The sequence below is a fragment of the Thunnus maccoyii genome, chromosome 2 (genome assembly GCF_910596095.1).
Source record: "Thunnus maccoyii chromosome 2, fThuMac1.1, whole genome shotgun sequence".
NCBI classification, from domain to species: Eukaryota; Metazoa; Chordata; class Actinopteri; order Scombriformes; family Scombridae; genus Thunnus; species Thunnus maccoyii.
In genome coordinates, this window is record NC_056534.1 from 22,377,465 (window position 1) to 22,449,553 (window position 72,089).

At 39.2% G+C, this 72,089-nt stretch overlaps 1 long non-coding RNA gene across 3 annotated transcripts; it reads left to right on the forward strand.

Annotated features, from left to right (window-relative positions):
• The first annotated feature begins 46,782 nt into the window (after positions 1-46,782).
• LOC121906340 lies at positions 46,783-51,531 on the forward strand. 3 transcript variants are annotated; one of them, XR_006098603.1, is made up of 5 exons: positions 46,783-48,955; positions 49,532-50,500; positions 50,798-51,013; positions 51,136-51,243; positions 51,350-51,531. It is a non-coding gene; the product is annotated as an uncharacterized LOC121906340 (long non-coding RNA). The 3 variants fall into 3 exon arrangements; XR_006098601.1 differs by having other exon boundaries at positions 49,532-50,256; positions 50,402-51,013; XR_006098600.1 differs by having other exon boundaries at positions 49,532-51,013.
• The last annotated feature ends 20,558 nt before the right edge of the window (positions 51,532-72,089 follow it).

The window sequence follows — 72,089 nt, forward strand, 5'->3', positions numbered from 1 at the left end:
CTGCACTATGATTCAGATTCTAGCTTCAAAGCAGTTTGAGCCGTGCCTGCCTTTGGAAAGAGTACTCACATACGTGACACAGAGATTCTCAGATCAGCACATTAAAATGCTCCTTGAATTAATGCTTTTCCACAAGTTAGCACATTTTCCTCTACAGTCACTCAGCAAAACATGAAAACCTGAAGTAGGTCAGTAGAATAACTGCCTGTCATTAATACTGTTATTATGGGTGAAGTCTCTAAATAGGATCTGCTTAACAACCCTGACAAGAAGTAAAACTGTGTGAGATGTAGAGGTCATATCAGAATTAACCTCATTAACCAGTGTGAAAAATGTACTCCAGCCAAATGTCTGCATCAGTAGCATCTCACCGCTGTCTCACTCGGAGTGTATCGCTGCAGCATTGAGTCTGCTGGTCGTGTGCTCTCTGACACACATGCCACTACCATGCTAATCCTGTTAGCACTGTGGCCGGCTGCCTGACACAAACACACACACACAAACACACACACACACACACACACACACACACACGCACTCTAAGGCTGTTTGTGGAACATGAAGTCGCTAAGCTTCTGTACTGGTTGAGCACAGAGCACAGGACAAGATGTTTTGTGCAGGTCTTACACACAGACTGAATGAGACTTACTTCTTATCAGTCCACTTCAATTTTTCTCTTTCTAATTTTCACAATGGTAACTTTGATGATTTATTTATGATTTAATATGCTTTGAACTGAGAGATGATTTCAACACTGAAGACCAAACATAAACATAAAAAACAGCTGCTATAAGTAGATGTTGTATTTTGCAGATTATTAACATTTTGTAAATGCATTGTAAAAAAAAATGTAATCCAGGCTGCAAATACATTTCCTGCAAAATGTATTTATTTAATGCAAAATTTTGTTTATACACAAACATTTTGGAGGAGAAATTGCAATGAAGGACAATCAAGGCCTACAATAAATCATTCAAAAATGGCTACATGTAACAGATTCGGGGGAAACCCAATGGTCATTTAATCTCATTTAATCCTATAGTACTACTGCAGACTACACTAAGAAAGTTAAATAAATAAAGGTAAATAAATAAAATATATTCTTTCCCAATCCATGCCCCCTAAAACAGCTAAAACTGACACCATTTGGCATAATGGTGAAATGATTAACTCAGTTATATGACGGTCCTTCAGAAAACATGCAACACAACCCTTCAGAGCTCTCTTCCCTGAAAAGGTCAAGACAGCATTTAAAAGTCTTTTGCCATGTCTGCTCTTCACGATTTTTCTTTTGGGTCTTTTTTTTTTCACCTCCACCAAAGACTCAATGATGTCAATAACTTCAATCAAATCTGGTGAACAGTTCAGTCATTTGCGAAATATAAGATGAGTAGTTTAAGTTTGCCTGTTAAGCATTTATAAGTAGTATACAATAATTAAAAAAGTAATAATGTTAATATCAATAATGAATTTTTTATGACCACTATAATGTAGCTGTTGTTTCAGATATAAGTGTTTATGAATGTATCTGTCAAAAACTGTCAAAAATACTGTACATTAATAAACAATGGGAAATACCCTTATATCTGTTTAAAACTACATAATAGTGTGTTATAAACCACTGATTAAATGATTATATACTTCTTATAAATGCTATGCCTTGGTGCAGATAGCACCACTGTAAATGACCATCATTTATTAACACATTGCACAATTGCAACCAAATTTGGATGATGTGCACATATCAACTTTGTGTGTGATCTTTCAAAATGTGATATGCACAGGTGGCATGAGAGCAATATGATGAATAAATGTTTGAATCTGTGATTTTATGTGTCTGTGTTGATACAGATCTGGATTCAGATGCAAAAATAGATTTTTTCTTAATATCATATTACTTTGGAAGATTGTATAGTCTTGGCGGCGCTATACACTCTTAGACATATTTGTTCTCTCTTTTGTGGGTGAATTGTTTAAGACTTTTATGTCTGCATAACAATGGTCCTCCATAAATGCATTCCGTAACCATTACAGCATCACAGTAAATTTTGCGCTGTAGAGAACCTTGTTGAAACACTTCTTCACAGCACAAAAGAGATCTGCTGACACTTGAGTCTAAACAACTATTTACTGGCTGCTACAGAGTGTATTGTTGTATAGTCCTTGCTTAGGGGGGGAAAGTAAAAAGATAGCAGAGATGAAAGGAAAGAAAAGCAGGGGTGGCAAGCTAAGTGGAAAAAGAGGGAAAATGTGTGGAGACAGAAGAAAAGGAGAGGAGGTAAGGTCAGAGGAAAGGAAGGAAGGGAAGAAGAGAAGAGAGCAGAGGAGATAAAAGGGGAGGGGATGTATGGGTGACGGAGGACATTCCCTTCTTTTGGTAAATACCCCCTGACTGTGCTGTGTCCTGATTCACCAGTAAAACCTAATTTGGACTGAGAACACACAGCCAGTTAAAAAAAAGAAGAAAACAAAAAAAGCTACATGAAAGCTTTTATTGTAAACATGTCAATATAACCCAGGGACAGAACAAACCAGCTTTATTTAACCTCAGATAAATAAGAATAATTATTTTTGTGCTTTTCAAATGCTTTCCATCTCCATGCCTGCCAGAGAAACCACAGGAAATGCTTTCTTTAAATACAAAGTAATGAAGTCCTTTATACGTCCAAACATCTTTTGTTTGTGCATCTCATGACAAAATGACTCTTTTGTGTCAGGGGATTTCACCACAACTATAGATCTGTATGTTTGTTTATCCTTTCTAACATCCTAACTATCCTCCCTGACTCGCCTGAACAAAAGACATTTTTCCTTTCAAGTGTAACTGCTGTTTTGTCAATTATCCAGAATGACGCACAATAATGGCGACTCTGGAAAAAATTAAATACTTGTAAAGGTCAAAAAAATTAAATACTTGTAAAAGGTCAAATACTTACACATGGCAAGAAGAGAAAGCACACAGTGGAATAAAATAACTGCATGGCTAACACTGGATAATCTCATTTTGATACTTTTTAGTTATCTACTTTTTATTATTTTTTAGCCTTATTTTGATTATTACTGTATTATTATTATTAGTGGTAGTAGTAATATTATTAGTGTTAGTATTATTGGTATGGTTATATCAAAAAGTGTAATAATGAAACCATGATTTTACACACATTCCCAATCCAATATACAGTATGTATCTATACTTCTATACTGTTTTGTGAACACAAGTCCAGTGTACCCAATTTACAGAAAAGTTACATAACATGACTATAATATAACCCAGTGTGTTTTTGCGTTGAATTAAAATATCTCTAAACAGAATCCTCTTACTGTCCAGCAACCATAATCCAAACCACAAAAGCTGTGATGTAATAACAATGCTGCGCTAATTTACATCACCTTTACATATAACCATGCATTCATGACAATAAGTTTATGAGCAACAGAAAGTGCTTGGTGGACCTTTTGCCCTATGTTTCGTCTCTTAGGCTGCCTTATGGGCAAAGGTTGATGATGCATGCAGCTTGAAAGGAGAATCTGGAGACACTACTCACACTGCTGTTAGGCTAAAAAAATGTATCTATATGTTGATATACAGTCAATATTCTTCTTAAAAGACATTAGACAAAGATAAGGCAGTAAAGGACATACTCCATGAGGCCACGACCTTTATCCAACCTTAAACAAGTGCTGTGAGTGCATAAACAGAATCATAGAAAGTTTCATCATGAATTAGTTGCTACAAGTGGATATTGCATAGCAAGAGTGGATACTGTAGGAAAACAATTGAAATATGTTGTCAGTGAACATTCTACTGATACGTCCAGTATCAACATTTTACAACTTTCCAGATATTCCTCTTTTCCCACCGTTGCAAAGCAATAGTATACATTCAAAAAATCTCAATCCAGTGAATTGAATAATAAAACATTTTTGGGTGTTTCAATGTGAGGCACAGTACTGCCGTCTCAAAATGCCATCTCTTTATTTTTAGGCTTCACTGAAAACAAGGCTAGAAAACTTTACGACATCTGCCGTGTTGAAAACAAGTGTCTATCTGTCAGGAATAATTTATAACAAGCAGATTTAGGGAACATGATTAATTAAAAACTGGCCTTAATTAACAGCCTCAATCAATGGAGCTCATTACCAACTCTGCTGGAGGTATCACAGGTAGGCCTGCACTCTACACACACACACACACACACACACACACACACACACACACACACACACACACACACACACAGTACATATCATACATGTAAGCAAAAGCAAACACACACACACCCAGCAGGACATCCCAGAAGTAATGACTTATTTTTGGTGAATTTCAAAAGAACTCCTTTGGGTTCAGTATCTAGCCTGGGGGATATACACATTCACACACACACACACACACACACACACACACACACATAAGTACACTGGAGTGGGTAAAAAAAAAAAAAGGAAAAAAAAAGAAAGGAGTCTTGGCAAAATTCAGAACATGAAAATTAAAATGAAATCATCTCATAATCAGAGTGAACTGAAGTGAATTTAATTAAATAAAATGAAACTGAATGTTTTCTTTTGATTAATTTAGACACTTCCCCCAGAGCGAGACCAGGAGAGAGGCTTTAAAAAACAGATGAAATGTGACTCCATGCTTCCTAAAAAAAAGACATTTAAAGCTCAGTCAGAGCAGCAGAGCTTTGCCCTATACTACATATAACTACAAATCGTCAGCTGGAATTCCTCCTGTAAAACCTAAACTGATAGAACGACACAGACGGATGTAACAGATCACAGCTACGGCACATTCACACTCACAGCTCAGGAGAGGACACCTTAGAACTATCTGGAGCACACCCAGGAGTTAGCTCCAGCCCATGGCACTACTGCTCCGCCTGGTGAAATTAGCAGCACTGCCATTTTGGCATCTATCCAACAGACTAATTCATAATTGATCACAACAGATGAACATCTGCAGTGGCTCGTTTTTACATCTGAAAATAAATATACCATATTGTCTGTTTTGAAATGCTCTCCAGTGCCATCTTGTTAAGGTTTATGGGAGACGGGGAAGAAGTTTCCTTCACTTAGGACATGCATTTATCATTGAAATGAATGGTATTTTGATTCATTTCAATGATAAATAAAAAAAATAATAATAAATAAAAATCTATATATAAATTGGACACGCATTAATTAGGTCCACATGAAAGAGGTTAATACTGCATTTGATCAAAACTGGAATTACATCTTTTAATTGGATCTAAATTGCAATGCTTTGATCTTCAAAGAGTAAAATGAACATGCTGCTCATGTTGGTGGGTTTACAATTTATGTCAGTGAAACAGATAAGAAAGATGTCATTTTAAATGATTTTGAATGAGAAACTATTTTGTATTTCCTGCATTTTTGCATACATTTATGACAAATTAGTGACAAACACTAGACATCATATCTTCCATTGCAGTGATCAAGAACAATAATGTTGTGATCATTCCATGTATTATATTATTAACACAAAGACCATTGATTTGATAGTAATGGATACAATGCCTGAATTAATAGATATGAACTGTTGAAATTTGACCTGCATCAAAAACACTGTGCTTTACTCTTTTGCAATTTATGGTTATAGATAATACAGAAAATCTAGTCAACCCAGTAACAAACTGCTGTTAGTATTAGCTTTGGGTTACCTTTTTCTGGTTGAGTTTGAAAAAAAAAAAAAAAATCATGGATTTTGAAAGATGTATTCATTGAGTGTATTTTGTGCCAAAGCAAGGGCGTTATCTCCAGTTTAGTCTGCAGAATGCTGTTGAAGCGACTGTGCGTGGAGATTTGAGAATTTGTAACCAATTGTAGAGAGCAGAGCCTCCTGTCATCCTGCATTTTGAACTTGATTTCCACCAATCAAATGTTGGATTTTATGTTAGAGGTGGGTCCTGGTTGGACTTCAGGCCCATCACACCCAGAGAAAGAGGTGGGGTCTGAGTTCAGTGCTGAGAGTTCTGACTCAGGGCAGATGAGAACCCATGAGGCGTTTATTCCTGAGCATACAGTGGACAATGGGTGATTGTATGAAATCAGATCATTTTCTCTAACAGCAAATTATGGAAAATGGCATGTTTGGTTGCCATTATGTTTTATTTTCCATATTAAACACAACAGGCAATGAAGAAAATATACTATCCACATTTAAATATATTAATTTCAGGTCCCCCCCTCTCCCCCCTCCCAAATTCCCTTTGTTATGCACATTTTTGGAGCAATTATGTGTTTTGTTGTTGGCTCCATGTTGGGCGTTACAACAGCAGGTGGGGAAAACGATGGGGGGACAACCATATCTCTTTCTCTCTTTCTCTCTCTCTCACACACACACACACAAGCAGAAATGGAGGCAGTGTTTTACTCAGTTACAACTCAATTTGGTGACGTCACAATAGATGCTAGCCAATCATATTATGCCTCTGGTTGTGTAAGCATGATGGAGTTCATACATGTTGAGCTACCGAGAGTGAACGAGCAAGTGTGTGTGTGTCTGTGTGTGTGTGTGTGTGTGTGTGTGTGTGTGTGTGTGTGTGTGTGTGTGTGTGTGTTCTCGGGGGGATTTTAGCCAGATGTCAAACTGAAGTTACGGCCACAACTCAGCTCAGCTGCTGGGCGCCACTTCAAACATTCTCTTTCTGTATGAGTGTGTGTGTGCATGTGTGTGTGTGTGTGTGTGTGTGTACATGTTTGTGTGTGTATATGTGTATATTCACACTCACCAGCAGCGCTTTCATCTGCACACCTACGGTGAAACACTGTGGGGGGGCTTGAGCTACTGACTGCTCACACACACACACACAGTGCTTGGGCTGCATGTTGAGCAGCCCTGCCTTTACCCTGGTGCGCTGTGAGGTTTTATCAGAGCAGAATGCTCAGGAATGACTTCGAAAACACACTCTCTAATACAACTAGTTTAAGTTTTAAGGTGTAGGCTGTCTAAAAAAACCCTACAGCTTCAGCAGTGAGGGGTACTGATACACTTCAAGACTCTGTTTTCCTGGTACAGTCAATATACATTTTTAAATAAATGTTTCTTTCTACATGTTGGCTGTTTATTTAATTTTTCCACAGTAAAATGACTAAAAACAACTAAACCAATGTTATATATTTTGTTGAGTTAAATTATCCCAATTGTTTCCATCAATTTTCAAACCCAGAGAAATTTGTAATTTTAATCAAGGTAACGTTTGTTTTATTTGGTCGCCTGTCAATGGCGTCATACCCCTCTACCAAAGAGTATACGTGCACAAGATGATGATCATCTTGTGCGCATGCGTTGGTGTGGTTGTATGCCAGAATCTAGATCTTGGTTGTTTTTTACTGTATCTTACAGATCTTAAGTTATCAGAAAAACAAGCTGAGCAGCTTGGCTAGCAGCCCCTGCGTACATCCTTTGTCTGCTGAACAGTGTCAAAGAAACACAGATTTTTAACATGAAACTGCTTTATTTAGTGTTTTTACCGGTTTTAATCACCGGGTCTATTTGTTTTGGAGAGGAGGAGACCTCTGCAGATAATTTGGTCCCGATAACAACCTCCTGAACAAAGAACACTGAAGGAATCCCAACTGGGAGAAGCTGACTGCAATGACAGTGACATCAAAGTCCGTCTTTTGTTATTGTTGTGATTGAGAGACCCCTTGTGGCAGAAATGACATATTGTGTGTTTCAAGGATGCAGGTTTTCGTGTTTAGCCCATATACTACAACTCATGTGTTCACATCACTTTCCAGGCATCCATTGGTTTCCATTTATTTTCATACAACATCAGAATCAAAGTTTCATTTTAAATGACATGTGTATCACCAACACCAGTGGCGGACGCAAACACACCTTGCTGCTACAGTGTCAACCTTTTCATTTTTTTGGAAAGTACCATATTCATATCAGCAAATTTTCAAGCCTATGGCCAAACTTTAATGTATTTAAAGCCTTTTTCAGTATCTGGATCCACTGAAACCTGGACTTGAAAGACCATGACAACCCTCGAGCATCATTTCAGTTTTTTTTTATTTCTTTACCTCTTTAATATTTTCTTATTTCAGTGTCTGCATGGTATAGTTTATATAGTATACCATAATATACTATAATATTGTTTTCTCCAATATTGTATTTTTTTTTTTATCATATATTCTGCTCTGCTTACTCTGCTATTTTAAAAATGCCTTGTGCAGCTACTCACAGTGCAGTCAAACAATATGGACTGAGTGGATTCATATCATCACATTGTTTTAATAAATAAGTAAAAAATTCCAAATCAAAAATGTTGTATTCCACCTTACGTGAAATGCGCCCATGCATCGGCTGGGTTTACCTGCTTGGCAATGTTGCAAATCTTAGAAATGTTGTCAGGATCTGCCAAAAGCAGACAGATGCACATTCTTATTACTATACTTTCCTCCTCATTGCCATCATAGCATTAAAAAAATGGTGTGCGACAATTTAATGAGAATAGGAATACAGTACATACATACAGTACACAAGACAAGACAACGTCCTGTTTTCTTTTGTAGTGCATGTACAGTTGGCATTTGGGTTGCTTCGCGGACATGGGCAGGTGACGAAATTTATGTCACACAGACCCACTCAGCCATGCAGAGGTCGCAGAGGCTTGCAGAGGAGCAGACACCCACATCTCCCAAATCTAAACGACATGCTGATTGGTTGTTGTGTCAAAGTTAAAAACCCAAAGTCTGAAGTTCAAAGACTTTACCAAATGTCAGCTGTGGTCTAACAGCATATTTAACATTTTTAATATGGTGACTTTGATGTTCCATCTCTAGAAATGTAAGCATAATGTAGTTAATGCAATTTTTGCATGTGTTCATTTTTAATATGGTGAAACTTTATTCAAAATGTACAGTTAAAAAATGAAAATTAATATCTGAGTATATGAAAATGAGAAAGAGCAAGAGGTGATCCCAACCCCCAACCAAAGTTCAGGGTTAACTGTGTTACATTTTAGAAAAATAGATCTTCAGGGAATTTAGTGAAGTAAACATGTTATTTTAAAATATGCATTTATGAATCTAATTGCACATTACAGAGTAAAAAATACTATGCCACCACTGGATGTTGAATGTATTTCTTCTGTGCAATGAACCTTATTTGGTATTTAATACAGACATATTGTCCAAAGACAGATGGTGGCAGGTGAAATCAATGTTAATGTATGGTGGTACTGAACATAATGCACTTCTTTTGTTCATCGTGAAATAACTTTTAGTCTAAAATAGTGATGTTTCCTCCTCTGGCTCTTGCTCTGTTACTCTTCAATCAGATGGTGAAACTCAGAATGTTTTTTTCTTCTAAAAATACACAACAACCTGCCAACAAAATGGCCAAACTATTTTTAATACTAGGCATTTATATGTAAAACAAATCAGTCCAGTGTTTCCCGTATAATAGTACAGGCCTAGTGGGCCGCCAGGCCAACAAGAACCTCCACCAGGCCAAAAAATATTTTTTTAAATGCCAACAACAACAAATATCCAAGAAAGACACCAAGAAGTAGTGTTGCAGGACCTGTCCCTCACATACCCCATGCCAATATACACATACACACAATTGTTCACAGCCCATCACTCCAGCTGTCAGCCCCAGACTTCGTCAACATAGCCACAATATCAGTACAACAGCAGCAGGGAGCAGTAGTAGAGCAACAGCACATGATGCAACAATACACCCAGCAGAGCAGCAGCGTACACTGGAAATGTGAGAATATCTAAACAGACACTCAGCAACCCAACTTCCCCTGGAACCCAAGTTTAACCGAGTTAAAGAGAGCTTTATTTTTGCTGTCTCTGACAACCAAATTGCAGCTGTATAAGTATGCGATAGCTCAGTAATACCTCATTCAGACCAATGCAGTCACATGGGTCTGAATGGGTCAACATGCATCAGCTCACTCTCATTCACATTGTTCACATCTCATCCGGATCTGGGTTGAAAGTGGGTCTGATGTGGGTTGACTTCAGCATGAATGGGTTACCCGAAGCAGGTTGCCATCCAGGAACCTGACTGGTTTTAATGTGTGGCACATGAGTATGATGCAATGGTCACTTTTAACAAATATTAGGAATGGAAACAGAAGACAGAAAGTGTGCACTTTGACCCCAAATACAGTTGGTCACTTTATGCATCTTGCTGATCAGATGGCTATCCAGTCTTACAAAAGATCAGTGTAAATATATCCAAGAAGAATTCAAGACAGACTTAAATCTGCAACTCATTGTAGCCACATGTTGAAAAGGTGCAAATGCATATACTTAAGCTTTACTCCTCCCTAACCACTCACATGATCCATACCTTTTATAGTGGCAGCTAAAGTTACACTCAAATTAGCCCCCTTTCGCTCTGTCTCATTACAACGACATGAAAAAAAGCAGCTCCAGTGCTTCAAGACATACGACTATACAGAATTAGTTGCAGTATTTATCTGACCCCTGATCAGTTCAACCACTGAATGACACTGTATATGTGGGTAGCATTGATCTGTATAGGTGAGGGAGCAGCATGAATAAAAACCTGTGAAGACAATAAAACATTTTTCTTGCTGGTACAGTAGTTTATAAATTTGATTCATCCATGTGTTTGTGTTAGTTTTTGTATAGCTGTTAGCTAGCTATCTCTGACTAAACTCTAATTATAGTCACTAAAATGCTTAAGCACAGAAGTTATTCTTCTTCTGGTGTTTTTGACAGTAACCAAACAGCTTCAGGTGTATTCACCCTCTGGACAAGAGTAGGGTCATCCCTGTTTTGCATGTAGCCTATGAACACCAAGACAGATTGCAATTAGCTTTGTGATCTAGCCAATAGGGAGGCATGCATATGTATGTGGCGTATGAGTGTTAATGAAAAAGTCTTAAATATTACCTAGGTTTTATCAGGATATGAGATGCCTGTAATGACAAGTGTAAATGGGGCTTTAATTGTGAACAAACCCTGTGAACCAAAACCAACAATTAATTTATCCACGTATCCAAGTATTGTGTGTGTGTCAAAAGCCTGATATATTTTACTCCTCTTATTTCTCCAAACTATAAAAAACACATCAATGAGCCACACTGTTGCACTGGGTGACATGTCCCTTCATTACCATGAACACACAAACATTGTAGTGTACTGTGACTCAATCCCACACACACTTTCCTGCTGCCAGGATTACTGACTAGAGCACAAAATCTGTGTCTGAAAATAGTTCTGACCAAATACACAATTTACTCCCGTTTGACTAACATTCACTAAGAACTACATGACTGATGTTTTAGGAAATGAATAAGCCTTTTTTTAATGAAAAATTAAGTCCACCACCAGTCAAAATGGTTTCACTTCACTTGGATGTTTGAGCTTCAGTGTGCAGAATGATGTATTTGCAGTTTGTTTTCAAATTCATCTGCTGAAGGAGAAAGGTTTCTGTGTTCACCTTAAATCTGAGTTTGAAGGCATTTACACATTTTTCGAACTGTTGTTTTTGTCATGAGTACTTTCACACAGAATGTGGATATTACAAGGCGAAAAAGCAACGTGATTTTTTTTTTTTTTTTGCGGAGCAAGGTCAATTTTTCTGAGTTTTCACACAGCGAATAAAAGCATCAACCAATCACAAAGCGTAACCTGTACAGACAGCTGTTAATTGCGAAGGCCCACATGGGGTGTTGAATATCCCGCTGTATGTGTTTTGAAGTTATTTACCGTATCTACATTGATTGATCAGCTCCCACTCTGTCTGTGAGCTTGTCTGTTTCACTGCAGTCAGGCAGGTATACTCACTACAGTGGGTGGGGAAATAAAGCCAATGAATCAATATATTGATTCATGTTATCATCATATGCATCATCACCATGTATTTATAAATACAAACACTGTGGATTTCTTCAGTCAGTCAGCCTGGTGAAGGCAGTTTGTCTGGCAGCTGTCCTCTCAGCTCTCCAGGAGCTGCAGCTGACAGACGGCTGCTTCTGTGGACAGAGACACTGAACGCAGGTCAGAGATCATCATCATCACTGGAGGATGATGTCAATGTCATCCTGTGATGATGATCTAGTCCTCCTCCTCACTTGACAAAAGAAGAGGAGAGCGTTCTATCTGTTCAATCCATACTGACTCCGACCTGCTTTCAGTGTCTCTGTCCACAGAAGCAGCCGTCAAACTGCCTTCACCAGGTTGACTGACAGCAGAATGAGCTGTCGCAAATTCTTTCGCAAAGTCGTGCTCTGTCGCAAATTTGTATTGCTGCTGGTGTGAATAGTTTTGATGCAAATTATTCATAGGCGATTATTTCACATTTTCGTGTTGTTTATTCATTATTCCCCCAGTGCGTAAAGGCCTTAAGGCTTCACCTATGAGCATAGTTTATGACATCACAACTAGTTTGAAGACAATTCCAGTCCAGTAAACAATTTAAACAAGTGCAATGTGGAAACTTGAAGCCTCCAGTGCACAACCGCTGAAAATGAACTTTACAGTGAAGTAGAAGACATCTTGTTTGCATATTCATAGATTCTGGATTTTTTCAATGAGGGAGATGGAGGAGATAATATGGGCTATGGAGGTCATCTGCTCTTAGCAGCATATTTGAGTTGCTGTATTCATATTTGAAACTTTTTACATCACAGCCAATAATAGGTTTCCTCTGAGGAAAACTCTCCAAAGGATTTCCAACCTGTCACTGCGTCATGATGGGGAAAGCCCTGTATTTAAAGGGGATGTAAATAGCGAATATGATAGGCCATGACTGTTACAGCCTTCAACACGCCCACCTATAATGTGTGATAATGTATTCTTTCTGATCCCACCCAATACCCAAGGCTACGAAAATAACAAAAGTGTGCTGGGCACACCCCCAGCTCTGAGCAGGGCACACTTGACTGTGATATGCGCCGCTGGGTTTACAAAAATAGGGCCCTCTGAAGATGATGATCCTGACTATGCTCCACAGGATCCAAATGTGGTGAGTGTGCCTGAGGGATCAGCTTCACATGATGACTTTCAGCATAGTTCACTACAGTGTTTGAAAAGTCAGCAGTCGGTGCTCTCAGTGCAACAGCCCCATGTGTGAGCATCACTGCGACAAACACACCGTGGTTATTTGATACGTTCACTAAAATCTTAATGGTAATGAAAATTGCTATCCAGATCAATAACACTATAATCAGTTATGAGGTGATATAGCACTGTGTATATTATAAAAGTCCCAAATTAATACATTTGAAGTATAAATAAATACATTTTTGTCTCTTTTTAGAAAAAAGTCACACTGTTGGCTTTTATCCTGGTGGGTCTTTTTTGACCCATGTCTGCAAATTTCAGTTAGATGTGTAAACAATGTTTTTTCTCTACATAGCAAGACAGAATATAATTCTGAATGAATATAATTACTTACAATAATAAAAAAAACAAATGCATTAATTATTTCTCAAAATCCTTAGTTATGACATAATTTTGCTTAAAAGATATTAAAATGAAACATTAAGCTATGAATCAAATAGTATTGAAAATTAACGCAGGTCATTTTTGACCCTTGTTGTGCCTTAAAAGGTTTTGAATGTGCTGTGCATCAGAGGGTTATATAACATTTAATAGCCGTTAGTTTGCCCGCTACTCCAGTTCACTAACTAGCCCTGCCAGTAGTCACTACATCACCAAGCTTCCAGCCCCACCTATTTCAAGTGGATGTACAAATGTCTCTTTGTTATGTGACCATGGCTTTATTCTTTAAGACAGTAAACTGTGCATGATGCATTTAGAGGACGGATCCAAACAAAGGTAACATATCAAAACTGAGTCTTTGTAAAGAGGATACACCTTGAAATTCACATCACATGGCTGTGTAAACTGTAGCTGCGAAGACATAGGAGCTGTCTCAATCAATTTAGTACATGTGGCAGCAACATATCTACTGTTATGACACTACATTGTTAATATCAGCACAAAATATACCCAAACATCGCCAAGACAAGCTGTTCTAACAACACATTATACATCTACAAATCAAACTGTTCCTGTATAACACCCCATTGTTCCACTGCCATCAGGCTTTCTGTCATGGTTCTGTTCAACAACATATCAAACAACAGATGCACCCAATGAGAACAAATTAAAACATGCAATGTATCTATCTACAGATGTGAGCAGAAAATGATTGAATAACAGTTGGAGAAATTCAATATTCACTTATTTTCTTCCCCCAATCAATTGGCATAGAAAGTAGGATTGTAAAAGAAAGAAAGAAAAAAAAAATGAAAAAAAAGAGAACAGAAGAAAGAAAAAAAAGATTAAAAAACATACATATATAGTTGGGGAAAGATTAAGAGTATGCATGGTGAAATGAGAAAGAGTTTGGAGACAACAAATGAAGGACATAGGAGGAGAGAGCTGGAAGAAATAAGAGAATTATATTGGAAAATAATGATATAAAAATGGAAAATAATAGTGAGATTTGGTTGGAAGAAAGAGACAGATGGAAAGCCAATAGAGAAAAGGAGAGAAACAACAGAGAGGAGAGAGATTCAGTTTATAATCGTCACAGAAGCAGATCCCTCACTGATCTTGCCATCTTGAAATTCAGACTCCTCTGTTCCTCTCCTTCCCTGACTCTCCTTATGGGCGACAGTCGGGTGTCTCTATTTGGTGCCAATTACAGATTGTTCGGCGTTGGCATGGCGCTGAGACTCAAGGCTGTGGAGTCTCCGGCCCCCACAGCTCCCAATTTACCCATCAAACACTCCCATCCACAATCCGACCACTTAGGAAAGTTACACTGCTTCTTAATAACTCTCTCGCTGGTCGTTATTGCTGGAGGGAGTAAAAGTGAAAGAGCAACCTTTTGTTTGGTGAGAGAAGCGTGAATGAGAATGAACAATGGTACTATTCAAATCCAGGCCTCTATGAAGAGAAAGATAACTTTTTCTTATTGTTCCCTAAGAGCGCTGGACAAAGTTTTAAAGGATTTTTCTGAAACTTTACAAGGGGTGGACAAAATGAATGCCTCATGGAAAGAGGACTTTGAATAACTCAATCACAAGCTCTACTACAATGGTGGATTATATTAGGTTGAATGACAATTAACGGCCTTTGTCAGCAGTAGAAGAGGTCTGGCAATCAGCAGTTTTATGTGTGAGGTTTCAAAGCCACTGGGTGACTAAGTGCTCCGGAGGGGCCAACTTATCTGTGCTCCAATTGGTACATTGGTCACTCTGATTTAAAAATGTGAAGGAGAACATTTGGAAAATAAAGACAGCATTTCGAAGGTTTGACAAACTGCATCTACAAAGTGGAAGTGAGGTCTCATCTATAACTTAGAAATTCAAAATGTATTAAACTAAGAGAACTCCTAAATTGTCTAAAGGGGTCAATACATGTTTTCCATAAAATGTTATGGTCTCAGTTGCTTAATTCACTTCTTTTTAGTAACAATATGAAGATTTCAGGCCCCTGAAAGTAGAATTTATGTAGAATGTGTTTCAATGATCATTGAAATCAAACAATTCTGATGTCATAAAGTTTTTGTTTGTAGAAAAAGGAGACCATTGGCACAGTCAATGTGTTTCAGCTCATTCATTGAAACTGTCAGATCTACAGTATGTGGGCTATGGAGGTACTGGCATGCATTACTGTCTGCCACAACATCTTTTTGTCCAAAATTCAAATGCTACACATACAGGCTATGAAGATAAGTATTCATGTGGCAGCATGCTTGCTTGATCAAGGGGTGTCTTAGGCTTTCACTGTCCAACCCATTGCCAAAGAACAAGGATTCTGCAAAACCCTGGTTTATGTTCACTGACATGCTTTTACATCTGATGCAAAGATTTTGAAAAATAATTTCTCTCTAAAATAAATGCACTTGGCAACTAAGCTATAGTTAAAGTCCCTAAAGTAATAATTAATATGTGCTCTGAGTTTGTCACACCACAGAAAAATGTGTTATTAACCACCCAGCCAAATTTGAATGGTTGAAAATTATAAAATTAGGTTTCAAAATCGGGGGCATGTCACTCACTTCTCTGCTGAAAAGCGCTGGTGAGGGGCTGAATGTAGCAGTCACAGGAGTATGTCTGTTGTGACTGTAGAGTCCACAACACAGCCCAAGATTGCAAGGGTGAGAATGCACAGAGTGCAGGCAGCCACACAGGCGCGGCTCTCGCAGTAGTGCCACACCAGCAGCAGGACATGAATATATCCTGTGGATGGACTAGAGCTTTAACAGCGACTCTACCCATCAACGGATACTTCAGCTGGGTTTGAAATAACTCACTGAGTGCTACCATTTACCGAAAATGGCCCCATTCATCAGTAACAGCTAATACCATGGCGGCACTGGCGGCTGAACTGGAGTTCGTAAACAAACAGGGGAAGAGAGGAGGGCTAATGGCTAAGTTAAGGCTAACTACTCGGCTGTGGCTCAGGAGGTAGAGCGGGTCGTCCACTAATCGGAAGATCGGGGGGTCGATTCCCGGCTCCTCCAGTCCGCATGTCGATGTGTCTTTGGGCAAGATACTGAACCTCAAATTGCTCCTGATGGCTGTGCCATCAGTGTGTGAATGCGAGTGAATGATTAGATTTCCTCTGATGGGCAGGTTGGGACCTTGAATGGTAGCCCCTGTACCCATTCAGCGTATGAATGTGTGTGAATGGGTGAATGTGATTCATCATGTAAAAAGTGCTTTGAGTAATTGGAAGACTAGGAAGGCGCTATACAAATACAGTCCATTCACCATTTACTCATTGGCTATCACTACCCAGCATTGTACGGTCCCTGGTGAACAACATGGATGAACTGCGACTGTGGATCACTGCTCATAAAAGGATTATGGACTGCAATTTCATGATTTTTACAGAAACATAACTTTGCAATGGCGTTCCCAATAACACCATTGTGCTACCAGTGTGCTACATCCTCAGGGTGGATACAGCAGCTTATAACTCCAGTAAGACTAGAGGTGGGTCGTAGGGGACTGTGCATTTATGTAATCAAAGCTTGGTGCATTGACAATGCATTATTGAGAGGCACTGCTCTGCTAACTTAGAGTATCTCATAGTTAAGTGTAGACTTTTCCATCTTCCCAGAGAGTTTACACCTACTGTTATGACTGCAGTATACATCTCTCCCCTTCAAAAACTGAAAAAAGCAGTGTGTGGTAAAATCAAATCAATCCATTCAACCAATGAGTCTTTTCTGTTAAAAGAGTAAAACTATGGAACTATCTACCTACTGAGTTGAAAATGCAGCACAGTTTTATTGTTTTTAATAGAGGTGTTAAATCATGGCTAAAAGAGAAACAACACGAGTATTTTTGTCTATCTTATCTTTCTTTCTTTTCTAAGAAACACTAAATACAGTGCATCTGGTGCCTGTGCAGGGAGTGAAAGGCAGGGTACTCCCTGGACCAAGTCCCCATGACAAATGCTGGGCCTCAGTGTCAAATGTAGGTCATGTGGGCCCAAAAGGACTTCTCCCCTTACACAGATACCACAAACACAACTATTACTATTACTATTTATACTATCACAGTTTGAGCCATTCGGTGAAATAAACATTTAAAAGGCTCAAAGAGCCCTATCAGTATATATTTTTCATGCCATTCATTTGTGTGGGGCATCAGCAGATCAGTCAGAGAAGGACTCTATGGACTCAAAAATGCAGAAGCACTTTCTCTGTGTATATGCATGTGAGTAACTTCCATTGAAATGAATAGGGAGCCATCTTGGTACATCCTATCTGGCTCTCTTTGTCCTTGACAGGTTTCAAAATCCAAAAGCAAATCCAAGCTTCAGAATACCCCTTCAGAAATCTGTTGATGTCCATGTTTTTCTGCAGTCTGTGGATCAACCTAAACCTAACCAGACCTTAATCACAGCATTGTCACACCATAAAACATCATTACTTTTTATCAGACATTGGTAATGGTTTTGAAAAGCAGTGTATTACGCTCCTGTTTTGGAAAGCAGCATATTACGCTCCTATGGATTGTTCTGAAACGATCCTATGGGTCCTTCTGGAGTGCAGGTACAATCAACCTATGTGGTCATTTAATTATGAGGATGTTTTGGGATGAAACTAACCACCAGGTACATGCTAATAAATATGTCTTTGACATGCAACTTGATATAACTCACCTTTTTAGCAATGTCCAATGTCTTTTTTGTATTTATTCACTGTCCACCCCTGTGCTCACTACAGACTGGCAAAACTGGTCCAATAAGTAAGATCCAGTTTTCTACATATTTTTAAGACCACTTGATCTTGTTGAAATTCAAGCATATGCTGGTCTTCAAGTAATATTCTTATGGAGGAAGATAACAGACAGGAAATGGGCATTGTTCAGACCTCAGTGTGCACTGGCTGGAGGTATGACTCAATTTCAGAGTTACTTTAAAGATCGTTAGTGTTTTTGCTACAATGTAGCAAAAAATATAAAACTTGTGAAAACCACAACCTACCCTTTCTACAGTCACTCACACAGAAAAGAACCAATGTCTCTCGTCTTTGGTTCAAGCAAAGTGAGGAGCTCAGACTGCTTTTAGGTTATGCTTTATTGTTTTGACATCCTTTTTAGTTCTTGTTGTGATTTTATATTTCTTACCTTGCCTTCAGTTCTCCTGCTGTTGGTTTAGCTGTCTGTCTGTTCAGCAATTTGACCACCAAAGCTGCAGCCTGGGTTACTCTTCACACTCTGATCTTTCCACCCTGCAGGTTAAAGACTTTCAGCTACAGTAATAGTTTCCACCTCTAAGTGCTGTGTAAGATGCATGGAGAATTTCTATAAACTAATCTTAAGAAAATGTGAATCAGTGAATATCATCCAGTAACAAGATTAAATAATTAAGAGCTCCTGAAACTCATTGACAATAACGTTATTGCCTGATCATACTTGAAATATCAGAAATGTATGTCATTTTCATTAAACTATTTTGTTGCCAGTGTCCACACACATAGTATTTGTGTAGGCCTCCAAGCTATAAAGATAACGTACCACACCCACCCTAACTTCCATTTTGGCCTATTTTTCATAAGTGGTCATGTATGACCAGATACCGCTTTTAAGGTGTGCCAGCCAAAGGTACAGTCATATCTGTGTTTCTAAACTACAGGGGTGTAAACAAAGGTTCATTACATGATGGAGAGAAGCAAAGCAACAGCTGGATTTCTGAACAGACTGAGATGGCGTCTGCTTTACTTCACCTATAAGTCAACTTCTAACATCTCTGCTAACATTCTTTTGTCTGTTGGTTGTGCTGACGTGGCAGTGCCATTTGGATTACATTTTTCTGTTATCACTGTTTGTTTCGCTGTGATACTGTAATGTTCACAAGAATGTAATGTGTTAACAGTAAAACTACGCCACCTGGTGGAGATACAGGTATACAGGCAGTCAGCTAGATTGCACATGTATAGACAAGCATCTTGTTTCATTTCAGTTAATTATGGTTGCTAATTCACTTGCTAATTCGCCAACTACGTAGATTATGTGGGTAATTGGGGAACAGGTTTGTTTGCACTGTAGGAACCTGGTTACTGTAAATGTGTGCATACATGCATCAGATCAGTAACCAGATTTCTCCCCTACTTCTGATCTTATTTTGGAAGAGTGGCTTACTCATTTTAACTGGGGCTGTAGTCTCCTGGTCGACTGGTCGTTTGGTTGGTTCATATGCTCTTGTCCAACTAAATTCTCATTGGTCGAATAATCTCTGTGTTACTTTCATAAGGAGAAAAGTGCTACATCAATAGCTTTCCAGGATTAATTCATTATTTCCTGTGGCAGGAGGGATAGACTAACAAATTACCTGTGAAAATGGGGCTACGCTGTGCTTTCTCTGTCTGCAGTCTTTTGTGCTGCAGGTGCATACTTGAAAAACATGATTAGTTACACATAGAATTCAGCATTGTCCAGGAGAAATCTACCCAAGGAAATCAAGTTTCTCTAATCGTCTACCCCAAGTATGGAAACCAGGTTGCACATTTAGATGACAGTTAAGTAACCAACTTACAACATGAACTATAGCTGAAGTTGATTGGGATATTATTAATTTTGCAGGTATTTAGTCATAAACCAAAGTATTGGACAAATTAAATTTTTGACCTGATGATGGCACTAGATTAAATGTGAAGGGGTCACCAAAGTGATGACAACTAATTTTGAGGGATATTAGAATGTCTGTACCAAATTGTATGATCATACATCCAAGTGTTGACAATTCACGCTTGAACCAAAAATGGGAACCTGCTGATGACACTAGAGGAAAAGTCATTAAGAGTCATCCTCTGATGAAATTCAATGGCATTTCTTCTAACAGTACCAACTTTCAAACCTTTAGAAAACTTTCAGAGACTGAAGTGTCTATCACTATTAAATTATAAAAGTGCCTCTTTGACTTTATTCCAACATGAGCACACTTTAACACAGTTTAACAGTTTGTGTCCCCTCATGACAATACTGGTTCTATGAGTAAATGATAAACAACCTTAAACTAAACTAAAAGCAAAGAGGAGACCAACAGAGAGAAGTGTAAAGAAGAGAGAAGTATTGAACTACCATCGCCAAGGACATGGGAGGGTGTATTGGTGCGATACCCAGCATGACTTCTGCGTCTGTGAAGAAACTGGTTCAAGGATGCAACAACATTAATAAATTATGCCGCACACACAGACACATGCTCACATAAAAACCATGGCATTGCTTGGCATAGAGGTTGAAAACAGCAGGAACCCTTCCTTGGCAACCCTCACACAGCGACTACAGTATGGAAATTTTATGTGGGTCAAGTAACCTTTGGTTTGCTTGGCCAAATCCTAGCATGTTCCACACCTAGACTAATATTAAGACTAATAATCACACAATTAGCCTTTGGTTGTGGGGGAAAGCAATGACACAAGAGGAAAAAAGAAGGAAACATTAGATGTGAGGATTATGGATGCTAATACCATCTCTCTGTGTTCCTTCCTTGCAGCTCATGGTGCATGACTCTCACATAAACACACACATGCAAATGCACACACCAGTATGGCTCCCCCTTGAGGGTCACACTATGGGGGGTTTGTCCCAATTAGCACAGAGTCAAGGTGCTGAAGGAGACATACTGAGCTAGCAGGTTATGGTAACTGGGAACACACTGAGCCAGTATGCTGGCTAACTGCTAACTAGCCTACTTCACAGGCACAGCATGCCTTTTTATCAAAAAATACTTTCATCCAAAGGCACTTTATGGCTGCAGCATTAACACGACTTCTGAAACGTCTTTATGCCAAGGACTCAAAATAGACAGGCATTTCACAAAGAAGGCCAAAATACAAACTGCCACTGTGATGTGTTAGTGGTTTCAGATCAGCACTTGCTGCAGTTAACAATATATATACTACAATACAACAGTCTATTGCATCTGCCCTATATTGCTTATAAGTACAGTGGTAGCCATGGCAACAGTTTTTTGTCTTAATATAACAAAGATATATGATGATGACAGTCTAGCATTATTTAGTGGTAACTTTACCCATCCTTTATCCGTCTAAATTAGTACTACAGTTGTAGCCATAGCAACAGTTAAGCTTGAGTGCAATTTTCAGTTTTCATTTTCAACTTTGCAGTTTTCATTTGTTGTTCAAGCTCTCAAAATGTGCGAACGTCTATAAGTGGGCCTTGGGCAGTTCTAGAAATCACACTGAAAGTTTGACTAGAACAAAGTGAAATACTCCTGCCTCAGAGCAAGACATGAGACTGTACACTGAGAAAAGGTCCACTTTTGAACCATGAAATGATGATATGTTGTATTTTTCCTTGGTAGTATATACTTGGTCCAGAGGAGGTGCATTACTTGTAGGAGTATGACAATTTCATGTTTAAGCACAAGTAAATGCTACAAGTATATTTCGGTCTTATAAAAGTACTCTAGGATGAGGCTTGTATTAGTCTTTTCTTCTTTTTCAACATATCCCATTAAATGTGTTCGTCCGTCTGTCAATATTTTCCTACATCCCTACCCTGCCCGTTCCTCTTATTCTCAGTGGAAAACGCAATATTTTAAGATAGTTTCAGCATTAAAATGCATTTTGATAACATATCTAGCGAGAAATGTGCATCTTATTTTCATAATCCTAGATTTTTGCAGGTTTTCTATTGTTTTACACATTTTGATGTGAAACTGGGGATGCATATGCTCTCCACATAAGTTTGGAGATCATATGAAGAAAGTGGACATTGGCAAATGCACTGCATGCAATTTGAAAGTGTAAAGCTGTGTTATTTGTACGCAGATTGGGGGTTGTTTAAAATACAGGCCATGTACAGCCAATTTGTACACAGTTTTTATTTGTCTTTATCCTTAAAATTACTCTACCTGGCCTGTGTTACTGAGGAATTACCTTTGTGTTTAGACCTCCAGCAACACACCAAAAACCCTGTTCAATCATGTTTTCATGTTGCCAATAGTGGCGACACACTGTTTAGTCTGTTTATAGCCTCCTAATGTACCTTAACGGTATTGGCCAGGGAGCCATTATGAGTACAGTCTCAGACCATAATGATGGTTTTCAGTCTGGGACTCACAATATGTGTGTGTGAATGTGTGTGTATATGTGTGTGATTGTTCAGGGGTGGGTGGTATTGTGCAGCCTGAAGAGGTCCCATTACCTGAGTCTGAAAAGCAGACTATTATCAGCAAGAGCTTGTTCCCCAGGGAAGACTTTAACGGGTGCACCATATTGCTACACAAAGAGAACGTATGGAGGGCATCAAGACCCTTGGAGTGTTCATGTGTTTAAAGTAGCATTGCAGTGGTTTTACACAATCAGTCCAGTAAATCCTATGTGCCTACAACTTAAATTACAGGCAGCCATTTCCCAATTAATGCAAATGTCACTGTCATTTTTAAATGAGTTTAAGTTCATTTTACTATGCTATCACAATCATCTCACGGAGACTTGAAACTTACTCAACATAGCTAATTCACTGTAATGAAACACATTTCTGTTAAAATGACTTAATTTTAGAGATTTAATACAGTTAAAATGGCAGAGATATCTGTGAATCTTCCCTGTTGGTGCATTCACATCCTGAGGTGAAGGTCTGACAACAAAGCTTCTCCACCCAGCTGCCTGATAGCACTGAATTCATATGTTATGATGTTTGAAAACTCAACAATAAATACAAATAATAATTAAACAGGAATGTTGTAAAAACTGGTCATAATTTTGACAAGATCAATAGAATTTTGCACAGGCCTAAAACCGAGACCCAAACCCGGCCCGACAGAACCCACCTGGTCCTGCAGTATTTGAGACCCAAACCCAACACAACACTATATTTTTGTTAATATGAATATTATTTCATCTTCAAAGACAAAGTTATATGATTGCTTTGGCAAGGCTTACTCACACATAAGAAATAACTAATGTGACAATGGCAAATACAGAATATGGTGTGATGACCCACCAGCACTATATATACTATATATATAATGTTACATCTTCTACCAGCTGATTAGCCATGTTTTTAGTGGCAATACACACACAGCGGTCACCTACCAGCATGTAGCACTGCAGCATCTCAAAATAATGACTTATTTGCCTTACCGTTAGAAGATTAACCTTGCCTTTTCTGAATATTGGCCAGATCAATGTGGCTGGTAAACACTCCATGTCTCACCAGTCCAGTTATAATCCAGGACCGAACTTTTCACAAGCACCATTGCGATGCTCTTCAAGAGTTGTGGAGGAGGGATGGAGGTTTTTATCTGTTGTCACAATGGGGTCATGTTTTCACAATGCAACAACCGTCCCTGAGTGATGAGGGAAGAAACTCCCTTTTTGCAAGTTTTTGCTTTATTTCATCCATTACTGACCGCTAGCTCGCCAGGCTAATTCTATGCATTGGCTGCACTCTGTTTATCTTCCCGCTTCCCAGTGGGGATTACGCATCAACTTCCAACACTTGACATGCATCAACACAGACGAAGAGGGGAAACTGTTGCTACATTGCCAACCTCTGGGAGCAAAGATGGCAGCTGGTGGTGGAATGTAACACATGCCAAACTATGCAGTTCACAGCAGAATATTTTTGCTGCCATGAATGAGACATTTTGGAGGAGTTTGAGTGAAGCAGCAATGCAATGGATGAACAACATGAAAGTTGTGCATCCCTCCTAGCTAGAATGTTTTGAGAATCGTGGTGTGCTTCACAGAGCAGTCTGTCCAATCAGAATTACCCATAGACGTCTTGCTAACTGATCTAACATGGGCTTACACAGAATTAATGTATACAGTATATCTGACATGGAGATTAGCCCCAGGACAAAAGATTGTTTTACAAGCAAAATCATAATTACTGTGAGGTATGAATGTGGACGTGTGTTTAGGTGGGCGAAGCACCAAATTCTAAGGTGGCTGAATTTTGAAAATTTTAAGAGTACTGCAATATCACAAAAGATGAAATATGGTGACATGTCTTGGGAAATGACTGACTAAAGGAAGGTTTAAGCAGATAGTGGTTATTTGGCTTAAACATTCTAAACCTCTGGTATGGTGCTTTAAGGTTTGCTACATCAACACCACACCAAAGCAAGCTGAGGGAAAAGAACTGAAAATTGAAATGGGCACATGTTCAAATGTCTAGGCAGCATGTAGAGTATTTTGGATCATGTGACATTAAATATCTTAGGTGAATGCATTTAGAACCAAATGATACAAAGACTCTACTGAAAGCATGAACTTGAGCGTTCATGCCTAAGAAGCCAGAAAATATCTGTTAAATTAAGTAATTAAAGCCTTACTATCATAGTAATTACAGTTTAGCATAAGAGAATAGCATAACATTGTACTTGTAAGGCGAGAATGGCAAGAGCCTGTGTGTGCACTCTGCCCAGGAGAGGCCAAAAAGGCGATATTGAAGAGAGTGTCCCTAACCCTAACCCTAACCCTAACCCAGAGAACAAGGAAGTGTTATTCCTGCGGAAATCCCACCCCAGACTGTGAAATCAGGATAGTAACACACTGTCTGTAAGGAGCTGCTTCTGTCTCTGTTAACTGCAGCCAATGTTTGGATCTATAACTGATCTCTGACATTCTTAATGAGGGACAGCTCCACGATATAATATGTTAATGATCCGTCTCTGTCATACAATCCTTATGTGACCAGCCACTATTGCAAAGATGGCCTTTTGACTTTTTTTCACATTAGCTTCTTATGATATCATCCTTATGTATATCTTTGAAATGTGCGTTTGTGCCATGTAACCAATGAAATGCTTTTAAACAATACATGCATGATGTGTACATAGAGCTGATAGAACAATCTTAGGAAGACCTCCCCTTTAACCCCATTATTGAAGGACATGTATCCTTTGGGGAGAGGAGTTGAAAGACAGGTTTTAAGTTTCTGCCAAAAAACTAGGCATTTACAGTACTGTTTATAAGGTTAACAGCTTAGCAGCCAACTAAATGGTAAATGGACTGTACTTGTATAGCGCCTTCTAGTCTTACGACCACTCAAAGCGCTTTGTTACACTATGAGTCACATCCACCCATTCACACATATTCATACACTGATGGCAGGGGCTACTATGCAAGGTCCCAACCTGCCCATCAGAGGGAATCTAATCATTCACCCAATGCCTATGAATGATCCAATTCTGGGGCCAAGTGTCTGAATTTCTGGAATGAGAAGTGAGACAATGAGTCAGCAATGCTGTTGTGATGACCAGGAATGTGGGATGCCCAGAGGATGAACTGGTGCTGAGCTGAGAATAAGGTGAGTCTGTACAGAATGCATGATGGCTAAAGAACAAGATAGACCTTTGTTCAGGATCTCTAGGACTGCGATGTTATTAGAGTGGATAAGTATGGATTTCCTAGACCATTCGTGCCCCCAAAGAATGGCAGCTATTATGATGGGATATGGCTCGTGAAGCGCAGAGGAAGGAGAGTGGGATTCTGAGTCGAGGGATTCGAACTCTGGGGGCCAAGCAGAGGCAAACCATCTCCCTCTATAGTAGCAGCCAAAACCTGTGGAGGGAGCCGTGTCTGTGAAAACTTGAATGTCCTCAGGCTGGGTGATGAAGTCATCATAGAAGACGGAAATGCCATTCCAAGAAGAGAGGAAATGTGGCCACATACGCATTTTCATTTTGCAGGCATCGTCCAGAATGACCCTATCGTGAAGAGAGGGAACGGCAGCGGCCTTAGACAAAAGGATGGACAAGAAAGATTTTGCTTGAGGGATTATGCGGATGGCATAATTGAGATGGCCAAGGAGGGCTAACAGCTGGTGTTTGGTGCATCTGTCTGCCAGGAGGTAGAGAAAGAGTTAGTGAGCGTATTGAGCCCATGGCAAGGAGGTGAGGAAGGTGGAGTGACGATGAGAAAATCGTCAAGAAGATGGAGAATGTAAGGGAACCTGTGGTTGTTAGTAAAGATCCAGCATAGGGCTTCCGACAGAGAATCAAAGATCTTAGGACTGCTTTATTCTTGTTAAGGCGGTTAAAGACTGTGGTGTTGTGTGAGGAAGAGGGATGTGAGCGAGGTGGTAGAGCAGTGACAGTGCATGCTGTGGCAGGGTGGGAAAGAGCACCGCATAACTCACAGGAGAGGGACATGCGGGCTGCAAATATGCGACAGTAGAGTTCAGAGTCGAGGACGCCCCAGTATGTTCCCTGGTTAAACTGCTGTGGCGGGCAGCTGCCTGGTTAGCGAAGTGCACATGGTAACTGTAAAACCCGTCCCTCCAAAACGTAAGGCCATGTCGAATACGAAGATAATCATCCAGCTCCGCTCTCCATGTGGGAAATGCAGAACAGATAATGTCACGGTAAAGAGAAAAAGCGAAGGCAAATTCTGTGGGAGTTAGGTCTTTAGGCTGTGAGGGTAGTGAGTGACGGAGTTGCATGGAAAGACCAGTTGGAAGTGAAGTAGGAGGCTGAAGATCACCAAGTTGGTTAGCTTGTGGTGGGACCCCTTGAGTTGCTGACTGAGGCTCTCCTGCTGCTGCATTGGCTATTGAAGAAAAAGGAGGAGCAGAAGCCATGTTGCTGGGAACGGCTGAAGGAAGGGTAAAGGATGGGATGATGAGATGAAAGGATGTATGTGTACAGGGATTTTGTGAAGCCTGCAAAGACAGGGATGAAAAGAAAGCTGAAATCATCTGAGAGAATTCAGAAACAGAGGGAGCAAGCACGGGGCGGGGGGACATACAACCTGGCCCCCACTAGAGGGGGCTGATGATGATCATTGTAAACATTGTTAACTCAAATTTAAATTTCATTACACAACAAAAATGACACAAATTACTGTATAGCTGAACTTGCACTTGATAAAGTGTAAATTTGGGCATATTAACATGGGGGTCTATGGGGATTGACTTGCTTTTGGAGCCAGCCTCAAGTAGCCATTCAAGGAACTGCAGTTTTTGGCACTTTGCATTGGCTTCATTTTTCAGCCCCGGAGGTTGCTGCTTGGTGTTAGCTTGTTGTCAGCTTGTTGTCCTTTGCTATTGGTAGTAGCTAAATTATTGTTTTTGTCAAAATAAATCTGCAGCACTGAAATGCATCCTAAAAAACAGGGAATGGACATAAGGAGATTTCTTACAATGAGTCAAGGGTGTCAGTAAGAACAGTAGCTACATGCTTGTGAGCTTTCTTTAATTAACGTTAGATTAACAACAGTGCTGCTAGCTAACTCGCTAATGTTAGCCCTGAGTTTAAAGCCTTTTGATTACATTGTCTTGTTCAGTATTGCTAGTAAATGAAATATATATTAATAAGTGTCATTCAATTATAGCTGTAGATAGTTACTGATAAGGGAGTGGTTTGATCATAAACATAGGGCCAAAGCAAATAATAAGGTAATGTTAATGATAATAGATAACAGAAAACAACTGAGTTTGGTGTGAACATTAACATAATTCATTGTGAAACTGTGTCCCCTCAAAGAAATTACTCAATGACACCCCTGGCCAGGAGCATATCTGTTGTTGATCTTCTGCACTCAGTGCTCCACCTGTTGAATTCCACTCTGCACTCTGATTGAGGGCTGCAGTATGATTAAGCCACTTGTTGAACTGCCTGCAGTTTTCATCCACAGATTTTGGACTCTGTTTCTTCCAGTCTCAATTCCAGGTATTCAAGCCTTGTATGCACTGTGTCCCAATGTTTGCTGGAGAACAACTTTGAATTCCCCTCACAGGCCAATACTTAATGTTAGATCTTTTTTCTAAGCTGGGTTTTGTAAAATCATCCATTGCTGATGATTGAGTTGGATGTACATATACAGCAATTTAGATGAACTGACTTTGCTGAGGAGGAGGTGCTAAGTATTATTGATATCATAGTTCTTTAAAAATTATCAAAATAAACTAAACCACCAATAGTGGTAATAATAAAAACACTATAATACAATTATACTAGAATTGTCTTTTTCTGACATGCAAAACTCCTTCAAACCAAAATAGACACTTGAGAGACTGACTTAAGATAGAAACAGAAGGATGTTCTCAAGGTCAAAATAAATAAATAAGTTCAACAAGATGTTTCTGAAAAACACAAAACACTTCAGATCTCAGCTCTGCATGTCCCCCCAAAACTTGTGGAGAAGCTCAAAACTGTGAATTTCAATAAATGTAAAATCTCTCTCTCTCTCTCTCTCTCTCTCTCTCTTTCGCTCTCTCTCTCTCTATGTGTGTGTGTGTGTGCACTGAAAGAGTGTCACCTCTTTTAATGGGAACAAAAATTATCATGACAGAAGTCTGCGCAAACAAGCAAACTAGGAGGGCTTCAAGATGCTTGGTTTTAACAAGCACACTTCACTATGTGTATCTGACATCTTTAGAAACAGCCTGTGTGTGTGTGTGTGTGTGTGTAATACATGTATGTGTGTGTGTGTGTGTGTGTATGACAGTATTGTGCCACCTACTGCTGTGATGCTGCATTTTAAACAGAAGCAGCATCAATAAGTAATGACAATCCCAGCAAATGGTATAATGAACACACAACCAGTACTACACACACACACACAGAAGTTTGTGCAGATTGTTAGAATGTTGCATTGACTTCCATTCATTGCGGACAGCCTAACCCAAACCCTAACCTTAACCAGGACCTCAGAAATGACGTTTTGCCTCATTAGGGCTTTGGTCCCCATGAGGACTACTGGTCCTGACAAGGTCGGTGTTTATACCAGAAAAGGTCCCAATGACGTAACACAAACACATACACACACACACACACACACACACACACATAACACATTTGTTCTATCCAGAGTTGGGTTAAAGGAAATCAGCAAGATACCCTGCTTTTAGCCTTACTGTTGCTCTCTCTCCTTGTTCTCTCTCATCTCTCTCTGTCACCCTCTCTGTCATTCTCTCTTCCCGCATCTATATCCCATCTTCCCTCTGCTGGTTTCCCATGATGTCCTTCTCCTCTTTCTCTTTAATTCAAAGATCAACCTAAGATTATTTACAATATGACAAAGGTGTATGAACACAGTTTAAAGTTTAGTTTTGACAATTGTTCTTCTGTTGGCTTTTCTTCAGAACCAAATTTGAAAATGACAGTTTCCAGGAAAAGCATTTACATGACAACTAAATAAAGGCAATGCATAAAAAAGACCAGTTCTGCATGTGCATTACAACACATCAATCCACCAGCAAACTACTCAGGAAGTTAAAGTTCTTTCAGTACATTTGTTTTTGTGTTACCACTGCTTCTCAGTTTACTCTTTTACTCATTTTTTGCATGTTTGTTTTGGCCATAGCAAGTTGCATTTGGTTATACAGGGATTTAAACAAAAAAGACTTTGTTTAAAAGGTACCTTATGGAGTTTGACCACTAGTAGTGCTATAGAGCAATGTTTTCACGATCAACTACCAGAATGTATCCCTCTGCTGCAGCTCAGCGAGTAAATAAATTCCAGGGAAAGAAATAGGTGATTTTGTGCTAAATAGATTGTAAAAGGTTCAGAGCCAGTATGGAGAGTACAAAGTGTTACAGCAGCCAAGACCTATTTCCACATAGACAACAACATTAACAAAAACAAAGCTACTCCAGGAACCCTGAATAGAAGCAGGGGCCTTCACGAAAGATACAATGTGCAAGATGCAATTTGCAGCAAGAGTTCATCTCCTCTGATTTTGACATGTTTAACTAATCAAATAAAACCCTATACTTGCTGTCCATGCATGCAATTTGCAAGTGACGATCATTTGTGAAACAGGTCATTTGTGATTTGTGTGTGAACAGTACTCACAAATTACTTTCATGAAAGAGGCCCCAGGTTCTTATATGACACGGGAGTTTCCAGTGTCAATATGGGCTACCAAAAATAAGATTACTTCTGAGGTTCAAAAAATCATTTTCAACAAGCACAACCTTAATTACAGTCTGCAGGAGAAATGTAATCACCTTCCAAACACAAAATGTAAATGTTGAGCATAAGATCTTAACACAGAAGTCCAACTGTGACATGCACGACAGATCCTGTATACAATGTGAACCCACAACCAGTCTGCAGACGGTGGGAATCATTTTCAGCTATACAAAATATTGCTTATGTTATAGGTAAATACAGTGCTGCTTGAAAGTATGTGAACCCTTTAGAATTTGCTCTATTTCTGCATAAATATGACCCAAAAATGTGATCAGATTCCCATACAAGTCCTAAAACTAGGTAAAGAGACATCAATTAAACAAATGAGACAAAAACCTTACATTTGTTTATTTATTTATTGAGGAAAATGATGAAATGTTACATATTTGTGCGTGGCAAAAGTATGTGAACTTCTAGGATTGTCAATTTATTTGAAGGGGAAATTAGAGTCGGGTGTTTCAATCAATGGAATGACAGTCAAGCATGAGTCTGAGAGGCCCTGTCTTACTTAAAGAAGAGAAATCTGGGTCCTCACTCTCAAAGTCTGAGCTTCACAACACAGGTTTGTGGAAGTGTGTCAGCGCTCAAACAAAGGAGATTTCTGAGGACCTTAGAAGATTTGTTGATGCTCACCAAGCTGGAAAGGGTTACAAAACAATTTCTAAAGAGTTTGGACTCCACCAGTCAACTGTCAGATCGTGTACAAATTGAAGATATTCATTACCATTGTTTCCCTCCCCAGGAGTGGTCGAACAACAAAAATCACCCCAAGAGCAAGGTGTGTAATAGTCCAGGAGGCCACAAGGGACCCCAGGGTAACGTCTAGGAAACTAAAGGTCTCTCATGCAGTGGTTACAGTCACTGTTCATGAATCCACCATCAGGAGAACATTGAACATCAATGGTGTGCATGGCAGGGTTGCAAGTAGAAAGGCACTTTTCCCCAATAAGAACATTGCTGCCGTCTACAGTTCGCTCAAGACCACGTGGATAATCCAGAAGGTGATTGGAACAATGTTCTGTTGCTGGATTCTGTTTGGTGATGAGCAAACACTGCATTCCAGCATAAGAACCTTCCTTAACCTATCTGTGAAACAAGGTGGTGGTAGTATCATGGTTTGGTCTGCTTTGCTGCCTCTGAACCAGGACAGCTTGCAATAATTGATGGAGCTATGAGTTCTGAGTTGTACCAGCACATTCTACAGGAAAATATCAAGGTATCTGTCTGTGAACTGAAGCTCAACAGAAAGTGGGTCTTGCAGTAAGACAATGACCTTAAACACACAAGTCGTTCTACCAAAGAATGGTTAGAGCAGAAAAAAGTTAATGTTTTGGACTGGCCACGTCAAAGTCCTGACCTTAATCCTATAGAAATGCTGTGGAAGGACCTGAAGCAGGGCTGATAAACAATTACCAGAAACGTTTGGTTGAAGTTATCACTGCAAAAGCGGGTCACACCAGTTACTGAAAGCAAGGGTTCACATACTTTTGCCTCACTCAAATAAGTAAGACTGGATCATTTTCCTCAATAAATAAATGAAAAAGGTTTTTTTTGTCTCATTTAATTGGGTTCACTTTATGTAGTTCTAGGACTTGTGTAAATATCTGATTTTTATGTTTTATGTTTTTATACAGAAATACAGAAAATTCTAAAGGGTTCGCAAACAGCACTGCATATTATACATCTGTGGAAAATTGCACAAATTATGGACGGTTCTGAATCTTTAATAAAATATTCCCACATTCCATAATATCAAATAGCACATTATGCAGCCTACATATGCACAAGGGATTACCAACACTGCCAGAGCCCTTGGCACCCACTACTGTATAGATCAGATCATTATTTTGTAATAAGCCACCACCAAGCATGATCATCAGTTCTACTTGCTTTCCATGGATATGTTTCCACTGAACTGGTTTGGTTTTTTGACTACTTTAGTTTTTTGTAATGTATGTAATGGGTCTAGTCTATGGCAGAACATTGATTTGTGTTTGCTCTTTGTGTCATAAACATTATGGCACTCTTGTGCAAATTCCTAAGTTATTATTTCTTTCCACTGTAGAACTGCTGCTGTTCTTGTTTTCCTTGCATACAGAATATTTTGCATTAAGGGAGTACTCAGTGTAAATCAGAACCCTTAATGAGTCCTATCTGGTTGGGTGGCATTGGCCTAATAGTCTTACTGTAATAGCACTCTCCTATTTTGCAAAACCAAATCATGCTCTTTTTTCCAGTCAGTACAGAAGCCTCAGTATCTGTGTTGAATACACATTCTGCAGCACGGACTTATTTCTCTGGGTTTAAACAAGTCAGTATGACAAATCATCAGTTATTGTTGTTGACCCTTTTTAAATGAAAATAGTGAGAATGATAGATAATAAGTTAAAGACTGGCAAAATATCAGCAGCTTCATTGCTGAACAATCTAGTCATATCAGCCCCCAAAAACCATCAGTCAAAGCCTCATAAATTCATTTGACTACCAATTTACACACGACAGTTACTGTAGAATGATTCTAGCGATGGAAACAATGACTTTTCTTTGCAGCTGTTGTGTCCATGTTTCTCACATAATGAAATGTTGACCATGCCTCCTAGTGGGTATCCAGATAGCCATCACGGTGTATTGTCTGTTTTTACATTACACTCTCTCCAGGTAAGCCTCTGATTTGCACTGTAATCCTCTACTTGGCATGGCAGGCAGGCCGGCTACCTGCCTCTGTGCTTGTGTGTGTGTGTGTGTGTGTGTGTGTGTGTGTGTGTGTGTGTGTGTGAGTGAGAGAGAGTGTGTGTGTCTGGTGGAGACTGTTTGTTTCTCTGGTTGTATGTATAATAGTGTGTCAATGTGCCATTATGCATGTGCACAGGAGGACCCTCTGCATGACGATGATGATGATAATGATGATGATGATGATGATGATGTGTGTGTGTGTTTGGGTTTGTGTGTGTGCTGGCGTTTGTGTGTGTGTGTTTTTTTGTGTGTAGTGTGTACGTGTGTTTGTGAGTGTGTGTGTGTGCTTGTGTGTGTTTGTGTGTGTGTGTGTGTGTGTGTGTGTATAGACATGCTAGGCTGCATTTCATCTCGGGGCTTAGGTCTCATCTTGGAATGGCAGGGACCCAGGTGTTATTTAGAATTAAGGCAGAGTAACACACGGTAGTGAACACTGATTATACCACTATCATTCTGTCTATACACAGACAAATACTCATATGAACACACATACACACACAGCTTGTGGTTCTGCACAGGACAATGGTTTCTGGTGTATGTTTTAATAGAATAGCGAGCCAGCAGCATGTCATATGACAGCTGGAAAATTTACCACTTCACACGTGTCTTCTACATCTCTCCATCTGGTGGACTGATGCAGTGTTCAAGAGGCCAGCAGGTCTTAACAATGTCAATCCATGTAGCAGAAATGTTGCTTCAGCTGCTGTCACCTATTGGTTTCATTTTCATTTCTAAAAACAAAAAAAAAACAGGGTCAGATTTACTAAAAAATATGGCATTTCATTAATGTGCGCTGCAGTTGTCTGTGAGTTTGTGGCTGCAATCTGTTTGTATTCAGCGTCTGGTTTACTAAGACATCAGCTCATTACTCAGTCAGCTCCTGGACTGATCCAGGTACTGCTCTCCAGATGCACACTGAAGTGAAGGGGAGCCTCATAGAAACACATTATTGTTGTCTTGAGATGGAGTTGATATGGATGTTAATACTGAGCTAAATTCAGCCAAACACTCACTTAAATGTCTTAGCAAAAGAGAGAAAAGTTTGGTTGCAGCCTCTAGTGATTTTACAGTTCATTAATGCTCAGTTCAAATTTGAGTTTGATGAACCAAAACTACCAGGACAAAACCTATTTTCTTCATTTTTTCCCCTAATAATCAGGTTTTAGGGTATATTTATGGCATGTTTATTTTTTTCTAAAACAACTTGTGGCTCTTGTAATTCACATCTGCGCGCTGTTTCCCCTCAGAACTGACTGTAGAAAACTACATGATGTAAGTAAAGCCGGTTGAATACATAATCTGTTAACACGTCTCCTATTATTTGCACGATCCTCACTTAAATGCATATGCAATGAGGAGAGAGGCACACCTTGTAGACACACAAATGCCACTAGACTGCGACTCCAGGCTGCTGCGTCTGCTTGATAAATACATCACATGTGTCTGGGGCAGAATGTGTCACATCTGCACCTGAAAACAGGTGTAAAACCCTTAATACATCTGGCCCTGAGAATCTACAGCCACGCCAACAACTCTGTGAGGCTGTACTCACAGTATTTAGTGCAAAGCACCACTGTGCCTAATGTCAGCATGCTTATATGCTCACAGTGATTACATGAGGATGTTTGGCATGTAATGTTTATCACCATCATAGTTTAGCATGTTAGCATGGTAACTGTGAAAAGGTTGCTCCTCTCTTTTTTTTACTAGGCCCTGGTTCCCAACATTGTCAATGTTAGTGTGTTTCTTAAGGTCATGTTCTGCTGAAGGGCTCCAGTCCTTCTGTGATGTGTTGTTGTTTTTTTCTTTTTGAGTGTGTGTTTTGCAATGTTAAAGCAGATCATCTGCTCAATCAATGATGGTAAAAAGAGGTGTGTATCATTGTTAGCAGTGAATGACTTGATGACTGAGAAAAGTTAAAACTGTTCTATAGTAAATGACATTCTGTATAATGCGGTGCATTCATTGCTGTGCAGGTGCCCATAGATAATTGTGATTGTCAGCAGTAACAGTAATCTTATATTAATGTTTGTTCTGTTATTCTGTTTTCTTTCTTTCTGAAAGCTAGAGTCTAACTCACCCCATGGTAACCTGAGCAGACTGCAGGTTCTAGTTAGGTGAGGCTGATAACCAACCTGCTTCTTCAACATCCCCTTTAAAGTTTTGCAGGTAGGTATTCGGTCATAACATGTTGGAGAAAGGGTCATTTGACAAAATGTTGACCTCATGATGGTGCAAGAGGAAAAGTCAGAAAAGAAAGGGAGGAGCACAGGGAAAAGAAAGAAAGAATGAAGAAGCAAGAAAAGAGTAAAGATGAGGAAAGAAAGATGACGGGGGAAAAAGAGAAAAGGGGGAGAAAGGGCAACAGGATTAGAATCAGGTAAGAGGAAATGAAGTCTACTAATCAAAGATAGTTTTCTCTCCCACAGATGTCTGCTCAGTGGTAAATGACAAAAGCACTCATGGACAAACCAACATCCCATCCATGCAACTGGCTCAAATGAGTCATCTGGAGCAAGACTCTTCACTTTCTATAACACCCCTTTTTGGGAGTTGCCTTGTTTCACAGAAAGAAGTCAAACATGCAATAATCACAGACAATCACAGGGTGTCTGTATCTCAGACCTTTTATCCTCCAAGTCTTACGCAGTACAAGATATTGTGAGAAGCTACTCTGTAGGGGTGCATAAAAAAATCGATTCACATAAGAATCGCAATCCTATCTCCGCCGATTCAGAATCGATTCAGAAATTCCAAGAATCGATTCACATTTTTTAGTCTTGCCACAACACTATTTTCCATTTTTTCCTGACATGAGTTAGCTCGCTAAATCCCATAGATGGCGCAATGACACCACGCCGGTTTTCGCCCGGACCCAACTCCGGGGGCAAGAAGGAAGTAAAGTGTGTGTCATGGAGAGACCACGAGCACCTGAGGGAAAAACAAATACAATCTGCTCCACCGTAAATGAAGGCAATCATTTGGACATATTTTGGATTTTATTATCTCGAAGGGAAGAAGGAGCTTGACAAGACTAATGCCATTATCAGGCGCTGCAGCACACCTCCGCAGGTTTGTGAGGTTGTGGGCTTATTTATTTGTAACCACCGTGAAACAATCAGAAAATAACGTTTTATTCCTCTCATTCGCTGGCTTTCTCATTACCACAGCTGCAGGCTTGAAGAGAATCGGAATCAATTCGAATCGTGGGATTTCCTGAATCGTGCACCCCTACTACTCTGACAACTCTGGCATAAAGTAATATTTTGCCATATTTTAATTCAAATGCATTTATTGGCTACGTTTGGCTACTTTCTATCAGCAAATATCACATAATCCTAATTCAACCTAAAACAAGTGCAAGAATTTCCATCTGTTGTATTGTCCTGTAAAAAACAAAACAAAACCCTGTTGATCATATTAAAGGATCAGGCTGGCAACAATGAACTCAGAGGTTGTGTTAAGTAGCACAACAAGCTTGTGAAGTTCTGTAAACAGAACCACATTTCTGTGCATGTGCAGTGGTGGGTTACTATCTTCTAAACAAGCTACGGTATCCACTGTCTTCATGGATGAAGGAACATGTCCCCCAGTGCAGTGGTGTGGCTCATTGACATGTTCTTAATAGTTTTTGGACAACAGGGGTCTACGGCACAGAGGAATAAGATTTATCAGGCTTTGGATACACACATATTACTTGTAAGTAGGATGAGTTCATTGTTGGTTTGGCTCTGCACATGAGATTTGTTGACAATAAGAAAAATATAGAAAATCGCCAGTTAATCTTTAAGGCTTTCATGTATGACTTGTTTGAATGCAGAAGAACTGGGCAGTTTGCTGGAGCAGCAGTAGCTGATAAAGCCACCAACAGAAACTTCAACAGAAAATCTAACAAAAAGAAATCATAGCACAGGTGATCCTAGTGAATAGGGATAGAAATCCTGGAGAATCCCAAAACATTCCCAGGTAAGGCGGGATATATCATGTGGTTCTGGGTCTGCCTCATGGGGTCTCATCCCAGTTGGATGTGTCCAGAAAAACCATAAAGGGAGGCATCCAGATTCCCATTCCACCTCAACTAGCTCGTTTCAGTGTGAAGGAGCAGCGATTCAGCCTGAACAAAACCCTATCTCTAAGTGTGAGACCAGCTCCGTCACTTGTATCCATGATCTAATTATTTCAGTCACTACCCATTCATTACCATAGGTGAGGGTGGATGCATAGATCAAATGTTAAATTGAGAGTCCAGTGCAATGCCTACATTACTGCTGATGCCACACCAGCCTGTTGATCAAATGCTCCATCTTACTGTCACTTGTGAACAAGACCCTGAGATCCTTAAACTCCTTCACATGGACCAGCAACTCACTTCAAGCTCTTTTAAAATGAAATTAAATGTGGACCAAGTTATTTTCTTTGCCCAATCAAGGTTGTTGATTGGCCTTAAGGCTTGCTTGCTAGTGCTGGAGTTCAGTACAAAATTGAATTTTGGAATCTGTGAATCAATTCAGACAAGTAGAAGATAAGGACTGCGATTTTTACGTGATTGATTTTTTCCCCCTACTCCTACTGGGAAAGTGCAATGCAAAAACAAAACAAAGATGATAGAGACTTAAAAAATCTACAGCGTACATGCTTAGTGTACATTTAGTTACTGTAAATGTCTACATAGTATTACATTTCAGCCTGACATTGCCATGTGTCTAAAGATGTGTCTGTTTTCAGACACACTTCACCACTACCACCTGCTCACATATGGCATATATCTAGGGCTGTAGTCAACCTAAGAAAATCTTGGTCGACTGAAATCGTACCTAATCTTCAACTAATCGATTAATCGCGGGGGGTTGCAGGGTTGGATGTAATGGGTCAGAGTGCACAGTGAACTCAACTGTTTTCAGGTTAGGCTAACCCATTATTGCTAACTCTGGAGCTAACCCCCTTCACTTTCCCAGCACTAGGGGAAACAACAGACTTGACTTTTTAGCATTTATTAACTGTTACACTGGAGTCTGTACTGTACATTTACTGCCAGACTGACAACTTACTACCAACCTTTTCCTCTGCTCCGCTCGCATCCTCCGTCACTTTCCTGCCGCTCACTCTTTTCCCACTCACTACGCCAATATACGCAATGCCGTATTCCTTAACAGAGTTACGCTACCAATAGTTTCTCAGGCAACGACACAGAGGTAGACTCACGTACCTGAACAGGGCTGCACAGAGACTCCTAAACGCTATTGATTTACGAATTAATGGATATTTGGCGTTATTTTTAACATAAAAAATATTTTTTTGGCCTGGCGGGAGTTCTTGTTGTGATAATTATAGGAGAATCACTGATTCGGTAAAAGCTCGGTAAACATTGAGTACAGTTAGACCTAGCAGTCTCCATTAGGTTGGGAGAGTTCAAAGTTGTGAAAACAACAGGGGTGTTTTGAATACATGTGGATATAGATCTGATAACAATCACATATCTGCAACTGTGACCTCATTATAAATACATAGATCAGAAAGCACCGTTTAGAAGTTCCCCAACCATGGGCTACTTACCCGACTGACCCATACCCGGGACTTAATCCAACCACCTCTAGCTTGAGTCCATTTACAATAGTGATATGATTGTGCTCATATAGTAGGTTTGACTCTCACTCAAGTTTATTCAAGTAATCATGTGAAAACACCCAAAGAAGACTGATAACATAAGAAATTCACAAGTAGTTGTCAAGATTCACAGTTTAAAGACTAAACATAGATTGCATACACACTGCTTTCAAACTTTGATTATATGCATGAATCTCTGGATTGCATGAGTTTGATTAATTTCTTCAGGCTAAATTGGGTAATTACAATTATTAATTGACCTATTCCTTAACTTTCATCTCAACCAGAACGACCATGTCTGATTTTCCTCCTCAGACTCTGTTATTAATTTGTTTTTCAGCAGCATCAAAGGTGATTTGATAATACTAGTGCTTTCTGAGGAGAAACTACCTTTGCAAATGATTTGAGTGCCAGTCGTACCACTTGACTGCAAATGAATCACACAATTTAATTTTCTGCAAAACGTACTGAAGGCCACGTGCTGGCTGGTTTTATGTAATGAGATGCAGAAATTCCCTCTTTCCCGGTGTTGCCGGCTTGTTCCATGAACCTCATTAGTGGCTGAGGTTGTGCTACATTACTTTTTCAAGCAGCTAAACAGATGAGGCTCATTTTCTTTGATGGTGCAGTGCTTTATTGTGTTGCCCTTTCCAATGCCATATTGCACTATGGAGTGCTGTCAGCAATGGAAACAACCAATTTGCGTTCAAGAACTGTTGACCAGATGACCCATCATCTCACCTTCATCTTTTGGTTTGGCTTTGGCTGAAAACTATCAGTTAACTAACAGTTATCTCAACTACCAGTTAACTGTGACTTAACTAACAATTAAGTCACAGTGTGGCAGATATTTTCTTTCCCTAAGCACTATATACTTTTAAGTCTGTCCATAAGGGTTTTGGGGGGATGATATGATGCAGTTTTGCTCTATCTGAATGCAATCTGATCACCAAGGGTGAATGTTATGTCAGTAGGAAGGCTGTCTGAGAGTCCTAATGAGAAGCTCGGCTTGGCTCTAAATGGAGCCACTGCTTTGAGAAATAACAAGGCCACTTTTGCCTGCCATCACTCAAATAAACCACTTCCCTGACGAGCAGATTGGACACCGGCTGCTTCAGCTTGATTGCTGGTGTTCAAATCCATCTTTAGTAATGGCATCTGCAGCTTGTTGTTGTTGCTTTCCATTTATTTATTTATTTTTAATTGCTTGGTTTGTTTTTTAACTTGTGAGCGGCAGGACTTATGGTCTGTCAGTCCCTCACTGCAGCCAGATTGTTTTGAAATCTGTGATGGACATTCACAAGAATGTTAAGAGGATAAATCCTTGGATATGTGTTGACTGATTTTTCAACTGGTACCACCGTCAATACCAGATTTTCCACTTGACCAACAAAAAAAAAAAAAAGCATGAAATAGAATTTATGGTCTCCATGAAATTTACTGTGGATACTGATGATCCTCAGTGGATGGACCTCATCTATTTGGTGACCTCTCTACATTTCTAGTAGTGCTATTCTAAGGCCAAAGGCTGAATTTGTACAAAAGACAACCTTAAAATGAGTTGAATGGTGTGGTGATATTAAATACTTATTTAATATATGTTGTGGCTGCTTGCTCATTGCTTTTTCTTTCACTGTGTGGCACTATGTGTTTGTTTATGTGTGTGTGTCATATGGAAATAACAGTTTTAACTTGCCTGCTAGAGCTGTCGCTTTTTTCAAAAAATCAAGTTTGAACAAATTAGAACTAACACTTAATTTGTTCAAATAAATTTGCATGCAACCTACATAGCCTAAGCCTGAAATATGTTGTAGAATCAATGCTGTTCATGTTCTTTTGCCTCATTGAAGTGAGAAGTGAACATTACTGTACAGCAGTTGTATTTTACAAGGCAGCAAACAGCTTCACCTTTTTCCACCATTTTCTGTGACGATTTACTGTTGTGTGATTATCCAGTTTTCCCCATTTTGCATTGGCCAAGAGAGCAACAATAGCCCAGTTTTCTGAGGGCAACAAGGTATACCAGCACAACACTGCCAAAGAGTTCTAAGAGGAATTTACAGCAAGCAGCTTAAGATGAATCATCACCACATTGTGCCTCTTTTTCCCATTTCCTCTCTCTTTCTTGAAATTCCATTTCAATTCAACCTGCTTCACTTTTATGACTGACTAATGAACAGCTTTAAAAAAAGAAAAAAAAGAAAAACATCAGTGTGTGTGTGTGTGTGTTTGTGTGTGTGTGTGCATGTGTGTATGCCTGTGCATACCGAGAAACTCCAGTCCTGCTGCTGCAACAGTTGGTTGGACTGACAAATGACTGATCTTTCTAAAGGTCCTAATTACTGATTATTATAGCACATATAGAGGGGGCTGTGTGTCTTACCACACGTGTGTGCGTGTGCACTTGCATGTTATGTTTGTGTGTCTTTTTCGCTGCATGTATATACTGTACCTCACAATGTATACATATGTGTGAGAGCTCATGGTGCACTATGTGTGTGTGTGCAGCAGTGTGAGTACAGAGAATTATTGCTGGTATAAATCAAGCCCTCTAATTGGTCAGGAGCTATAACCGCAGCAGGAGGTCCCGCCTTGGGCTGCTGCTAATTGGCCACCTGCAGCGTAGCATGGCGCACCGTTGGTCCAAACTAGGAGTCACTCAACACCAGAGCATCAACAGGTGTCAAGTTTGTGTGTGTGTAAAAGTGTGTGTTTTTCTTCTGTATTTCTTCATATGTATGTGTATTGTGTATCCTTGTTTCACCTGTGTTTAGTGCTATGCAGTGTGTCTGTGTGTGTTCTTAACAGAGGCTAATTAAAGGTTATTTACAACACACTCTGTATTGTAAACTAACCTTGGTTTCTTAGGCCTTTTTCTCCTACAGAGCTGAGACAGTGTGAAATTTAACTTGTAGTGAGTATGTGTGTGTATGTCTGAATCCTCAGATAAAACAAAATAATGAATGTATAATAACTGTCAGACTTTAAAGCTCTTCATTTGAAGAAACAAATAATTCCATTTGTCAACTAGTGAAACTATAGACTCAATACTAGATATACTGCTCATTCTCAGCCAATGAGAATGTAGGAATGCCTGTCTATCAATATCAAAATTGGCAGTTAATCTTTAAAATGTTCCAGTGAGGAATTTGCATGATTTCCACTTTCAGTTTATTTACTACCTCTGTAAGCATTGGTAGGTTGTCAGTAATTACAGTAATTCTGGTATAAAGGTTCAAAGTTCATTTTTGGAAACAGCAGTTGACAATCTCAGCAATCTTACCTCAAGGTACATTTAATAACTGTTCTGAGGAGGACTTTTTGATCAAACTACTACATCATCCTCATCAGCAAGAATGAACTTTCAACTTTTCACTTTACATATTGCCTGTATGTCAAATTAAATTAAGGTTGATTTTATCCCAAAAGCCATAAGAAAATGGTGAGCCAAATCTGACTAAAATATTTGCCCCTCTAACAAAAGCTTTCAAAAGTTTTCCCTTTTATAGGTTATATCAAATCTTTTACATCATTCTTCATAAATCTGCATGAAATAATAATGTAAACACAAGGATCATGTAAATCCCAATGAATATGACCTTGTGAGATCTTATAAATTTAAGAGAAGAAGAACACAGATACATAACATCATTTGGCTGATGTCACCAGAGCAGATTTGTGTTAGCCTTAAAAGAAGCAGGCCACTGTTTATTGTGTGTGGGTAAGCTTTACATTTCAATCTGGTAGTGTATAGATGATATTTTCATCTGATGTTATATTTTTTGCCAAATGAAGCAGCATAATTAATTTAAGCTCCTATACCTGTTTGCTCTCACTTACTAATGGGAATCATCACATCTGCTCCTAAATACAACTTTAAAACTGTTGCATAAATCAGTTTTATTCTTGAATGAAATAAAAGAAATAAACAAACAAAATTATGAAAAACATATTGAGCTGTATAATATCAGACCCTCAATAAACAGCTAAGATAAAATAAATGGTCAGTTTAAAGTCGGTATAGGTTGATAAATTGCACTTGGACTTGTTGACATAATATTCCTCTGTAGTACTGGATTTCAGCTGTGGATTGGCTATTGCCTTCAACTATTGTGTCTTTTAACTTTTATAATAATAATAATAATAATAATAATGAAGTTAAAACAAAGATGACGCAACACAGCAGAGAGAAGACAGAAGGATGATGAAAGATAAAAACAGTAAAAGAAATAAAAAAACATAAAAAAATGTAAATATAAATAAATACAAATAAAAAGACAACATCACATAAAAGTCTATAAAAATGGGTTCTAATAAGTGATCTAAAAGAAGTCACTTATTCTGGGAGCCCTATTTCCTCAGGTAGGTCATTCCAAGGTGCCCTGATGGCAAAAGCATGGTCACCTTTAGATTTAAGCCTCAACTTTGAAACGGCCAGAAGGGCCCCCCTGAGGTTCTAAGGCTGTAAACTGGCTCATATGGGGTCAAAATGTAAGTTATTTAGCTTGGGGCCAGACCCAGGCGTGCTTTAAAAGAGATCAGTTAAATCCTGAAGTCAATTCTAAATCAAACAGGGAGCCAGTGGAGAGAAGCCAGGATTGAGATGATGTGATGTTGTCTGTTAAAACCAGTAAGAAGCTTAGTTGCTGCACGCTGATCTCTTACCTACCACACACACATTTTTTTGTCAAACAACTAACTGATTAAGCAATGAATTGTTTCAATAGTAATTACAATGACCCTACATATTGACATACATACCCTACATATTCTGCCAGTCATCTGTGTGAATGTACAAGCAGCACTGATGAGATGAAAGCGATGAAGACAGAAAGTGAAAAGCTTGATGAGGCTGCCATGACAAGACCAACAGGATGTTGGACTAAGGCTCAAGAGAAATTACATTTAATCAGTTTCAAATCTTGGGCTGAAAAAGTTGTATATACCCCCTGAACCAATTATGTATTTACTGCAATCTAATCAGTTAACAAAAGGCCATTCTCACCTTCCCACAGAGCAGTTAATAAAATCTAATCAATCATTTTCACTGCCTTCATTAAGCATTAATGGATGTTTAAACTGTGATGTATCTCAAGGCTCCAGTGTGTGTTTTCTCACATCTGTATGATTAATCTGTGTGTGTATGACAAAAATAATGTCAAAAAGGTGACAGAAAGAAGGGAAAGGAAGAAGTACAGATGTTATGTATTATCTATGGACAATCAGAAATACATTAAAAACAGGAAATACGATGGCTTATTAGTTGTGTGTTTAAAGGTGTGTGTGTGCGTGTGTGTGTGTAGCTCAGATCAATGCCTCCAGTCAATTAGTGGTGTAATGATTTAATCAATGTGCTGCTCTTCGTTAGGACCACCATTACATCTCAGGCAATTTACAGTACCACCATATGTGTGTGTGCGTTGGAGTTTGACACAGCTCATTCATGTAGACAGTGTGTAGCATGTGTGTGCACAGACTATATGATGAAGTACGAGAAGTGAGGTGGATCAATGACATTGATCTGACATTAACCGACAAAGAAAAGTGGACCCTGGATGTGTGTGTTTTTCCTGTAAATAGATTTATGTGGTTATGTCATAGGAAGACGTAAGATTAATAATCTTTAATAATACTGAGTGTTTATAACAGCATGATTGCAATGCCCATATTCTGAGGAAATCAATTTGTCAAATCTGTCTTAAAACAACAGTCAGGTATCCAAATGAACACTGACACATGTTTTTCTTGTTGTAATCATTCCTCCTGTTCCTACTGACCATTAGAAGATCCCTTCATAATGCACTTACAATGTAAGTGATGGGGGACAAAATCCACAGTCGTCCCTCTGTGTAAAAATGTATTTAAAAGTTTACTTGAAGTTAATATGAGGTTTAAGTTGTCCAAATTCGTCATAATTAGTCTTTTTAGTGCCAAAGTCCCTCTTTTTGTAATTATTCCTCCACTGAACAGAAAAACATTGCCACAAAGAAGGATTTTTGTATTAAAAAGACTAACTGTGGAAGACATTGACTTTATAAGACTAATTCAGGCGGCTGAGGCCTCATATCTTCAGATAAACTTTTAAATATATTTTTGTCACTAACATTGAAAGCACACAGGGGAGAGGTCAGTATAAACAGGAGGAATGATTACAACAAGAAAAACATGTTCATTTGGGCACCTGAATGTAGTTTTAAGACACACTCAAAACATTTTGAACATATCCTTTAATGGTGGTTGTCTTACATATAGTTCACCAACAAAGTAAAACTGAGCCTGGCTTATGTCTGTGGACCAGCCTAATATTATCTATGTGAAACCAAGGTCTGGTCTAATGCAAATGAAGCTGCACAAAAATATAGACTGACTGACTCTGACAGACATGAGCATCCCGTGCCCCAGGCCACCTCACACCTATGAGTTGTCTTTCCACAGTGACAGTTAAAGACAGAGTCATCTGCTGATGATGGAAGATTTCAAAAAATTTCAAGATTTCAAAACAATTTCTAGTTTGCTGATAATGTTGCAAATCAAGCGATGAGAAGGCTGTACATTCAAAAATGAATAAACAGATAGGAGAGTGAGAAGAGCAAAAGAAAACAAAGGAGATGATAAGGTATTGTTATTGTTTCAATGTCAATGTATGACCAGCTGCTGGAAACTGAGAAATTGATTTTCCTGAAAGTTTCAATGTATCTGAGTTACAGAAGTGCCTGAAAAGGCTTGTAATGCCTCACACCAGCTAGTCAATTTTATTTATATAGTCCAATATCACAAATTCGCCTCAAGGTGCTATATTATATGTACAGCACACAACACCAAACAAACCAGATCCCTAGGTCCATGGTTCAATGTAAATAAACCTTAATTTAATGGATACTGTATTGTGTTATACTGTCAATGTACAGTATTTAAAACCCTCACTCCACCAGCTCTGCAAGCACACAAGCATTGTGAGTTGTCTAATCAAGTTCATGTCAATTGTCAGGTGGTAGAAATTGTGGAGTCTTCAAAGTACTTTGGTACTATAATAGACAAGTTGATAGTCGGCTGGACCTGGGTTGGCATCAAGGATACTGCACTCAGTTGGTTTTATTCTTACCTTTTAGAAAGAACCTAGTCAGTTACCATAGGTAATTACTCATCTTCTACAACTCACATTACCTGTGATGTACTGCAAGGCTCAATTTTAGGTGCATTTTATTTTCTATCTACATACTTCCATTTGGCCAAATCATCCAACATCACAATGTCTCTTTCCATTGCTATGCAGACGACACACAGATATACCTTCCCCTGAGACCTGGTGATCCAAAAAAACAACATTTTATTTAACTCAACAACTCAAAATCAGAACTCTTACTGTTCAGTCCCCTAAACCCTATCAGTTTCACTGAGAGTGGCTCCTTAATCCCCTCTGCCATCTCTCTATTTAAGGTGACATGAGCAAGAAATCTTAACATTTTACATTATGTATATATTTGTATAACTGTTTGAGACAAATAGTTTTAACATACTCTTTTTTTTTTTTTTTTTTTTTCTTTTTTTTATTACCGTGCAGTGTTTTTCTGATCAGCCTTTAAATGCAATAATCTGTTACTCCAACCGGACTGCTGGATCATATTTCATCGTCTCACTTTAAATAACACGCACCAACACAGTCCCTTGTATTGTTTTACACAGCACTGTTTTCAGCCAGGGCGATCCATGGCTACTTTATTACAAACAATTCCACCATATAAACCTGGAATCAATGTGTAACGGCTGACCTCTTTATATCAATCAGTCAATGGTTTAGATGTGTAGCACACCACAGAACATTCATTACCGTCAGTAATAGTTTTAACATACTCAGTTTATATTCTTTTTGTATCAATAGGATGTGTCCATGTGCTTTGTGTTTTTATCTTCATGTTAAAATCCATGTGTAAGCAGCAGAGGAGGCTGGTCCATAGAGGCAGAGGAGGTTGCCCCTCTTGTATTTTTGAGAGGCAAAAGAGGGATCAAAATATAAAAAAGAGTAATTGGTTTAAAATAAACCATTACCAAATCTCAGCATCATTTGTGAATATTTTTTCTCTCTTCTTTGGAAAAAATCCATTATTGAAATGAGTAAAATGCTCAACGGTGACACGTGCAGGGCAGGCAAGAGGGGAAAGGGTAGTGTGTAAGGTGATGAGAGGAGAGCAGAGGACAGGCTCCTGCTGCCCTCATTACATGTAAAATGAAAATAACAAACCTTGATCTGTATGTTCCCAGTGTCTACAGGCCTATATCCAAGCTGCCTTTTATTTCAAAAATTTTATAGAAAGTTGGTGCCAGCAGCTCACTGCTGTCTTGACTACACACATTTTAGACAAGTTCCAATCAGGTTTCCGTCAGAAGCATTCCATTGCAACTGCTAAGAGTGTCCAATGACATAATGATGTCTTCTGATGTGGGTGAGTGCTCCATTTTGGTGCTGCTGGATCTTAGCCCAGCTTTTGACACTGTGGATCACAGAATAATGATAGAAAGGCTTAAACAGTGGGTGTGTGTCTCAGGGAGCACCCTGGACTGGTTTTCCTCCTACCTCTCAGATAGGAGTTTTTCTGTCACTCAGACTTGATGCTCTTTCCTGTGGTGCGCCTCAAGGTTCCATCTTGGGTCCTTTTTATTTGCTTTATATATGCTTCCCTTAGGTCATGTTATTAGCAAATTTAGAGATATATTCTATCACTCTTACGCTGACGATATTCAGCTCTATGCCTCTTTTAAGCCTGATAACTTCAACAAACTGTCTGTGTTGCACAACTGTCTGACTGCAGTATTTCCGCTGATAACATTTTGGAGTTTGCCACCAGAGCAAAAAAAAAAACAACAACAAACACACAAACACACAAAAGAAAAATTCCTGCCTCTGCGGACACATTACAGAATTCAGCGCATGCATTACGGGTCCAACTAACTATCTTAAATTAAAGAAAAGAAAATGAGCTTACTTAAGTATTTTCTAAGGAAAAGAAAAGCATGAGGTAGGTAAACAGAGCAGACATTTAGGAGGAGACAAATTATTTCTCTCTAATACTGATAACATACATGGTTTCATCGCTGCTGCTCTTATCCCAGATGACTCCATGTATGCTATCAGTGTTAGCGGTTGCTAAATAAAGTCCTCCCAGATTAACTGGCGTTCAACACGCGAGATGCTGCACAGTGGGCAGGATACTCCAGAGCCGCCGGACTGGACCCAGGCAGCCACCCAACATTCAATACACACACATCGAAGTTTAAAGCAAGAAGGGCCTAGCCTCATAAAAAAGGAAAAACGTGAACATAGCGCAGTTGTGGCGGTTTCTTGCCATTCCCCACTGTTGGCTTGTCTGTAGTGCGGTACTGCAATATTGTGCTTATTGCGACAGCCCTAGTTATAGTAATAGTTACTGAAAGCACAGCCTTTCAGTAACTATTATATTACAACCTGAGCTTATCTACACACTTTATGACTGATTAAAGTAATGTGAATACTGCTAATGGCGTATACTTTTCTGTGGCTGCAGCAACGTGCTGGTACTTCTCTCACACACTGGAAGAGACTCACTTCCCACAACGAGCCCGCTAGACTGAGTCACACACACACGTAACAAAGGTGCAGTTACGCTGTTGTTATGTTGTTGAGTGAAGCACTGGAGACGGGCAAACTGTTGAGGACTTTATGTAGCAACCGCTAACACTGATAGCATATCTGGTTTTATCTGCACTCACCCTACCTCTTTCACTCTACTTCTCTGTACGTCATTCTGCAGTCTTCTACTTCTACACAGTCCCACAGTAACAGTGCACAGCATCAACATGCACATTAAGCACCTCTGTGTTTATTAACACAACAGCTATTGGTGTAACCTAGCTTGTAAAAAAAAAAAGTAGTTATTACTGTCACTGAAAAATAACTATATTAATTCATATAATTATTAAGTGTTTGTTTACCTTGATAGACAGAGAGGGAACATGGATTGAATATGGGGATGGAAGAGAACAGGAGAACTCAAGGAGTGACAGATGAGGAGAGAGAGGAGAGGAAGCAAGGAGAGGAAAATGTACAGGCAAGGGGAGCAGGAGAGGAGTAGGCAGAGGAAAGAGAGAAAGATGAGACAAGCTTCCAAAAAACCTCTAAACACAGGAAGTCTGGATGGGAACCAGATTGGCCTAATATACCAAGATACAAGCCTTGGCTGTACCATACTTCAAATGGTAAGTTTCAAATACAAAATTAGTGTGTAAAATAAATAAATTAAAATATATGACTGAAAATATTCTTAATGAATCTATCCATCATTTTATAGGAATGTTCTGCCACTTATGTAGGCAACATAGACATGCTGCCAAGAGGGGAGTGTCAAAGCGGCCATTTATTGAAGAGGGCTCAATGGTTTACCGCCTAGACTGTTTAGACAGACACATGATAAGTGAATATCGAAGGGACAGTGTTAAACCCCATGCCATGCTGGGGTATTATGTTTCTTTTTATATGTTACAAATTACAATGCACACAGGTTCCTCAGTCTTGGATGCCTTCGAGCCTGTTGTTGTCCTGGATCATGAAGCCATCATAAGGGCCTTTAAATGTTTGTACCACCTGACAAAGCGATAACAGTCCCATCACACTAATTATCCAGCACTGTTGAACTTGGCAGAGCTACTTGGTTGTGATTATTTTGAAAAGCTCAAAGTAAAAAGTTCTATACAATATTGAGCTATTTTGATGCTTTCATTATAACCTTATATGAAAATATTGCAAAAATAATACATGCTCTGTTTCATTTATAGATTGGAAGAAACACAAACTACAGATCTCATTTCATAATCGATGAAATGGTGGAGGTCCTTGCTGTGGCGGTGGAGGAGCCCGTCCTCAAAGCAATACAGGCATCTGTGGCCATAGGACTTGAGGCTGATGAGAGCACAGACGTTGCCATCATGGGCCAGTTGGATCTGCGAGACAGCTACTAAAAGCAAAAAATTTATGTAATTATCAACCGGTATTGCGGTAATCCCTAATTTAATAGTCTTCTATGAAAATGCTTTAATCATTTTCAGATACATGGACCAAGAGGGGAAACTGTGGAGTGTGTTCCTAGACCTCGTCACGGTGCCAGATGGGAGGTCAAACACAATAGTGGTTGCATTCAAGGGGGTTCTCCAGAAAAAGAACTTCCCCACACACAAACTGTTTGGGCTGGGGACTTATGGAGCAGCTGTGATGACACATCAAAAAATCTATTTACATACCTGGATTCTTACTAGTAGGCTATATTATGTGATACAAATATGTATTTACTCGATTAAAGCAGAACAGCATACTGGGGTTGCCAAACAGCTGCAGGACGAATTCCCATGGATGGTGTCTGTTGCATGTAAAGATGCATCCAGCACCGTGCCATACAGGGATACATTTAATGAGCACCTGCAGCAGCTTCAGATTTATTTCAAAAATAGCTGCAACAGGACTGCTGTCCTTCAAGCAGCATCAAAGGCCTGATTTGACTGTGTAGGTAATAGAAAATTTTAATAGTAATTTAATAGAAAATGACAAATGTCAATAATCATTATAAATAAGATTACATCTGTAATACAACTCCAGAACTGTTTGACCTAATCAATCTACCTTTATTGTTATCTCCTTAATTTACGCTTTAGGAGGTCAAAGACACTCGCTGGCTGTCCAAGCACCAGGCCATCACCAATTTACAACAGAACCTCAGCACTATGTTGGCAGCATTAGCTGAGGAGGTGGAGGTAAACCAGTGCCTGCTGGCAAAAGGGCTGTACAATTTTTGTGCCACATACTGATTTGTGGCAGCTGTATACATGTAAGCGGATGTGCTGCCCCACCTGTCAAGGCTCTCAAAGATCTTCCAAAAAAAGAGCAGTTCAACTTTCTGGCTATTGGACAGCAGGGATGCCTACAACTACTGTACATTGTACATACAAGTACAGTCACCAATAATTAAACTATTCTTCAACTCAATATTGAAATTATGTAAGTTTCAAGCAAAAAAACTACAACAAAAAAACAGAAACATCTTGTTTTAGGTCCCTGTGACTATGGCTTCTAGAAAATACATTAAAAATGCCAGTGATTCCCAGCCCCCTGGTTCTTTCTTGGGAAAGTTACACCAGGACCTAGATGACCCCAGAGGTCTTGGTGTCTTCAGCATTAGGAATGAAGAGGAGAGGAGGAGCAGAGGAAAATAACAAAGACAGGGAGGGATGACTAGGGAGCAACTCTGGGCAAGGTTCAGGGAGCAAGTAAGATATTCATATTTATATTACTTTAAAGATTTATGTTAATGTGTGGGTAAATTAAAATAAACTTGACCTATTGCTTATTTTGAATTACGTTTTCTGTCTATTCATTTCCTTGAAATCAGATCATGGATGCCGACATGATGCCCAAAATGATGAGTGGGGCCAGCTCTACCCATGCCTCAGCCAACTAGCAGCCATTGTGCTCACGGTGCCTGTTTCCTCTATGAATTGTGAGAGGGACTTTTCCACCATGAATAGAGTTGAAGCAATTGAATACGTGATTTATAATACTCTTTGTCCCTCCACCTTCTCTCATTATACTCCCTCTGCTTGCAGGTGAAGACAAACCTAAGGAACAGACTGCAAGGAGAGCACCTAGCAGCCTGCATTCGGCTGTCTATTAATGGGCCTCCCCTCAAGGACTTCCCATATCAAAGGGCCATGGAAGCATTCGATGAGAAGCCCCTAAGAGCAAAATGCTCCAACAAATCCTGCAATCTTTGTGTCAATAAACAATAATAAATAAAACATGTCAAACAATGACATCTACCAGCGAGTACAGTGTGGTTTTCACCAAAAATTTGCGAATGCTTTTGTTTCATATTTTTGGCAAATGACCATGGTATAAGCGGGATAATCAACTTGTAGGTGTGCGTTTTAAGGCACTTCACAGGGGCCTTTGCTTCACATCAGGTGGTTCTGCACCTCCACGTTGTGCCTCAAAACCGTAAAAAGCACACCTGCTTGTTGATCCCTTACACACACACACACACACACACACATATATATATATATATATATATATATATATATATGTATATATGTAAGTGAACAAAGTGTCATTCCTTTCTAACCACTTGTTGCTTGGCAGCAGAATTGTTTCCACCGTAATTATGAGTAAAAACATTTCTTTTGACATAACTAGGGCTCTGATAATCCTTCACCCTGGGAATTTTTGAATTTCAGACTTCCGTTGGGCTCAGACTCCGTTAAATATGTAACAAGCCATTTTTGGGAACACACACATACACATACAGATATACTGTTTATTGAGTGTACATATGTGTTAGTGGTCTTCAAAGCAGAGAAAGTTAAGCAACTACCTCTGTGGATCTTGGGGGTTGGGACACAACACCACAGAGAGTCTTGGCAAATCAACAGCCTCCTGGAGGGAAAGGGATCCAATGACAAAGCGCCTAGGGACACAGCGGGCCAATGAGAAACCACCTAGTGAGCTACACAGGAATGATGCTCTCATGGAGGGTTTGGTTTCACGGTTGGTGGGACATTTGAGCACCAAGAGACCAGATACAGACAGAGAAGCAGCATGGACCACAAATCCCAGTGAAACTTGGACAACTATATACTTTTGTTACTTATGTCCAGAATATCAGCAGTGTCCAAGTAACTGGTAAAACTGTAGGTGTGTGTAGAATATTTAAAACTGCAATGTCCTCGGTCATTAGATCATCCCATCACTCATGGTTCTCATTCATATGAGATGATTTTTAAAATTATCATATTTTTGCATGAAGTACATTTGTTGAAGGCAGTGTTTCTATTCTAATGCACCTCTGCAGACATTTAAAACATCACGCTTCTCCAACCAAGCATCCACTTGCAGGCTCTCAGTCTAGTTATTGTAGTCACTCCCCAGTCTCTGCGGTGTTGAGCTTGGTGTATCCTTGTGGAGAGTGAAAAGGTCAGATAATGCCAAATATTTTTAACCCTGAAATAACCATTCAACTCTAGGCAACACTACTTTATTCACTGTGCAAATCATCTCTAAATTTCTCACATGAACGTAACAATACACATAACACTATTACTGTCACCAGAGGGCAGACAATTGCCAGTACAAGGTCACAAGGAAGTTCTATTCAGTGAAACATACACAGGTAAAGGACATTCCCAGCATTTCTTATTCTTTGAATTCCTGTCCAACTGCTAAAGGTTGATACTCCAGGATTTACAGAAAGAATTTAAATGAGGTGCTAGTACTAGCATAGCTGTGTGTGGTTGAGTGCAGAAAAGTGATTGTGGATGCAAGCAGAGCAGAGGAAATGGTTAGCAGTAAGTTGTCAATCTGGCAGTAAATGTACAGTACAAACTACAGTGTGTCAGTTACTAAATGCTGCAGCTTCTCAAGACCAAGAAAATTCACATCTGTTATTTCCCTAACTGCTGGAAAAGTGGAGGGGGTTAGCTCCAAAGTTAGCAACAATGGGTTAGCCTGACCTGACAATGCTATACAGAGAATGGAGAAATGTGTGGCTGCTGACTCTTCTGAGTGTTGCTCAGTGCACTCCATTAGGCCGGCCCTTACTGAGCTCAGGAAACTTTGTCTTTATTTTATCTTAGTTTTTCTTAAATGTCTCTCTTTAATTTTCTTTTGCTCGCCTAAAGTACGTGCTTTTAACCTTCTTCTAGTGTGGAGGGAGGAACTGAGGGAACTGTTTTCTTTTTGTGTTTTTATATTTCTGTACCAAGAAGTTTTTCATCCAGCCTATGGAATTACCCAAGTCTAAGGGGAAGAAGTTAGTGTAGCTAGATTAAATTTGTATTTGACACTCAGCCAAAATCACAAGAACTCAACAGAAGCCACAACTAAATGTGAGCCCACATCTGACTGCCTCAGAGAACCTCAGGCAGTGACGCATCAACCTGGACCTTCACCCACTGGCTCTAAAGCAAGCCACCAGAGCAACTGGTAGGCCCTGCTGTTCAGACCTCATCTCGGCGAAACACTGCATCTGAAGTCGCCTGGCAACTAAGCCTGAAGTGAAGGCTCCTTCACGGCGTAGCCCTGCAAGCAGACTGGCCTGCACCTTGCTTGTGACTCAACACTGCAGCAACCTTGGAACTGTTGAAACAGTCTGCACCGAAGTGCTCCATCAAATAGGCACAATCTGCACCTTTCTGTGATTATGAATTGATATTGAATCAAAATTATCATATCTTAGAGAAGTTGATGCTGCCCTAGCACCCCTCCTTTCTCTTATAACTTTAAAATCACATACTTCCATCATTATGGTCAACTCAGTGACACATTTATCTCATCATTTAAATCTTTTCTATTCATTTGCTTGATTATTTTCTTCATCATATATTCTTTAGATGTATAATTATTAATAAATGTCTTCATTTTATCAGCAAGAAGTTGCCTGTTTGTGTTCGTTGAAGCAGGAGATGGAGGTCAGAGGGGAGTGAGTAGAGGGGTTTTTGTTACCTTTGGCTTTTGTTTGTTATTTCTTCAGTTTATCTAAATTTGATTTAATCTGTGTTAGCCAAGAATGATTTGTATTTTCTGCATGTAAATATCAGTAAGGGCAAATTGTAAATATGTATTCTAAATGTATGGTGGGAGTGTTCAGGGGCCCTTCACTGTGTAATGGTAGAGTGTCAGAGAGAGGGGGGGGGTTCAGGTTGAGTGTCACCTCTGCCGATGCAATCCACTTCAACCTGCTGCACCTGCAAAAATGCTTTTGTTGTTAACTAGTCTGCTACATGTGTGTAAGAGCTGTTGGACTTTTTGAAATTTGCTTATGGTCACAAGTAAAAAAAACAATCCCTGTTTGACTGATGCTGTTCATTTTTCCATCACACTTTACACCTCAGTCCTGCTGGTTTTCATCCTGGCTGTAAGGGTTCACCACCATCAAAACCTTACAGTTCTTTTCTAATTGAAGAGTGGTGCCCTTTCTTAACAAGTGCAAACATTTCATTTCTAAAGGTAGACTTAACCCTATGTGAGTTAACTAAAGATAAGACCATTTGAGGGGAATTTAAACATGTAGTCAAATCCTAATGACACCTGAAACTTTGTACTTGGGACTCTGTTTTTCACTATTTACATTTTTCTAAAATGTTGCCATAAACTGAAAGGGCTACAGTTTAAGCATCTGTGTAAAAATGCCATAGCTGCAGAACACTGCTTTCCGTAAACTATAAAGTTGCAGCTCATAAATCTCTCACCTACAGGGGATGGAAGTAATTGCAAATGCCTTACTACAGCTGTACTTGGCTGTTTACAGCATGCTGTCATAGATAGTGACGATTAAAGACTTTTAACAGCGTGTGGGAGAGATAATTAATTCATATTCTCTCAAAATTAGCAAATGTAATGTTTTGCTCAGATTTGCTAGTTTCCTATAGCAGTAGTGTTGCTGGGAGGGGAAATGTGGTAAGAGTCTTATGGAAAGTGATCTAGCAGTGACTGAGTAAGCTATAATCAGTAATTACACTAGTAATCATGATAGTAGCTAGTCTAAAGATTTTTTAAGCAGGTTTTCAAGCTGTATGTAAATGAGAAGGCGTGGCCCAAAGGCCGGAGGGAGGGTTTGAAACGTCTAGGGCATAGAGGCACCTTATGGACAGCAGGGGGAGCTGAGTGCAGTCAGCTCAACTTAATTCTTTTGACATTTTGAGATTATGGTTTTGAATTTTCAACTTTACTGGGCAGTTTTACGGTTATGATAGAGACAGAAAACAAAGAAAGAGAGGTCACTGACCACACTCAAAACCAGGACAATGGGGTGCATCTGAACCACTAGGACTCCAGGACATGGCTCTAATTTGTCCATTTGTACACACTCACCAACCATGGAAAACCAACATTTGACCAGCATGATCCAGTCTAACAGTATCCAGAGTGCACAATATAGGCAACAGGGCAATGGAATGGCAGCTACTGGTTGAATCAACAGTATCCTGGCCTCCCCACAAGTTATGGTGTTGCCAAAGTGATTACTACTTGGAAAGTCTATTATGCCTAGCCAAAAAGTATAGGGATAAAAAAACCCTTTTCTCTAAATGTCTTGTAATCACAAAAGCCATGAAGCAAAAATTATACAGCAGGTTGTCTGGTCTTAAGGTAAAACCACACTTTCTCAAAGTACAGCTCTAAGTTATTTCAGGTATGGTAGATGGAGGGAAAACAGTACCCTGGTCATTCTACATGGGGTCAGATTGTTTGCTAGAGTAATAATTACAATTAGTAGACCTGCTAGTGGCATCTGGAGAGAGGTGTGCATGATGTGCATGAGAGGTATGAGAGGGAACACAATCATGCTACATCTGTTTTAAAAAAAAGGCATTTGAACACAGCAGAACATAATGCTATATAATGGATGGTACAGTGTGTCTGATGTGGAGGCACTGCTGTAATTCAAGTGCTTTTGTAAATCTCACAGACGTGCTTTTAACGGAGTGGCCGTCCTTACCCTGTATAGTCACCCTTTTCCATCTCCATTTGTCTTCACAACTGCACACACTTGAACGCATCTTTTCACTTCGCCCTGTGCTGATCAAAAGATGATCTGCCACAAGGATTTCCACTTCTTGTGCTACATCTGTTAGAACAGGTAACACATACACAATTTCCACTTCATGGATGCAAAGCCCTTACCTTGCTTATTTTCAGGCTCCCTGACATGAAATGTATTCTTATATCTCCACTAATCTTTTTTTTTCTTTTGATTGACAATGAATCGAGTTATGACATGTACATAATGTGAAAGCTGTCACACAGATAAATCCACAGAGAATAATTGCCCATCTCTGAAACTCTATGCAGCTGTGTAGTCCATTTGAGATTAGTATTGTAGTTTTACATTTACTTACACTGAAAAACACAATGAATGTATACAATGAAGGTATACAATTTTACTAGCAAGTGAATAAAATGGAACATCTAGCAGCTAAGACACAGATATTGTGCATTGTTTCAAGATGTAAGTAAGCACACTCAGGCTTCTCTAGAATAGAAAGTTGAGATTCTGATAAGAGAAGGTGACGGGAGGAAGACCAGATATTGTGAAGACTTTTCTTCCCTCTTGTTTGAAGAGAAAAGTAATCTGTGAACTGTAATCCTAATATTGATTTGTGTTTTTGATGGCCACATCAGACAAACAAACACACATGGACAAATGGACAAATGCTTGCTCTGTCTTCAGTTTTGCTCGTCTCTGACTTTAAATGCACAATATGTAATTTCAGCCGCTAGGGGTCTCTAAATCAAAACAATAACAAAAGACGGAGTGTGATGACGATGTGCAGTAGCAAGGGATCATGGGAGTTGTTGTCTTCGCTGTTAAATAACCAGCTTCACCAGGATAGGATTACTCCAGTGTTCATCGTTCAGGATGTTTTTACCGGGAGCTGAATTGCCCATTGAGGTCTCGCCTTCTCTAGAACAAACAGACCCGGGGATTACAGGAAAAAATACTGAATAAAGCTGTGTCACCTAAAAAATCAGTGTTTCTCCAACGATGTACAACGACGACCGGACGTCCGGTACGGGCTGTTAGTCGAGCTGCCGCTAACACTTGTTCGACTTATTTTTCTTATAACGTAAGTTATAAGAACAAATTAAATATGTCCAATTAAGAGATTGTTCCATAAAAAATGTTGGAGAATAATTTAGTTGGAGAAAAATCGATTTGAAGAATGGACAACTTGTTGAATGACTTCAGAATTAAATCAGTAACTTTACTGTTTTTGTATCTTGACTGAGACAACACAAAAGCAGCATTCTCGAAAATAAAAACATGTCTTTGAAGAAGAATTGGCTTTCTTGTAGAGCTCATTGACTCAGTGCTACCATGGTGAAGACATGGAAAGCATCAAAGCAACATGGCTGTAATGCCAGTCTGACTGTGAGACAGATGAATTAAAAAAAAGCCTTGGCACAGCATCAGAAATCTCCCACGTCAGGCTGCAAATGTCAAGTGGACTTTCAATACGCTGCTCCATTTCCAATTTATTTCCATGTCATTAACTTAAATGCCAGACTGTAACATGTATGTGTGTATATTAGTGTGTGTGTGTGTGTGTGTGTGTGTGCTGTCAGCTCAAAGACTGACTCTCTGTCTCTTCCCATCATTCACCCTCAGCATGTCAGGTGCTTCTTCTGTACTTAAGTGTACTGACCTGAACTTTTACAAGAAGGATCAAAGAATGTCCTTCTTGTCAAAGAATGTCTTGGAAAACCAGGGATTACTTCAAGAGGCGTCTCAGTGACCATGCTCTCATATACACCTGCATTCACTATTGAAACACAATGCACATTCCAACCCGGTCAATGCACATTCCAACCCGGTATCACACCAAGACATATAATACACCCATCGGTCCACCGTGTCAGTGTCACATTTTGTCTCACTTAGGCGTGAAAAGTACACATGTGTATGTCAGGAGCATTGTCTAATATGGCGCCTCTATCGGCAGTAATTGGCAGGACAATATAATTTGTCTGTGCTTTCCAAAACCGTTACACATCACTGTTAAAAAATAATGATTTTATGGTGTGACAGCACTGTGGTTAAGGTCTGGTTAGGTTTGGACAAAAAAACACTTGGTTAGGGTTTGGAAAAAATCATTGGATGGGGTTAAAATTATCACTTGAAACGTGACAACCGTCATCGTCATGGCCACAATAAACACCACAGCAATTATAATATTTAAAAAAACTGTCCCAACTTGCGGTTGGAAGAGTAACACTTGTGGTTGGAAACAGGAAGTGAACAGCGGTCTCCTGCAGCTAAGTCCACTTATTGCCATCTATCTATCGAGCCATCAGCCCAGCCCACGTCCTCCTAATAAGGAAGTTACCTTATACAGTATAGACGTCATCTGAAGTGCTTCACTTCTCCGGGTCATAATTACTACAGCTGTTAGATGGAGTTGTTGGCATTGAGTTGACACACGTGTACTTTTCATGCTTGGGCGAGACAAAATGACACTGACACGGTATCCTCTAGTGGATCAGCGGGTGTAATTCATGCTTTGGCATGATACTGGGCTGGACATTCTCATATTCAATAAAATGTTTTATTTTATTTTATTCTATTTTAATGTAAAACATTCTGATGCATCAAAACCATATAAATAGTAATCCTTAACATTTTTATGAAATCAAATTCCTTTAGAGTTTTTTGAAAATTGTTTTCAGCATTTATTCTGCAAAAGCTATTCAATGTATTCACATTCAGCAATTATCTCTCTATATAATAATTTTATTTGTAGAGTGGATTCCGCCATTCCGGACTGATTTTAGATCACCTAGCAAAGAGCGAAGGATTTTATCTTATTGATAACAGCCTCACAGTTTACTGTTCACTCTCTTTACAACATGTTAGAGCTGCTAATGCAAACAGAACATTCTACTACTGCTGCTTCACATTAAAAGTGTTCAGCTAGCGTAACACATCGCAACCTTTATTTCAAAGCAGCCACAGGAAATGCTATGTTTTGGTCAACGCGGTAAGCCCTGACTGTAATCCTCAGTTCATCAAAGATGAGTCTACAAACAACAGTGATTTTCTGTATTTCTTGCTTCAACAGAACTGTTTCAACTTTTGCAAAGTAGTAAAGAAACAAGAAGGAACAACAGTGAGCTGTCAGATGTAGAGCTGCCATTGTGGAAAACTGCTCGCCCCGTGTGCAGCCCTAGTTCAGGGTCTACACATGTTGTATTCTTAAAGGCAATACACAGTGGTGGAAGAAGTATCTAGAGCCTTTATATAACTAAAAGTACAAACATAACCATATAAAAATACTTTATTACAAGTAAAAGTCCTGCATGAAAAATTCTACTACAGTAAAAGTACATAAGTATTATGAGCTTGATGTAGTTAAAGTATTGCAGTAAAGGTAGTGATTTGGTCCCTCTGACTGATATATTATTATAAATGACATCATTAGATTATTAATAGTGAAGCATCAGTGTTAGAGCAGCATGTTACTGTTGTAGCTGCTGGAGGTGGAGCTAGTTTCAACTACTTTATATACAATTAGCTAGTTTAGTCCAGTGGTTCCCAACCTAGGGGTCGGGCCCTTCCAAAGGTCCACCAGATAAATCTGAGGGGTCATGAGATGATTAATGGGAGAGGAAAGAAGAAAAAACAAAGTTCTGATACACAAATCTTTTTTCAGTTTTTGGACTTTTTCTCTAATCTTTGATTTTTGCTGAAATATTGGATCATTTGAACATTTATTGAAATGAAAGCATGTGAGAAGTTTAGAGGGAAAAATTACTATTTGGTGGAGCTGCTAACAACTCATAGACATGTGAAATGTGACCCTGACTACACACTGCTTTTTGTAAGACATCAAAAGCCAAAAAGGTTGGAAACCACTGGTTTCATCTTTAACAATGTGTTGTATTTCAAAAGCTTGTTATATTATCCATTGTGTCAAATCTTCATCTGAAAAGTAACTAAAGCTGTCAAATAAATGTAGTGGAGTAGAAAATACAATATTTCCCTCTGAATGTAGTGGAGTGGAAGTATAAAGTAGCATCACATGGAAACACAAGTACCTCTAAATTGTACTTAAGTACAGTATTTGAGTAAATGTACTTAGTTACTTTACACCACTGGCAATAAACACTGTGCTGTCCCAGTGACCTACAAGCACTTTATGTTCCAGTCAGGCTTTGGTTGTCAGATCTGGATTTAGGTTTTAATTGGTCATTTTAATGCCTGATGGTTCCTTTATCTGTAAGTATTAGAAAAGTATGACTTATTGCAACCTATGACATGAGGAAAACACACATGGAAATAGTTAGGCTCTGTAAAAGAAAAATGCAAATAATGCTTCTAACAACAAAGCTGTGTTATTTATTGTACATGTTATACCTTGTTTGCTAGTCAGCTAGTCACCAAGACATCCATTCTTTTAATTCTAGAGATCAAAGAGAGCATTCCAACTTTTACCATAATTACAGCTCGTCTTCAATGACTGCATAGAGAAAGCAGCACGTTAGTAACAGCTGCATTCTCCAGCAGTGTTCAGTCATAGTACTGCCGTGCACTAAGATGCCTATTAAAAGCATTTACAGTCAAATACTAAATCAACGTAGTTATGTGTGTTAGTCAAAGGAGAATAGACTTGAAGCCTAAAAAGACACTTTGGGTGGCAGCTACACATCAGCCAAATCTCTGTCACACAGACAGCTTCACTGATTAAAATAGATGTTGACCAAAGGTTTTGGTCAAGGTCTCCTTGATTTGAAAAAACACACTGGATGAGTCCACACAGGCCACAGTATTTTGCACATGCAGTGATGGCTTTTACAGACAAACATGTTTGACATGGGATAAATCATTACTGTTGTGATACAGTAATGTGTTGCTATGAGTTGTGGGTTTGGATGTCTTGTACTTAGCCTTGTGATTATTTAATCTTGTGAAAAAATGTGTGATAAATTCCTAGAGGACAGAAAACAAAATGTTTCATCTGCATCAAACTAAGCAGTGTTATCACTTAAACCCTGGTGTCACATCCTCTGTCATATGATTGACACAGAGGTCTGTGGGTGTGAAGGACAACTAAGATTAACAGTCCCTCTTTCTCTCTCACCTCTCACTGGTTTACTCAGATTGACTGTCCATCTTTTCTCCCCTCTCACCATCCCTTTCTGTTTCTTCTATGCACCATCTCTTTATTCCTCTCTTTCTTTGCCCTCCACTCTCCACGACTAGCTCAGGTGGATTAAGCCACCAAGGCCTGGATGGTTTAATTTCTTTTTCCTTTCTATTCTACTTCTCTTTCTTTTAATCTTTTTCCTGTTTCTTTCTGTCTGTATCTAGGCAGACTCACCCTTAAACCTCTGGCTGGTAGAGAGGAATTACAAGTCTTCCTCTCTTCACGTTCATCATCCCGAAACAACACAGGATTACGCTGCTCATTCATATGGACATAAAGGCCTATGCACATATCAAAGCCAAAACATATAATGCTCCTTTAAATACAAATTTAACTGTCCGCTCCAAGACGGCTAATCCCTACGTTCAGTCTTTGACTTCTTCTCTCGCTACTTGGCTCTTCCTCTGTCCAGGTTTAGCCAGGTGATTAAAAGGTCACATGACAGGCTTTTGCTTCTGTTTTTCCATGAAAAAGATTTAGAATAGTCTCACAAGTCAGCTGAATCTCTCAAGGTGATGGACAGGGAGAATGCTACTAGACAGGTCTTTGTGAAATCCAGGAAATATAGTAGTGTGGTAGTTTTGACCATAACCAGTCAGATAAAACAAATTACACTAATTAAATGCAAAGCCTCAATTTAATTCCTTAGTTAAGTCATATAAAGAGAGTTCTCACACACAAAATATGAAAGTTGCAACATAGTAATTTATATCTGACATAACTGATTTCACACAGCTCCCTCTGGAGACATAAAAAGCTTTGTACAGCTTTTTCATATATGTAGTAGTACTCCCCAGCACTAGTGAAATTGGTGGAGTTCCCATTTAATGTGTTTGAAAGTTCAGAAAGTACCAGCATAAAGCTGTTGCTCATTTCACAAAGAAAATGAAAAGTGTTAACAAAGTTACTGGGGACAGTTAATTGCTTTTCAATATGATCTGATCATGTACAAGGCATCTGGGTAGTGTTGTGGTGGTGATATCAGTGGATGACATCCAACAGTGATCTATATTTCAAAACCTATGCCATAGCCGCTAACCCCTTGTGTCTGGTATAAATCCAGCTTAAGGTGTAGCCAAAGACATAACTCTCCACATAGCATCAACAAGTAAAGAAGATTCAGTCCGATTAGATCTCCTACCTTCTATATGTGACCAATGATTTCCATTTATTATAGCATGCCTTCCAATCAATTTGCAGAAATTTGGAACTTGCTAAATATGCATAACAGCAAACATTGTTGCTTTTATTTTTGTGCAGTTATTACAGTGCATGGTGATACCCTCGCATTTAGGAACCTTTTAAACTTTGAAAGATTTTTAAAAAGTGAACACACATCACCTAATAACACTGAACATTTTGAATGGCATTTCTAGAGCAGGGAATAAAAATAATAATAATATATATACACTCTATCATGTCAAAGCTATCACAGCTCTGTCACACATTATTCCTCTGTCCAGTCTTTGTGTGTCAGTGGTTAGCTTATGAATTAAAAGCAGAAAAATAGACAGGAAAAATGCATCGGCCCTGTATGTGTTTGCAGTGTGTGTGTGTCTGTGTGTCTGTGTGAAACCTCAGAGAGCATAAGGGCGCGAGAAAGCAAGAGGGAAAGAAAGATCACTAGTATTGATTTTCTTACTTTTAGTGTAGGTGAGAAGGCAGGCAGGGATTTACCTGGTGGGGAGAGAGCGAGAGAAAATGTTGTTAGAAAACAATGAACACACACTCATACCGAGGCAGGGCTTGCTGTGGGGTAAGGCAGTGACAGCTGAATTATGGATTTCTGTATTGTGGAGGACAGAGAGAGGGGGCAAGAGTCAGCTGGGCTTAGCTTTACAACCGCACTGTCAAACTGACACACACACACACACACACACACATACACCACAGAATTCCCTTTAAAGTCCCTACAATGTGTCAGTGTGTTTGTATCAGAGAGACAGAGGACCAGAGAGAGAGACCAGGAGCTTCTGAATATTTTCACTATCCCGGCTGAAAAGTGATGTATATGCAGATGCTTCTTGTCAGGCAGTAAACCACTAGGTGTCATGATGAATGGCAGACCGGAGTTATAAGGTGCTATCAAATAGTCATTATTTATTAAGAAGATTCCTAACTGAGCGAACTGACCTCAAATTGTCAGAGGGGCAGCCGTGATACGAGCTGATGGACTCCTCTAAAGGCTAAGAAAAAAATAAAAACAACAACTCCCATCCATCCTTTCATTTTCTAAAATGCTCAGCCTCCTTCGGGTTACAGGGGGCTAAGGCCTATCCCAGCATGCAGTGTGTGAGAGGCTAACACATACAGTACACATTCACTCTTGCATTCACACCTAAAGGCAATTTAGAATTTCCAATTCACCTGCATGTATGGATGAAACCCAGACACACATGGACAGAACATGGAAACTCCACTGAGGCCAGTGAGTTCAAGCCCTCTCCCCTCTACCCTTTTAAAAAGAAATGAGATACTGCAGTCCCACAATTCCTTGCTCCAAGTTTTGTCAATTTGCACATTTTATTCATCCAGTGAGTTTTATTTTATTTTATTTTTTTTAATTTAAGTAACATAAAATTCTATATTTAAGGGTGTCTGGTGGCCTAGTGGTTCAGTTGCATACCATGTAACCATAACATACATGTAGATAGTGTGTATGAAAATGAAATCATGTGAAAGAAAAGGTTGATATCCTGCACTGAGTTTATAAGAGACACGTTTCAGTCCTTCCTCAGGCATGAGCTTTAAAGTTAAAATGTATGTAAAGCACTTTGAAACTGCTTTATGTATGAGTTGTGCTATATAAACAAATTTAACTGTCAGGGTGGTAGTGTTACACAATACTGTCAGATAGACTTAAATACAGAAATTAAATTTGTAGCTTGCCCTACCTAAAGTACTGTAATAAATTTACCAGCCATATCACACAATCATCTTTTATTCACAAAGAAAAAATTGTCACAATCAATGATTTAACAATCAATGAAATACTGCAAAGGAGGGCTAAGGCCAGTTTTAAATGGTTGAGGATATTCTTTTCATGGCACATCAGTCTATCAAAATGTTTATTTTTCTATCTGTAATTCATGCCAACTGCAGAACTTTTCTTCTTTGATGTCATTACTTTTCAATTCTCCACTGCTCTCCAGCAGTGACAGCACTTCCTCTTGCTCACCAGATGCCTAATATGACACAAGCATTGTGGCGGTCCTGTCAGAAACCTGTGTTTGAAATGTAAGAAGCCATCATTTTAAAGGGGAACTCCACTGATTTTACACATCAGCATGTGTTTCCAGGTGTTGGGGAGCGCTACTGCATATGTGAAAAAGTTGTATGAAGCCTTTTGTGTCTCCAGAGGGACCTGTGTGAAAGCTAATAAATTGTCTGATGTCATTTGAGTCAACGTCTGTTGGGGCTGAAAACTACAAGTTTGAAAAAAAATCTGGGGGTGTGGAGTTGAAAGAAGTGAGGTTGTCATGAGCCGCTCCTAGCATTACACAACAGAACCTGTGCAGTCCATGGCTGTATTAAGAGAACTGGATATGACACTGCCACTCAGCCTTGCTCACAATTTCTCTCAGTGGCCACTCACGGTATTACAGTGAAACAAGCCCATTTCCCCATAGATTCCCATTATAAAAGAGATGTCTAAAAAACTGTAGACAGGGCATGTCAAACTGCAAATAAGGTCAATTATTACTCCTTGTATTATGATTTTTTTTATTTTTATTTGTAAAGCTTTCTTCGAGCCTAGAAAAATGATTTTAAAATCAGTGAATGCAATGGTTAATAGGTGGAGTACTCCAGTGTTTCCCCTAGGTTGAGTGGTTTGGCCTGGTGGGGGGTGTTGTGGTTGTCAATATCGATTATTTATCTGTTTAGCGTCATCAGGTTAGGCTAACCCCCTTCACTTTTCCAGCTGTTGGGGAAACAACAGGCGTGACTTTTCATGGTCTTAACAAGCTGCAGCATTTATTAACTGACACACTGTAGTCTGTACTGTACATTTACCGCCAGACTGACAACTTACTGCTAACCTTTTCCTCTGCTCCACTCACATTCACATTTTTCTGCCACTCACTCTATCGCTTAACCACTCACTCACTTACGCTCTGCTCTATTCCTTAAAAGGAGTTATGCTACCTGCAGTTTCCCAGGCAACGACACAGATGCAAACTCACGTTTCGAGACAGCACTGCTCAGTGGCTCCCAAATGCTATTGATTTGCGAATGAACGGATATTTGGCGTTATTTTTGACATTTAAAAAAAATATTTTTTGGCCTTGCAGGGGTTCTCGTTGGCCTGGCAGCCGACCAGCCCTGTACTATTATAGGGGAAACACTGTACTCTTTTAACAGATGGATGAAGCCAACAATGTAACATGTTCCATGTCTGAAAAGGGTTTAGCATATCAACCTTGCCTCATCTTCCACCATCAAAAACAGTGTTTCCCCTAAAATAGTACAGGCCTTGCGGGCCCCTAGGCCAGTGAGAACCCCCACCAGGCCAAAAAAAATATATTTTTTAATGCCACATATCCATTCATTCAGAAATCATTCGCTCTGTGCACCACTGTTCCGAAACATGAGTCAACCTCTGTGTTGTTGCCTGGGAAACTCTTTGTAGCGTATCTCCTTTTAAGGAATAGGGCAGTGCATAATGTGTGTGCGTAGTGAGTGAGCGGTTAAGTGAGTGAGCAAGCAGCAGAAAAGTGATTGTGGATGAGAGCGGAGCAGAGGAAAAGGTTAGCAGTAAGTTGTCAATCGGGCAGTAAATGTACAGTACAAACTACAGTGTGTCAGTTAATAAATGCTGCAGCCTCTTAAGACCAAGAAAAGTCACATCTGTTATTTCCCCAACTGCTGGAAAAGTGAAGGGGGTTAGTTCCAAAGTTAGCAACAATGGGTTAGCCTGACCTGACAACTCTAAACAAAGTAACAGAGAATAGAGAAATGTGTGGCTGCTGAGTTTCCAGAGTTTTGCTCATTGCATCCATGCTTCCCATATTAAATTAGGAAAAAAGTGCATATAGAGTGCATATATAAAAGTGCATATAGATAGCGCATATAGTCTTTGTAAATTAAGTCAACCAATCAGAGATGTTTTGTTGGATGCAATTTAGAAATACAAAGTAACATAAAAACAACCTAAAATATACTGTTGTCACTTCTGAAAAATACTTCAGGGGCAACTTGAGACTGTTTATGACACCATCATCTTATTCAGAGTACAGTGCATATGTGTTTTTTGACCTACAGGCTATTGTCTTTAATTCGTCTTTTGTCCACTTTCTCTGTTGTAGCAACAATAATGTCTTAAAGAGCATTGCATTTCCATCTACTGTTAAATCTGTAAGAAAGGTGTTTGTATATATTTATCCACCTGTGTGTGTAAGTGTGTGTGTGTGTGTAGAGCAGCAGGATAGCAGTCTAAGTAGCCTAGGGATAAAGTGTGTGAGAAGAGATAAGGATAACACACAAACATTCTGTTGGATTAGACATATTACTCTGTTACCTTTAAACACACATGCAGCCACAAACACACACACATAAATACACAGCATGCCTGCACACCATGGAATTAGGCACAGCACACAATAAAATACACAAGTATATATACACACTTTTCAACTCTGCATTCAATTACCTTCAAACACTTGCACGTGCACAAACAAACGCACACACAGAAAATAATCTACAATACCCAACACTTTGCTTGATACTCCACAGAATCGTGTGTGTGTGTGTGAGTGAGTGAGTGAGCGAGAGAGAGAGAGAGAGAAAGAGAGAGCGAGCAGGTGTGTGAGTGTCCATGTAATTAATTCAGTGCATCTGCACATTAAGAAGCATGTGACAGTGCATGTGAGTGTATTTGAGGTAGACCTGGTGAGAGTATTGTGTGCATTTCTGTGTCTTTAGTTCTGTGTGTGTATGTATATGTGTGTAGTCCAACACTTATGTACTTGTATACATGTAACTTTACGTGGTTCACAAAGATGCAAAGACAAGGGGAGAGGAAAATAACACCAAACCTGAAGAGTCTAGCAAATAATGAGGTAAATATTGGACTGCAGGGCTGTTTGGAGGGTGCTGTTGTTTTGCAGAAGGTTGAAATTAAGCTGTGTTAGTTAAAGGTCCGATAAATGACATTGAGCCTCACTGGATGTCAGCAAACTACTATTTGAGTAATGGCGACCTGAGCAGTGAATGAAGTCACACTCCCTCTGTGTGTTGTTGTCTGAGCTTCTCTGTTCTTTGTTTTGGTAGCTGGTCCGGCTGCATGTGCATGTTAGTGCAAGTGAGTCCCTCCGTGTCCTTCACGTCCGTTTCCAAGATGGCGGCTGCGTCACAAACTTTCTCAAATTACAGCTAAACAGTAATATGTTTCTGAAAACATTTAAGGTGAGAAATAGGAATTGCACTAACAGAATCTTGACCCATATTTGATCAGCACTGCCTAGTTTGACAATTTGATCTGAGTTTCGTGAGCTGTCAGTTGTTCTTTTTTTCCCCCAACTTTATTGAGTAAAAAACACACACATTTGTTTTATTCTGAGATGTTGGTGCTATAGTGCGACATCTAGTGGCTGAATGTCATATGTTGCAACTTTAACTCACTGTAGGAACACATCCAGGACGTAATTCCCATTGGTGAGGGGGGTGACATATCCCCCCTCACTTTTCAAATTCCTATTTTCTTGGAGTCCAGCCACCATAATCCAAATAAGGGAAGATCTAAATTGATAAAAATGTAGATATGTTTAATACCATCAGTTATTACCATGCGCTCAAACAGGAGTAAGTGGTGCCGCTACTGCTTTATGAATTTTTTAGCCCTGGTTTTCACCTCTCAAGCTACTAACAGGTTTCCTTATTTGTGGAGGTTGTTACAGTGCATGCAGCCTTAAAGGAATACTGGGAAGACTATTTGGTGCTGAAATAGTAGTCTTTTCCCAACTGTAGTTTTTAAGTAACCCCCTGATGTATTCACTTTGGAATCCCAATAAATACCATTAGTATCCAATGCTAAGTTCAAATTTCAAAGTAACAATAATTATGGGATACTTTCTCTTTTTTGATTCACTAAGTCATAATTGTGATACAATAGGATTATTTCCTTACACACATAAAATCACATAAAATCTCTTAAAATTTGTGTTGGTCAATATAGCACCAGTACAACTTTGGGTAAACTTTACCCAGCGGCAATCTGATATTTACACACATTGTTATATGCAACAAGCTTTTAGCTAAAAAAACTAACCAATGTATTGTTTCTTGTACAAAAGGATGTGTATATGACCTTAATAACTTGTGTCTTTTGAACAATCAATAACAAATCGTGACATTTAAGTTTAAAAACAGTAGATTATGACACACTTTACTTTTGGTAAATGACCAAGCAGTCAAATAAAAAAAAAAAAAAACATTAAACTGGATCAAAACAACCCCTTGTCTTGAGTGGCTTACTGGGTAACATTAACCCAGTGTTTTCTAGTGTGTGTCTGATTATATGTAATTTTGAGTTACTAATATAATATGTTTTTAAAATACCATATTCATAACATTTATATACTTATTTATTGGTAGAATATTGGGGTAATAGGTCATGTCTGTGATTGGCTGGTGTAAAGTGATTTGTGGCAGAGCTGTGACTAGCTTGTTGTTGCTGTATCATGTGAGTCATGCCATAGCTCTGATTGGCTGGTGATTAAACAGTTGTATCTCAGGTTGAAGTTGTGATTGGCTGGTTGTTGGTGCAGCTCTCCTGACTGTAGACCAAATGTGGTGTCACCTACATCCAACACCAGTAACACCCAGTCTCAAGAATGTGGGTTTGGTTTCAGAATTGGGGTAACAGGGGGACAATGAGGTTAGAGCTTAGATTAATCTAGCAAAAAACAAATTATTAGAAAATCAGTTATTGTGCTGAAAGTAGCAAGAAAAATATTATATTATAAAAAATATTGCACTAACCCTACTTAAAATTGTATTTAATTTCCTTGATCTGATAATTTATGAAAAATAATGTTGTATTTCCATCTTAACTAAAAAGAGCACTGTCCTTCATTGCCTTATCTTATGTTTATATTTAATAAGCATCTTTCTTTTTCTTCTTTAAGGCTGTATACAAACCAAAGGACCTTTCCCCTGTACTTGCCAAGGTCTCTGTTTTTTGTAGCATGTACACATGCGTCACACCATTACAGTGATCACACATTTGCAGGACAACTTGTTTGTTTTTCAAAGACAGTTGTGAGCTATAGTAGATGACGTTGTCAAGGTCAACACTGGTACCAATTCAACAATGTGTTACGAGATGGGCTGACAACATCACGAACTGTAAAAGAATCAAGCCAGTCTACTTGTACTCAACAAAATATCCATTTTGCTGTCTCAAGGTCAAAACCATGCTCACAATATTGTGTTTGAAAGAAACGAGACTGAGACTAAAGCTTACTAGTGGCCCCTAGAGGCTGCAGTTTTTATTACATCCACACTATACAAAGGAGTCATAAAAATAAACTGCATAATGACAAATTTGCTTTCATAGCCTCATCAGCAGTGGGGCTAAATGTAGTAACTTATCTTCTCATGAGACAAAGTATCTCTTGCATTGTCTACTTGGAAGAGGACTTTGTCATGGACCAAAGTGTTGTTAGTAAGAAATTCCGTCCTGACTGTAGCGCTAGAAGAAAGGTCATTGGGTCACGAATATCATTGTATATAATCTTCTGGAGACCACAAATATCTAAATGACATTTCATGGTCGGCAGTTGTAGAGATATTTTGCTGTGGACCAAAGTGCTGAACAAATGGGTCAATAAGTTGACCAAAGCCTGAAAGCATGTTTAAGGCGGATTTTTCTACCACAGAAGCTGGACATCATGCAGTCAACCATCCTTCTATTTATCCATTCTCTAAATGGCTTATTCTACTGAGGGTGGCAGGGGGCTGAAGCCTATCCCCGATCACATTGGGCAAGAGGCAGGGTACACCATGGACAGGTCACCAGCCTATCATAGAACCAACATGTATGGACAAACGCAGTCACACTTGGGGACAATTTGGAGTTACCAATCCACCTGACCTGCATGACCTGCTTGGATTGTGGGAGGAAACCTGGAGGAAGCCCAAACAAACTAGGGGATAACATGTTAACTCCACACAAAGAGGCTGCAACGGGTTCAAACCCAGGACTTTCTTGCTGTGAGGCAACCGTTCTAACCACTGAGCCACCATGACCCCATTCAGGGACTAATGAATATCAAGAAAGTATCAAAGTTCATTGTTTGTGATCTGGAACTTGGAGGTGGATAACACAGCATGACGGTGGTACTGATTGAAAAAGTAATTCTACAACAGAAAGGCTCAAATGGGTGATTTAGATTCTAAAGATTTACATAACTTTTCCATCAGTGATGAAAGGCTTAAAACAGTCTTCAGTAAAGAGAGGAACGATTATCATAGTATTATATGTTTAGATTGCATTTATGTCTAATTATGAATATTACCACAAAACTCCAGCAGAAAAAAACAGAAGCAATATTTGTGTATGATCAGATGTTTTGCCAGTTTTTTTTCTGCACTACAGGTGAAGTAAAGAAAATCAAAATTTTAGTGGATCTATGGATTCTCTAAGAAAGGACAAAGAAAACCTATACGTTATTACTTCTACCTATATATTATTACTACAGTAAAACTAAAGCCGAAAAGGGACCAAGCTCCAACAAACCATTTTACAGACTAATGCAGACAGCTGTGACTAAATACATTACACTTGGTGTTCAGTGCAGGTTAAAATCATCACATATTGGCCTGTCAATTGCTTATGTGTGTGTGTGTGTGTGTGTGTGTGTGTGTGTGTGTGTAAAGCAGACAGAGACATCTCCCCGTCGGCTCATTGTTGTGTGTGTGACAGCACCTTTTGTACAGAATGGCGTCGGACGCTACTCACAAAATAAAAGGGTCAGGCAGGGAGTGGAGAAAGAGAGAAAGATTAGAGTCCGAATAATTTCCACAGGCAGGGAGAAAAGAGAATATGAAGACAATAACAACTAGGTGGAAAAGAGTGAACTGCACTGAGTAAGACACACACACACACACACACACACACACACACACAGACAGCCAGTATGATGCCTTCTTTTGATGAAGAATAGAGTGAGAGAGATGTTTATATGAATAGATGGTGATATAATCACAGCATCTATTACTGGACACTATTCTTCTGTGCTCCTGAAAATATCAGTGTTTTCAATACACCTTTTACTGTAATTGAGTCAGTTTAGCTGTGAAACACAACAAATACAATTTGTTAAAGAACCTTCTTTATACAACAGCTGTTAAGACAAATTTCCGCTCTCATATTTGATCTCACTTCTATTGTGTGAGATGTTTTTAGGTTGCAGCCTCAGATCACTGTTCATGAATGAGTGTGTGTTCTAGAGAATTTGCATAATTGGCCCTCAATGATTATATAACTCTAGCCATCCTCTTGCTCCTGATCGATGAGTTCACAAACTGAAGCCCTGCTTTCAGAGATCAATACACCAAAGCTCACTTAACAGTGCCAATAGTGGAATTACAGCTCCTGCTATGGGGATAGAATCATTTAGACAAGAGGGGATAAAATGATCTGTAA